General features: G+C 44.1%; 1 protein-coding gene across 1 annotated transcript; it reads right to left on the bottom strand.

The window, feature by feature from the left end:
* Nucleotides 1-33,058: 33,058 nt before the first annotated feature.
* LOC134356464 (11-beta-hydroxysteroid dehydrogenase type 2-like) lies at nt 33,059-46,351 on the bottom strand. The gene is made up of 4 exons (XM_063067421.1): nt 46,152-46,351; nt 42,684-42,869; nt 40,928-41,065; nt 33,059-33,118 (listed from the first exon to the last, which is right to left on the bottom strand). The coding sequence occupies exons 1-4, from the start codon at nt 46,219-46,221 to the stop codon at nt 33,078-33,080; spliced, it is 435 nt and encodes a 144-aa protein (XP_062923491.1). The 5' UTR covers nt 46,222-46,351; the 3' UTR covers nt 33,059-33,077.
* Nucleotides 46,352-72,089: the final 25,738 nt, after the last annotated feature.

Genomic DNA, 72,089 nt, shown 5'->3' with positions numbered 1-72,089 from the left:
CCAAAGAGGGAGAATTTGCAGAATGCCTTTATGATGGCTTTTTAGAGTAGCTTGTAGTTGAGCCCACCAGGGGAAAAGGTTTTCTGGATTGGATGATGCAAAATGAAACATATTTGATTAGTGAGCTTAAGGTAAAGGAACCCTTAAGAAACAGTGATTGTGATATGATAGAATTCACCCCAGAGTTTGAGAGGGAGAAGCTAATTTTAGATGTATCAGTATTACAGTGGAGTAAACAAAATTATAGGGACATCAGAGAGGAGTTGGCCCAATTTGATTGGAAGGGGACACTAGCAGTGATGATGGCAAATAGTGATGGCTGGAGTTTCTGGGAGAAATTCAGAAGGTGCAAGATAGATACGTAGCAAAGAAGAAGTATTCTAAACAGAGGATGATGCAACCACGGCTGACAAGGGGAGTCAAAAACAACATAAAAGTGAAAGAGAGGGCATATAATAGAGCAAAAATTAGTAGGAAAGCTAGAGGAATGGGAAGCCTTTAAAAAACAACAGAAGGCAACCAGAAAGGCATAAGGTGGAAAAGATGAAATATGAAGATATTCTACCAAAAATATCAAAGAGGATACCAGAAGTGTTTTTTTTTTACAGATATACAGTATAAAGAGTAAAAGAGGCGAGATTAGATCTCAGACTGCTGCAAAATGATGTTGAGGAGGTAGTGATGGGGGACAAGGAAATGGCAGATGAACTAATTAAGTACTTTGCATCAGTCTTTTCACTATGGAAGACAATAGCAGTATGCCAGAGGTTTGAGTGTGTCAGGGCAGAAGTGAGTGGAATTGTTATTGCTAGGGAGAAGGTACTTGTGAAGCTGAAGGTGGATGAGTCACCTGGACCAGATGAACTACACCCCAGGGTTCTGAAGGAGATAAGCAAATGAGAATCGGTGGATGTTGTGTACTGGATTTTCAGAAGGCCTTTGACAAGCTGCCACTCATGAGACTGCTTAACAAAATAAGAGCCCATGCTATTACAGGAAATATACTAGCATAGATAGAGGATTGGCTTTTTGGAAGAAGGTAAAGAGTGGGAATAAAGGGACCCTTTTCTTGCTGGCTCCTGGTGACTAGTGGTGTTCGCAGGGGTCGTGTTGAGACCTCTTGTTTTCACATTATATGTCAATGATTTGGATGATGAAATTAATGACCTTGTGACCAAGTTTACAGATGATACAAAGATAGGTGGAGGGGCAGGTAGTGTTGAGGAAGCAGGGAGTCTGCAGATGGATAGACAGATTAGGAAAATAGGCAAAGAAGTGTCAGATGGAATACAATGTAAGGAAGTGCATGGTCATGCACTTTGGTAGAAGGAACAAAAGCATAGACTATTTTCTAAATGGGCAGAAAATTCAAAGATCTGAGGTGCAAAGAGTCTTGGGACTCCTCATGCAGAATTCCCTAATAGTCAACTTGCAGGTTGTGTCAGTGGTGAGGAAGTTAAATGCAATGTTATCATTCCTTTCGCAAAGACTAGAATATAGAAGTAAGAAGGTGATACTGAGGCTTTAAAGACACAAGTGAGGCCAAAAAGTTCTATTCAAAAGGTTCAAAGGAACATCTAAACAAGCCTGATGCACTTTGGAAACAAGTCCTGTGGACTGATGAAGTTAAAGTAGAACTTTTTGGCCGCAATGAGCAAAGGTATGTTTGGAGAAAAAAGGGTGCAGAATTTCACAAAAAGACCCCTCTCCATCTGTTAAGCACGGGGTTGGATCTATCATACTTTGGGTTTGTGTTGCAGCCAATGGCATGGGGAACATTTACTGGTAGAGGGAAGAATGAATTCAATTAAATTCCAGCAAATTCTGGAAGAAAACATCACACCATCTGTAAAAAAGCCGAAATGAAAAGAAGATGGCTTCTACAACAGGAGAATGAACTTAAACACACCTCAGAATCCACAATGGACTACCTCAAGAGGCACAAGCCAAAGGTTTTGCCATGGCCCTCACAGCCCCCTGACCTAAACATCATCAAGAATCTGTGGATAGACCTCAAAAGAACATGCATGCAAGACGGCCGAAGAATCTCACAGAACTGGAAGCCTTTTGCAAGGAAGAATGGGCAAAAATCCCCCAAACAAGAATTGAAAGACTCTTAGCTGGCTACAAAAAGTGGTTACAAGCTGTGATACTTGCCAAAGGGGGTGTTACTAAGTACTGACCATGCAGGGTGCCCAAACTTTTGCTTCAGGCCCTTTTCCTTTTTTGTTATTTTGAAACTGTAAAAGATGGAAATAAAGAAGTTTTCTTGCTTAAAATATTAAAGAAATGTGTCATCTTTAATTTTATGCCTTTTGGAAATCAGTTCGTCTTTTACTCACTTAGCTATTGACAGTGACAGAAACTTTGACCAGGGGTGCCCAAACTTTTGCATGCCACTGTATACAGGCTCCACATAATTCGAGTGTTTGTAAGCTGTGAAGGGCTTGCAACTTCGAAAGAGCCAGATGATCAGAGAGAAAGACATTTTAGAGCCATAGAGAGAACTACACAGCACCCGGACCCTAGCCCTCCACACCATTCCCATCCATATATTTACCCAAACTTCTCTGTATCCACATTCACCACTTCCTACATCTGGAGGAGGCAAAAAAATATCGTTAGTATTTCTGGTTGAGACGCTACATCACTCCAATTGTTGACATTTCCAATCCTCCCACGGCTACTGCTTGACCCATTGTTCCTCTTGCAGATGTTTCATTGTTTCACATTCTAATATCTGCGGTCTTTTGTCTCCAGTATATTTTCACTGACCCAGCAAAGGTGTGGGATCATGGAAGTGGTTACAGGCACTTGGCAAACCTCTCTGTACAAGAGGAAGAAAAACTCCATCCGCTGAATTAGCCGAGCAAGAACATTGTGGGTATTTAATTTGTTGTCAGCCAGAAAACTGGCAGTGAAATTTGGCTATTTTTAAGTTAATTGGTATTAATGTTCTGAAAACCGCATACATTTCTCTGACATCAGTTTTCGGCCCCAGTGTCTATTTGAAATCAATCTCCATTACAGTTGAGCCTGTTTTAATTCCTAACTTGCTTGAGAAGTTGTACGTTATGTTCTTGCCACTCTTGGCTAATTTGATGGAAGGTAAAATCCAGTTTGTGGTTTACCCTTTTCAAAGTTCATAGGCTGATTGCTAGTTTTAGGAATTTCATGATATCAAACTTGAAAGAGCAGATCAATTTTGCTAATTCCAGTATATCAAGATGAACAATCCAAGCCCCTTATGGAGTTCACAAAAACAACATGTCAAGGAAGTGCCTGACCTTTGTGTGTTTGGAAACTACAGCATGGACATAGGTCCAACAGAGATGGGACCGTCTGAACTTCAACACAGTTTTGAATCCTCCACTTTCAAAGTAAATTATGAAAGTATGAATTTTTTATCATAAGATTCATTTTCTTGCAGGCAGTTACAGGAAAAGAAATGCAGTAGAATTTTATGAAAAGCAATACCAAGACTGACAAACTGTGGAAATAAAAATAACACCGAGGAAATGAGTTGTAAAGTCCTTAAAAGTTAGTCTGTAGTTTGCAGACTCAGTTCAGAGTAGTGGTGATTGAAGTTATCCACACTGGCTCAGGAGCCCGATGCTTGTAGGGTATTAACTCTTCCTGAACCTGGTGGTGTGGGAGCTAAGGTTTCTGTACCTTCTACCAATGGCTGTAGCGAGAAGAGAGCACTGCCTGTATGAGGGTCCTTCGATGGATGGATGTTGTTTTCTTGTGGTAGCACTACATGTAAGTGTTCTCAATGGTGGGGAGAGCTTCACCTCTGATGTACTGGGCTGTCTCCAGCACTTCTGTAACCTTTTCCATATCTGGGTCTTAGTGTTTTCCTACCAGACAATGATACAACCAGTTAGGACTCTCTCCACTGTGCATCTATAGAAGTTTGACAAAGTTTTTGGTGTCGTGACAAATCCAGGCAAACTTCTAAGAAAGTAGAAGCTCTATTGCACCTTCTTTGTGAAGGTGTTTATGTGCTGGTCCCAGGATAGATCCACTAAGAAGTTGACGCCAAGGAACTTACAGCGACTGACGTTCTCCACCTCCATTCCCCTAATGAGGACTGGCTGATGGATCTCCATCTTCTTCCTTTTGTAGTCGATAATCCGCTCTTTGGTCTTGCTGACTTTGAGTGAGGGGTTGTTGTTATAACCTATTCATTGTTACCTTTGATTTGGCCAACAGAGGTGTCATCAGTGACCTTAAATACAGCATTGGAGCTGCGCTTAGTCACACAATCAGTATAACGTGAACAGAGCAGTTCCGTGGTGCTCCTGTGCTGATGGTGAATGTGTTGAGTACGTTTGAGGAACGGAGCCATCGAATTGCAGAAAATAGTTGGGCCAGTTCAGGAGTCTTTATAGGTTTGTGCTCTTACCTCAACGAGGATTTCTTTGCAAAAACATCAGTACAGATGAAAGATTATTAAGAGATCAACTATTCCAAAATGCATTACAATTAAACCATTGACATGTTTATTGAAATAATTGAAATATGAATTTATAAATACTTGTGTTTTTACAGCTTGGGCAAATACACAGGAAATGACAGTTTGCAGCAATAGAGTTCAGTAATTTCTTGCACATTCACAAATTAATTAGTCAGATATACATGTACACACATTGAACGCAAGCTTATGATTTAAAAAAATAGTGTGGGTTGAATAATTTGTGCAATATCTGAATATTCTTACTAGTGTTACTTTGTCCTCACAATTTGTGCCTCGAGTCATCTACCTTAAGGTTTTTGTGGTTACTGTTCATCTTTGTAGATGTGACAGGGTTAACACATGGATAAGAAGCTGGAGGAGGAGGAGGGTGGGCTTCAGACTTTTGGATCATCAGACTTTCTTCCAGAGAAGGTGGAACATGTACAGAGAGATGGTTTGCACCTAGACTGGGGGAGGGAGGGGGCTAATATCCCAGTGGGAAGGTTTGATAGCGCTGCACACGGGTGGGGTGGGTTTAAGCTAGAGCTGCAAAATGATGGGAACTAGAGTACCAGAACAGCTAGTGGAGAGGTTGTGGAAATAGATATTGTTAAGATCGCAGAGAAACATACAAACATAGAAAACCTTTTTTCTTGGAGCGAATAGATTTAGTGAACAGTTCAGGCATAACTGGGATTGCTCAGAGGTCAGACAGCAGATTGGCATCTTGGGTCATTAGATGTACTTCTTTCTCTGTGGATGCTGCTTGTTCCCCTGACTGTTTCCAAGATTTTCAGCTTTTGTTCCCGATCTCAAGCCCTGCTTAGTCCTTACGTAATTCAGTTATTCCTGACTACACAGATGCTGCCTGACCTATTGGGACCTTCTCAGCATTCTCCTTTAGTTCAGTACCACCAGCTACACCATCAATATTTCTCTCCTCTTCCAGACAGATGAGCTATAGCTAACAAGTCTTCAGCACCCTTTCCTCATCAATACCAATCCATATCATTCGACTTCCCTTCGTCTTCACACCAAACACTTCCTTTGCTCTATCCGTCCTTTTCCCTTTTCTGCAAGTTTAAATGTGCCTATTTTAGAAACATAGAAAACCTAAAGCACAATACAGGCCCTTCAGCCCACGATGCTGTGCCAAACATGTACTTATTTTAGAAATGACCTGGGGTTACCCATAGCCCTCTATTTTTCTAAGCTCCATGTACCTATGCAGGAGTCTCTTAAAAGACCCTATCGTACCCACCTCCACCACCATCGCCGGTAGCCCATTTCATACACTCACCGGTCTCTGCATGAAAAACTTACCCCTGATATCTCCTCTGTACCTACTTCCAAGCATCTTAAAACTGTGCCCCCTCATGCTAGCCATTTCACCCCTGGGAAAAAGACTTTGACTATCCACATGATCAATGCCTCTCATCATCTTATACACCTCTGTAAGGTCACCTCTCACCCTCCGTCGCTCCAAGGAAAAAAGACCGAGTTCACTCAACCTATTCTCATAAGGCATGCTCCCCAACCCAGGCAACATCCTTGTAAATCTCCTCTGCATCCTTTCTATGGTTTCCACATCCTTCCTATAGTGAGGCGACCAGAACTGAGCACAGTACTCCAAGTGGGGTCTGACCAAGTTCCTATATAGCTGAAACATTACCTCTCGGCTCCTAAATTCAATCCCACGGTTGATGAAGGCCAATGCACCGTATGCTTTCTTAACCACAGAGTCAACCTGCACAGCAGCCTTGAGTGTCCTATGGACTTGGACCCCAAGATCCCTCTGATCCTCCACACTGCCAAGAGTCTTACCATTAATACCATATCCTGCCATCATATTTGACCTACCAAAATGAACCAGCTCAAACTTATCTGGGTTGAACTCCATCTGCCACTTTTCAGCCCAGTTTTCCATCCTATCAATGTCCCGCTGTAACCTCTGACAGTCCTCCACACTATCCACAACACCACCAACCTTTGTGACATCAGCAAATTTACTCACCCATCCCTCCACTTCTTCATCCAGGTCATGTATAAAATCACGAAGAGTAAGGGTCCCAGAACAGATCCCTGAGGCACAGCACTGGTCACCGACCTCCATGCAGAATATGACCCTTCTACAACCACTCTTTGCCTTCTGTGGGCAAGGCAGTTCTGGATCCACAAAGCAATGTCCCCTTGGATCCCATGCTTCCTTACTTTCTCAATAAGCCTTGCATGGGGTACCTTGTCAAATGCCTTGCTGAAACCCATACACACTACATCTACTGCTCTACCATCAACGTGTTTAGTCATATCCTCAAAAACTTCAATCCGGCTCATAAGGCATGACCTGCCATTTACAAAGCCATGCTGACTACAGTATTCATAATCATATTATGCCTCTCCAAATGTTCATAAACCCTGCCTCTCAGGATCTTCTCCATCAACTTACCAACCACTGAAGTAAGACTCACTGGTCTATAATTTCCTGGGCTATCTCTACTCCCTTTCTTGAATAAGGGAACAACATCCGCAACCCTCTAATCCTCCGGTACCTCCCCCGTCCCCATTGATATGCAAAGTTCATTGCCAGAGGTTCAGCAATCTCCTCCCTCGCTTCCCACAGTAGCCTGGGGTACATCTTGTCTGGTCCTGGTGACCTTTCCATCTTGATGCTTTCCAAAAACTCCAGCACATCCTCTTTCTTAATATCTACATGCTCAAGCTTTTCAGTCCACTGTAAGTCATCCCTACCATTGCCAGGATCGTTGTCCAAAGTGAATACCGAAGCAAAGTACTCCATTAAGTAACCCTGCTATCTCCTCTGGTCCCATGCAAACTTGCCCACTGTCACACGTTCACGTTTTATCCTCTTGCTCTGAACATACTTGCAGAATGCCTTGGAGTTTTCCTTAATCCTGTCCACCAAGGCCTTCTCATGCCCCCTTCTGGCTTTCCTAATTTCTTTCTTGATCTCCTTCTTGCTAGCCTTATAATCTTCTCGCTCTCTGTTATTACCTAGCTTTTTGAACCTTTTGTAAGCTCTTCTTTTCTTCTTGACTAGATTTACAACAGCCTTTGTACACCACAGTTCCTGTATCATACCATCCTTTCCCTGTCTCATTGGAACGTACCTAGGCAAAACACCACACAAATATACCCTGAACATTTGACACATTTCTTCTGTACATTCCCTGAGAACATCTGTTTCCAATTTATACTTCCAAGCTCCTGCCTGACAGCCTCATATTTCCCCTTTCTCCAATTAAACGCTTACCTAACTTGTCTGTTCCTATCTCTTTCAATGCTATGGTAAAGGAGATAGAACTGTGATCACTATCTCCAAAATGCTCTTCCACTGAGAGATCTGCCACCTGACCAGGTTCATTTCTCAATACCAGATCAAGTACAGCCTGTCCTCTTGCAGGCTTATCTACATATTGTTTCAAGAAGCCTTCTTGAACACACCTAACAAACTCCACCCCATCTGAACCCCTCGCTCTAGGGAAATGCCAATCAATATTTGGGGGATTAAAATCTCCCACCACGACAACCCTGTTATTATTACACCTTTCCGGAATCTGTACTTGTAGGAGGCCTTTATAAGAGTGTAATGTTGAGATTACAAAGTTTGTATGTGCCTGTCAGAATAAAAGGCAAGGATAACAGGAACCTTAGTTTTTGAGAGATATTGAGGCCCTGATTAAGAAAGAAAAAGGAGGTGCATAGCAGGTATAGGCAGGGAGGAGCAATTGGGGTACTTGTGGAGTATAAGAAATGCAAGGGAACACTTAAGAAAGAAATCAGCAGTGCTAAAAGAAGTCACGAGGTTGCTATAGCAGTCAAGGTGAGGGCGAATCCTAAAAGCTTCTTCAGAAATGTTCAGAGCAAAAGGATTGCAAGGGACAAAATTGGTCTTCTCGCAGATCAGAATGGTAATCCCTGCATGAAGCCAAAAGAGATGGGGGAGATCTTCAATAGATTTTTTGCATCTCTATTTACTCAGGAGACAGACACAGAAGTGAGGCAAAACAGCAGCAGATCACAGAGGAGGAGGTGTTTTCTGTCCTGAGGCAAATTTGGGTGGACAAATCCCCAGGGCCTGACAAAGTGTTCCCTCAGACCCCACGGGAGGCAACTGCAGAACTCGCAGGGGCCCTAGCAGAGATGCTTAAATCATCCTTGGCAACAGGTGAGGTACCAGGGAATTGAAGGATAGCTAATGTTGTTCCACTGTTTAACAAAGGCTCAATAAGTAGACCAGAAATTATAGGCCAGTGAGCCTGACATCAGTAATGGGAAAGTTATTGGAAGGTATTCTAAGGGACTGGATATATGAGTATTTAGTTAGACAGGGACTGATTAAGGATAGTGTGCATGGTTTTGTGCATGATAGGTCATGTCTAACCAATCTTTGTTTTTTGGGAAAGTTACCAGGATTGTGGACTTTAGGAAGAGTAAGCTGAGGGGACACAAACTAATCCTCACAGAGGGATCAGAAATGGGGAGAGTGAGCAATTTCAAGTTCCTGGGTATCAAGATCTCTGAGAATCTAACCTGGTCCCAACATATTGATGCAGCTATAAAGAAGGCAAGACAGCAACTATATTTCATTAGGAGTTTGAAAAGATATAGTTTGTCACCAAAGACACTCAAACACTTCTATAGATGTACCAGGGAGAGTGTTCTGACAGGCTGCATCACTGCCTGGTACGGGGTTTGGCTACTGCATGGGACTGAAAGAAGCCACAGTAAGTTGTAAAATTGGTCAGCTCCATTATGGGGACTAGCCTCTGTGGTATCTAAGTCATCTTCAAGGAGCGGTGACTCAGAAAGGCAGCATCCATTATTAAGGACCCCATCACCCAGGGCATACCCTCTTCTAATTGTCACTATCAGGAAGGAGGTACAGAAGCCTGAAGGCACACACTCAGTGATTCAGCAACAGCTTCTTCCCCTCTGCCATAATATTTCTAAATGGACATTGAACACATGAACACTATCTCACTTTTTAAAAAAATCTATATTACTTCTGTTTTTGCACTATTTTAAATCTATTTAATATGCAAATATACATTTACTGTAATTGATTTATTTATTTTTCCTTTCTATATCATCATGTATTGCATTGAACTGCTAAATCTCACGACGCATGCCGGTGATAATAAACCTGATTCTGAAAGTTGATAAAGGTAAGGCAGTGGATGTTGTCTACATGGACTTCAGCAAGGCTTTAGACAAGGTTCTGCAAGGGAGGTTGGTCAAGGAGGTTCAGTCGCTTGGCACTTAAGATGAGGTAGCAAATTGGATTAGACATTGGCTTCGCATGAGAAGCCAGAGAATTGTAGTAGATGGTTGTCTCTTTGACTGGAGGCCTGTAACTAGTAGAATGCCACAGGGATTGGTGCTGGGTCCATTGTTGATTGCCATCTATATCTGTGGTCTGGATGATAATGTGGTTAACTGGATCAGCAAATTTGCAGATGATACCAAGATTGGGGATGTAGTGGACAGCGAGGAAGACTATTAAAGTTTGAAGTGGGATCTGGACCAGGTGGGAAAATGGGCTGAAAAATGGCAGATGGATATTAATGCAGACAAGTGTGAGATGTTGCTGTTCGGTTGGGCCAACCACAGTTAGGTCCTACAGTGATCGGCAGGACACTGAGGAATGTGGTAGATTAAAGGAATCTGGGAATACAGGTTCATAATTCATTGAAATTGGTGTCACTAGAAGTTAGGGTTGTAAAGAAAGCTTCCGGCACATTGTCCTTCATAGATCAAAGTACTGAGTACGGGACTTGGGATGTTATGTTGAAGTTGTATAAGATGTTGGTGAGGCCAAATTTAGAGTATTGTGTGCAGTTTCGGTCACCTATCTACAAGAAAGATGTAAACAAGATTGAAGGAGTACAGAGAAAATTTACAAGGATGTTGCCGGGACTGGAGGATTTGAGTTATACGGAAAGATTGAATAGGTTAGAACTTTATTCTCTAGACCATAGAAGATTGAGAGGAGATTTGATAGTGCGATTCAAAATTATGAGGGTTATAGATAGGGTAATTGCAAACAGGCTTTTTCCACTGAGGTTTTTTAAGACTGAAACCAGAGGTCATGGGTTAAGGGTGAAAGGTGAAATGTTTAAGGAAACGCCAGGGGGAGGTGAGAGTGTGGAAACAAGCTGCCAGCACAAGTGGTGGATGCGATTTTGATTTCAGCTTTTAAGAGAAGTTTGGATAGGTACCTGGATGGGAGGGTTATGGAGGGCTCAGGTGCAGGTCAATGGGAGTAGTTATCTTAAATGGTTCAGCAGGGATTAGAGGGGCTGAGGGGCTCATTTCTGTGCTGTAGTTTTCTATGACCCGATGGAAGCAGAGTTGTTTCCCTTAGCTCTCTAACTAAAAGCTAGAAACAAAGACCAGCTTCTGTTTGCATGGGATGTGGAGAAATAGTTAAATTGTAACTCAACCATTTGCGGAACAAGAATCAAAGCTTCACTTGAGTAATTTGATGTGTTTTTTTAAATTATTGCTATGCTGGTGTCCTGACTCGGCTCTTCGGGCTGTACTTTGCTGCAAGCTAAGCCTAGTCTCTAATAGCTTCACAAGTAGTCTGTTTTCTGCCATGTCTCCAGCATAAATTCCTGTCTGTGGTTACTGGAAATAAAATATAAAATCAACTTTTTTTCTCCTGCAATAACCGTGTCTCCTAATGGACATAGTCTAATCCTTCATTTAGGACTTAACTGTAAAAACAGAAGGGTTCAGAATCAAAGCTTTTACAATAACCAAAGGCTCATAAAACCCATTCATCATTTCAATGCAGATCATAACACATCCAAGCTGAAGTTAAAATTCAATAAAGCTTCATGTTGATGCAACTCAACATACCACACACATTTCTACAGCAGCTTTTCTTTTAAATTGTTATTTGTTTGGGATCGGGGAGTTGCTATCACGTTCAAAATGTAATGCACATCCCTCATTGATCCTGACAAGTTGATTGGGGGTTTCAATTTTGAATCTCTATGGTCCATTAGGTGAATGTACTGTAGTTGCAAACTGCTGTTGAATGGGGAATTCTGGGGTTTGGAATTAATAAGAGTGAAGGATGTAGTGATGTAATTTTCATGTCAGGATCGTGGGCAAACCTGAAGGTGGTGTTGCCATGTTTCTGAAGCCCTTGTTCTTGTGGTGGAGGTCACAGGTTTGAGAGGCGCTGTTGGACTAGTCTAGATGAGTAACTGCAACAAACTTTATAAGTGGTACATACTGCAGCCAATCTGTGTTATGTAATGTAGGAAAGCAATCAAGTGTGCTGTTTTATTCTGTAGATGATATCGTACCCTCTCAGAGAGAACGGCATTCAACCAGCCAATGGTGGATTGACACTCTTGAGTTGTCCATTGTAGATGCTGGAAGCATCACGTGGTGTCAGTAGGCAAGTCACTCCCTGCAGCCTGTTCAGCCTTGGACCTTCTCTTGAGGACACAGGATTTGTTTGTCTAGTTCAACTGAGTTTCTGATCAGTACCAGTGGGTGGCAGACGTGGCGATGCCAATGGCATTGAATGCCAGGCGTAGCTGGTTAAATTCTCTCAGGTTCTGAAAGCTGTTTCTACGATGGGGATCTCAGGAAAAGGCAAAGGTGGATCATCCACTTCATGCTTCTGGCTGAATCAGGTTGCAAATGCTTCAGGCTGGTACTACTCCTAGAGATTCTGCCACACATTACCTATTAAATTGTCCGCCACCATTCGCTCTTAGATATTGTGGCGCAGCAGAACTTTTACCAGGTCCATTGGCTGTGAGACTGCTCAGCTCTGTCCACTGTTTAGCACCTACAGTGCTGAGCTGCACTTTCACTAACTTGCCAGATCATTTCTGGATGTCTGGTTCTGATCTCAAGCGCACATACACCACTCACTAAAGCAGAGTTAACCCCTTAACTTCAGTGTAATGATAAAGTGCTGGTCACGATGTTACAGCTTTCAGTGATGTACCTCCCCACTGCTGCTGGCCCACAGCAGTCTCATGGATGTCCGGTTTTACATCTATCCTGTTCACACATAACTATGCTACACGGGGTGATGGAAAGTCCCTTGTGGAGTCAAAGTCCCAGCTTTACATTGAAGGTCGTGTGGTAATCACTTCTGCCAATGCTCTGAGAGCCAAAAACATCTGCCATAGACTGGCTGGTAAGGATAAGGTCAAATAGATAATCAGTCACGTTAACCTGCTCTGGTAGTTGTGTCCTTCAGGACCTAACCAGCTTCAGAGAGAGAAAGTATTAGGCCACTGATGTTCCCCTCCCCAAGGCTCCATCCAGACAGCTTTTTTCCATTTTTCTATTTTCTATTTATGATTTATAATTTCAATTTTTAATATTTACTATTGATTTATAATCCAGGGAGCGGGAAGCACAGAATCAAATATCGCTATGATGATTGTACGTTCTGGTATCAATTGTCTGGCGACCATAAAGTATAAAGTATACTTTTGCCACTTTCCATACTTCTGAGTGTTGTTCAACAGAGAGGAGATGGTTGGCGAAAGTGAGGAAAAGGCTTCGTTGTTCATGTTATAAGATATGAATTGGTATCTTCAATATTCTGATAGAAAATAGAATTCTTTTGGCATGCTAGCAAACTTGAGATGTTTTGGTGGCGCAGACTGGATGATTTTGGTTTCCAGTCTCTATTAGTTACACATATATTAGACCAATGAAAAATAGACTCCTTGGCAATTTTCAGCTAACCACAACACTACCACGAGTTAGTGGACTGTAAAGAAGCAAATGAAGATTATACCTATTCTGTCGAAAAGGGTTTGGATATTTTCCAACTTCCTCATATAGGGCATATGTGGAAGATTAAAACAGGTTACCTCTCTGTATTGTGATGTTTTCATTAATAGCCTTCAGACATAGCCTAGAGAGAATGTTTGCTTGAGATATCCATCTTCCACATAGAAAAACAAGAGATAGGTCCATTTCAGGAACAACAGGCTCTGGGAATCAGTACCAGGGTATCGACAAGATAAAGACATGATTAATGATATCCAAAGAAATAATTAACTAATCTCTTGCAAAAGCCCTCATTCTTGAAAGTTCTGTGGTACAGCATAACTTCAAAAATCACCCTGTTTTACATAACACTTGACAAGATCTTATTCATAGCAAAAAGATTCGAGTACAGGAGTAGGGAGGTACTACAAGGCCTTGGTGAGACCACACCTGGAGTATTGTGTGCAGTTTTGGTCCCCTAATCTAAGGAAAGAGATTCTTGCCATAGAGGGAGTACAAAGAAGGTTCACCAAATTGATTCTTGGGATGGCAGGACTTTTATATGATGAAAGACTGGATCGACTAGGCTTATACTCTCTGGAATTTAGAAGATTGAGGGGTTCTCTTATTGAAATGTATAAAATTCTAAAGGGATTGGACAGGCTAGATGTAGGAAGATTGTTCCCGATGTTGGGGAAGTCCAGAACGAGGGGTCACAGTTTGAGGATAAAGGGGAAGCCTTTTAGGACCGAGATGAGGAAAAACTTCTTCACACAGAGAGTGGTGAATCTGTGGAATTCTCTGCCACAGGAAACAGTTGAGGCCAGTTCATTGGCTATATTTAAGAGGGAGTTAGATATGGCCCTTGTGGCTAAAGGGATCGGGGGTATGGAGAGAAGGCAGGTACAGGGTTCTGAGTTGGATGATCAGCCATGATCATACTGAATGGTGGGCAGGCTCGAAGGGCCGAATGGCCTACTCCTGCACCTATTCTCTATGTTCCTATGTTGCATGACGTAGGTGGTGTACAGTGCCACTATCAGGACTGACATTTTGCTGTGGAAATAGTATTTCTAAATCAAGCCTGGAAATAATTAAAATCAACTGATTGGAGTCCATAACATTATAAATTTACTTAATTGCCAAATGGAAAATATCCAGTGATGGATTTGTTTGAAATATGGCAAAGGTTCACACACAGTTATCCACAAGTAATGTAACTGCTTGTGACTTAAAAAAAATACAAGTTTGGTAGTAGTGACTGACATCTCTTGGTCTTGGCATCCCAACTAAGATGGGAAACCTTTCCAGTGTTTATTTAAACACCAACTTGTACTTCTTTTTCTGTAAAATGTCAGCTGAGGTTAACCTTGTTTGAATTTGACATTATGACTTCAAAATTCTGATCCCACTATAAAAAAAAGTTATAAAAAACAGAACACTGGAAGAACTGAAGATGTCATGCAGTATCTGTGGAGGCAAAAGCTGCAAGTCAATGTCATCTGGTACTTTGGTCTCCACAAATGCATTTGATTCACTGAATTCTTCCAGCATTCTGTGTTTGTTCTAGATTTCAGTATCTGCAGTCTCTTGCCTTCAGAAAAACTGTTACAATGATTTGCAGAGCAGATGTTACCTAGCCAATGATCAACCATAACATTACCTCAGACACCTTGGAGCCGAGTTACTTTTGATGCTATTAAGTAGGCAACAAGCCCTTTGTTGAGGGAACATACGTGCTGCTGTATGAGAGATATCATTACTTGTTTGTATGTCAGCTAAGACATTTGAACTGAGATTTGACCCAAACTTAACACTGATATATTCGATGCTACCAAAATGTTAGCAATTGGATCAGTCAAATCTTCACTGAGGATTGACTGATTACTCACCAAGTGTCCTGTGGAAGCGTGCCTTATTCTGATTGTCGAAAGTTGCTTCTGTTGTGATTGGTTAATTTAGAAAGTGCAGCTGCTTTTCCCATTGGATAACTGCCTGCTGTCCAGTTTCAGATACCCTGGGTATATAAAATAGCACGTGGAAGGGGCTTGCTCTTCTTCCTTTGTTTAAGGCAATAATGCTCATGACCATTGCGAAGGTATGCTCTGTACACACGTTTAACCAAGTATGTTTATTGAATATTCAGCTTTGTAGAGTCTGTAACTTGGCGAACATGAATGTTTGGTCAAATTTTTACTGTTTGTAAATAAATGATGAAATGCCTATTCACAGAGTGTGCTTTCTGTCTCACTTGACAGACCCATGAACCTAACTGAACGTTTAATTTGGCACTGCGAGCAGGGTATGGCTGTTGGAGCAGAACTGCATTTCTTTAAGAGGTTTTTTAAAAGCGAGGACCCTCCATTTGAGAGATGCAGAGTCCCAGGGTGGACAGATAATAGTATGGGCTTTGGTAGTCTCAGTAACTTACTGATGGTTTGTGGAATCCCGGTAGATTGGTCAGACCAGCTAGATTTCTACACTCAAATGTTGGGTTTTCCCAGAAGAAAAGATAGCCAGCAGGACACTTTCTGGCTTTTTGCAGCAATTGTAAGACATCAGTGTAAAACGATAGTGAGTCTCAAGAATGAATTGGAAGAAGACAGTCAGCACTGCATTATTCTGAGTGAATCACTATTGACGGCTCAGAGTAGGGCTAGGACGTTAGAAGATACAAATATACAGATAGCCTGTTGGCTAATAGAAGTACAGAATTTAGAGGTGGTTCGAAGTCCAGTTGGGAACCTGATCCCATTAAGGTTTGAGCCATGTTGAGACGAGATGACCATCCTACTGTGGGATTGGGAGATGGGGATATCTGGCTGGTGAATATGATGAATATGAGGGTGGGGTGGAGTAGTGTAGACCCCTCGGTTTAATCCTTGAGATGATTGCTCTCTCCATGTGTGTCTGAAACACTATGGGCCAGGCCAGTGATCACACCCGCCACGGGGGGACATCGATCGCAGCTTCTTCTCCTCAGGAGGGTGAGGGGGAGGAGCTCAGGAATGTGCGGGGATGGTGCAATGGACACCTTCGAGGCAACAGAGCTCAGAGAACTCTCCGCCAAGGAATTAGCAAGATTAGGTAATAGGTACAGGTAAAAGGCTGAGGAGACTTTGGCTGTTTGGTTATTGAGGTTACGAGATGGGGTGGGGTGGGGGGAATACCTGTGTGAGCCTATCTCATAGAGAGATGGATGCGTTTGGGAGCCTATCGTCCCAGCACATGATGGATTTCACCATGAGAACACTGCTTGCTTCCCCTGAGCTTAATGCATCACTATGGATTCAGGTAACGGCAGCAGTCAAAGTGGGTATCCCACTCTTACTGACTTGAATTTAAAATCCCAAGTGGAATGGAGCTTGGGAGGATAGAGGAGGGTACTAAAGTTCTACACCAGTGGGCTCTTATCACAGAAATACACTGCAACAGTGGTAGTCCACCAGAAAATGTTGTATTAACTACCGGAATGGTGGGACACGTGGTTACAGAGGCAGTTTTTCCAAAAAAAGGAGTCGTGTTGTCTTTAATAGCACCAGCTGTTGGTCATCCTATCATTACAGTGATTCAATTATTACAAGGTTTAGAGTGTGAGGAAGAGGGTGTGTGTAGCCAGGTACAGAAGTTGGATAAGCAGATGGCCAGTTGGGGGTGGTGGTGGACCTGCATGTCCTGGAAAGAAATGCTTTTAGTGTTGCTTAAAGCTGGGGTTCTTGTGAAGCAGGTGAATGGAGTTTCAACCCCCCCACTCTCTATGAAATGTAGAGCCAAAAAAAGGGGAGACTATTGAGGAAGAAGGGTCATTCTGCATGTCCTCTGCAGAGAAGGTCTTCTTTCGTCCTCTGCCGGATGCCTCGTATTCCATTCAGTGTTCCCTGCAAAGGATATTGGCTAATGATCACCAGCAGTGGAAATCAGCGGGTGGCTAGTGCCTCACTGTTGTAGGGAGAGAGTCACTCAACCAGAATCCATCTTCCCTGCAAAGAAAAGTGTGAATGATTTGAATGCAGAGAAATGTGAGGTGTGACCATAATGCTTTGCCTTTGAGAGAGACTGTGAATGTGTTGGGCCCTGCCCAGATGCTTTTTCATTATCAGTTTTTCTCTTCTAAGTGTTGTTCCTCTGTGTGAGATTAACTGTTTTAAATTTTTGCAGTTCTATAGGAAGTTTTAAAAGAAGAGGAGTACTGCCTGCGCTTTGTTTACTGAGTCTTAATCTGTTACTTTGTTACTTGTTTCTCCATGGCTTTTGTAATTGGTTTTAGGAATTACTCATTTTTCGTAGTGGCCATTTGAAATTTGAGTTGAAATTTGGGCAACTTTATTCTGAATATGAGATGCCCACATTTCAGAGGGGATTGAGCATCTGGGGAGCAATATTGTAGTTCTATTGTTTTTGTGTTTTCTAAATATCCAGTGACTAATCAGGAGCGAGTGCATTTGTATCTCCCTGCATTACAGAATAACAAAGTGGAGAATGCCAATTTGTGTTGAGAGATCCTATGATACAGTCCTGTGGATGTTGTCTGAGTTTGCACTCTGGACCAACGGGTCAGATTGCTGAATTTGTATGAAGACTCCCTACTACATCACAGAGGGGAAGCCACTGATATTGATCCCTTTGGCAACAAAGAAAAGACAGTTGGAGGAAATTATCTGGCCTCTAAGGTTTTGGCATTCTGCTTTGGGGAAACTGGGAGGAGCGAGTCTATTCCAGCCAATCACAACCCAGAGTTTGCTAACAGCCTTAGGGACTTGGGCCTTAATAGATTTGGTGGAGTGAGGGCTTTAAAAAAAAAGGCATCCATTAGTCTTGCGAGACCATGGATCTCCGTCTGGAAAGTCTTCACTCTCCAGGGCGCAGGCCTGGGCAAGGTTGTATGGAAGACGCCAGCAGTTGCCCATGCTGCAAGTCTCCCCTCTCCACGACACCGATGTTGTCCAAGGGAAGGGCATTAGGACCCATACAGCTTGGCACCGGTGTTGTCGCAGAGCAATGTGTGATTAAGTGTCTTGCTCAAGGACACAACACGTTGCCTCGGCTGGGGCTCGAACTCACGACCTTCGGGTTGCTAGTCCAATGCCTTAACCACTTAGCCATGTGCCCACACAGGTGAGGGCTCTAAGGACTGGTACTCCCAGTCGTTTAATCGGAAAATTCTGACTCTTAAAGTGAAGTCCCCACCTGACAGTGTGTTGGTGTAGATGGTAGGTTGAGTACAGGAGCAAAGCGCAAGGTGGATGGCAGGTGTGAGAAGGAACAGTATCCTGGGACAGTTGTGTCTACATCAAATGGTGTTGTGAAGCTGGGCCATTGTTGGACACTGAATGGCATTTACTGGATATACAGTTCCTAAGCTTACCTGTGGTTCCTACAGGGTGGTGCAGCTGGTACATATGCCATCGCAGTGCCCTGGATGAGCACCTTGACCATGCTGGTCAGGGAGAGGGCTATTACAAAGGAAGGGTGTTTTGAATGATAGCCTTTCAGCATGGTATTGTCAGACCGTCCCAGGAACTGGTGCCTTGGATTACCTGCTCACAAAGGAAGGGGACACCTGTACCATCACTGGTCAAGAATGCTGCACCTGCATTCCAGATGGGTGTGTGAACATCACTCACCTGGTTGATCATATCTCAGAGTCAGTCCACAAGGTCAAGTGGGAGATCAGCAACTGAATGGCTGTTACACTCCAGGGTGGGGCTGGTGGCCTTTTGTGGCACAGGTGGACTACTGTAGTATACTGGGAGGTGACTATTGGATTTGCAGTACTGGGTATTGTATTTGTGTTTTATGTACAACTTAGTTGGGAGTTCATGAGTCATACTAGTCTGTGAGTTGAATCGCCATATTTGCAATTTTCAAGGGGTGGGGTGAAGTGTCCGGTGGGGGGGGGAGGGGGTGTCTTATTCTGACTGTAAAGTCACTTCTGTTGTGATTGGTTAATTTAGAAAGTGCAGCTGCTTTTCCCATTGGATAGCTGCCTGGCGTCCAGTTTCAGATATCCTGGGTATATAAAATAGCACGTGGAAGGGGCTTGCTCTTTTCCCTTTGTTTCAGGGAATAGTGCTCATGACCATTGGGAAGGTATGCTCTGTACACACTTTTAACCAAGTATATTTATTGAATATTCAGCTTTGTAGTGTCTGTAACTTGGGGAGCATGAATGTTTGGTCAAATTTTTACTGTTTGTAAATAAATCATTGATACCTATTCATAGTTGGTGCATTTCCTGTCTCACTTGCTAGACCCACGGATCTGATTGAACATTACACCAAGTCTAGCAAAGCCAGAAGAAACTGTCTTCTCTGAGATCCTCACATGCTTCCTTAGTAGTACAGATCACCTTCCCCCTTGAGAACCTCTGCTTGAGAAACTCTTCTCTCGAGTCACTACGCACCCGTTGATATTCCTTAGTGATGCAAAACATCCCCTTAACTGTCCAACATGTGCTGCTGATTGACGCTTGGTCAAAGCACTGAGGGATGGGGATTACAGTTCAGCAGCAACTTTTTTGTAATAGGATCACTGCTCTTTTAAAATCAAAACTGATAAAACATTGGTCAGGAATACCTTATTTAGCTCAGCACAGTGCAAAGCACACTCCCACAGTTTCTTCCCCTTTGAGGATGAAACTTAGTACCCAGAATGAATGAAATGATTACAGATACAAAAACAGCACAAGGAGTAGAAAACGTGAGTTATGTGGCTCCTTTATCACGTCTGGAGTAAGATGTTAAACTATTCCGACAAGTAGAGTTAACATAATTGAAATAAAATGATTAACTGAATATGGTGTTTTAAGGCAGCAAGAAGCAATATGTCAGTATGAAGCAACACACATCAAAGTTGCTGGTGAACGCAGCAGGCCAGGCAGCATCTCCAGGAAGAGGTACAGTCGACGTTTCGGACCGAGACCCTTTGTCAGGACTAATTGAAAGAAGAGCTAGTAAGAGGTTTGAAAGTGGGAGGGGGAGGGGGAGATCCCAAATGATAGGAGAAGACAGGAGGGGGAGGGATGGAGCCAAGAGCTGGACTGGTGATTGGCAAAAGGGATATAAGAGGATCAGGGGACAGGAGGCCCAGGGAGAAAGACAAGGGGGGGGACCCAGAGGATGGGCAAGGGGTATAGTCAGAGGGACAGAGGGAGAAAAAGGAGAAAGAGAAAAAGAATGTGTGTATATAAATAAACCTGCTGCGTTCACCAGTAACTTTTATGTGTGTTGCTTGAAATTCCAGTATCTGCAGATTTCCTCGTGTTTGCGTTTTTAAATGTCAATATGAAGCTCAGTTCACTTTTCCCTTCCTCTTTTTATTGCACCCCTGTTTTGTTCTACCACCCATTCTTTAAACAAGAACTTTGTTACGGTGAAGGGTTGGAGATCTGCAGCTGGAAGCATACATGCCTTTGTTACTGGTTGCTTTGAAGCAAACATGGTCAAACATTGTCTTTCAAGCAAACAAGAACATGGTCTATTCTTTGTCAAATTATGGTATTGCTTTGCACTGTTGTAACTATATGTTATAATTATGTGGTTTTTGTCAGTTTTAGTCTTGGTCTGTCTTGTGTTTCTGCGATATCATACTGGAGGAACATTGTATCATTTCTTAATGCATCATTTAATGTATCATTTAATGATATATTAATGATACTTAATGTATCATTTCTAAATGACAATAAAAGAGGACTGAGTGTCCTCATAATCTAAATCTAAAAAAACATTAAAAAAAGGAAATATCTGGGACAACTAGGAGAAACATTGTCACATCAATCTTGGCAGGTGGCCCAAGGTGGGTACAATGGCCATGTGCATAGAAAAGGAATACTTAATGAAGTATTTAGTGTGATTAAATCTGAGACATAAATGAATGAGAACTTGCAGCAGGAGGCCAAGTTTGTAGAGAGACCCAGCCTAATTATTGAGAATCATAAATAGATCAAGTGTTTGATCACAGTGTCTTCAATGACTTAGTCACTAAATAGTTATAATATACTTAATGGATAAATAAGTTTCACCATTCTGAACTTATTTTACTGAATCATCACTCTTAAATGCAGCGAATGGCCATTATACTGCTATAGGCCTCAAATTGTACAGCAGACATCACATTCTCAATCCCACCTAACACAAACATAGGCTTTAGAATTATTACAGGGTCATACCCAAGATATTTGACTAAAGCAGTTCATACTCTTACCAACTACCCATTAAGATTCCACACAATAGTTTTGAATTTAAAACTAGGTTTAAGTGATATTTAATACAAGTAAATTTCAGTAGGTCAAATTTGAAGACAGAATATAGTATTAATGGTAAGACTCTTGGCAGTGTGGATGATCAGCGAGATCTTGCACTAAAAGCTGCTGTGCAGGTTGACGGTGTTGTTAAGAAGGTGTATGGTGTGTTGGCATTCATCAGCCATGGGATTGAGTTCAAGAGTCATGAGGTAATGTTACAGCGATACAAGACCTTGGTCAGACCCCACCTGGAGTATTGTGTTCAGTTCTGGTCACCTCACCACAGGGAGTATGTGGATGCTATAGAGAGTGCAGAGGAGATTTACAAGGATGTTGCCCGGATTGGAGAGCAAGCCTTATCAGAATAGGTTGAGTGAACTTGGCCTTTTCTCCTTGGAGTGATGGAGTATGAGAGGTGACCTGATAGAGGTGTACATGATAAAAACCATAGAAACCATAGAAAAACTACAGCACAGAAACAGGCCTTTTGGCCCTTCTTGGCTGTGCCGAACCATTTTCTGCCTAGTCCCACTGACCTGCACACAGACCATATCCCTCCATACACCTCCCATCCATGTATCTGTCCAATTTATTCTTAAATGTTAAAAAAGAACCCACATTTACCACCTCGTCTGGCAGCTCATTCCACACTCCCACCACTTCCTGTGTGAAGAAGCCCCCCCAATGTTCCCTTTAAATTTTTCCCCCCTCACCCTTAACCCACATCCTCTGTTTTTTTTCTCCCCATGCCTCAGTGGAAAAAGCCTGTTTGCATTCACTCTATCTATACCCATCATAATTTTATATACCTCTATCAAATCTCCCCTCATTCTTCTACGCTCCAGGGAATAAAGTCCTAACCTATTCAACCTTTCTCTGTAACTGAGTTTTTCAAGTCCTGGCAACATCCTTGTAAACCTTCTCTGCACTCTTTCAACCTTATTTATATCCTTCCTGTAATTTGGTGACCAAAACTGAACACAATACTCCAGATTCGGCCTCACCAATGCCTTATACAACCTCATCATAACATTCCAGCTCTTATACTCAATACTTTGATTAATAAAGGCCAATGTACCAAAAGCTCTCTTTACGACCCTATCTACCTGTGACGCCACTTTTAGGGAATTTTGTATCTGTATTCCCAGATCCCTCTGTTCTACTGCACTCCTCAGTACCTTACCATTTACCCTGTATGTTCTACCTTGGTTTGTCCTTCCAACGTGCAATACCTCACACTTGTCTGTATTAAACTCCATCTGCCATTTTTCAGCCCATTTTACCAGCTGGTCCAAATCCCTCTGCATGATGAGAGGCATTACACACAGATAGCTAAAGGCTTTTTCCCCGGGCTGTAATGGCCAACACGAGGGGCCATAGTTTTAGGTGCATGGAAGTAGGTACAAGGAGGATGTCAGAAGTATGTATTTCACACAGAGCGTGGTGGGTGTGTGGAATACACTGCCAGCGAAGGAGGTGAAGGCAGATACAATAGGGTCTTTTTAAGAGCCTCTTAGACAGGTACATGGAGCTTAGAAGAACAGAGGGCTATGCGCTAGGGAAATTCTAGGCAGTTTCTAGAGTAGATTACATGGTCGGCACAACATTGTGGGCCAAAGGTTCTATGTTTTGTTCTAAATAATTTTCTTTCGTGGCCAGAATCTTAGGAATCCATCATGAACTGACCCCTCCCCACCATCAAGGACACCTTCAAAAAGTGGGGCTCAAAAGGAGCAGCAATCATCATTAAAGAGCTTCACCATCTGGGACATGTCCTTTTCCATTATTAGTATCAGTACTCACCATTGCAGGAAAAACATCTTCTCTGCTATTGGATTTCCGAATAGTCCATGAACATCACCTCACTATTCCTCCTCCTCCGCACTTTTTTGTAAATAGTAATTTAAAAAAAATATGACCTGCACAACAACAAATTCTATGTTGCATGTCAATGATTTGGAAAGTCACATGTTTGCTTTCCTGAATTATGATTGGTTGTTGTAGTTGGAAAGATGTGAATATTTTGTTCGCTCCAGCAAATCATGCCCCTATGTAGACAAAAGTCAGTGTGCTTGTAATCAAAATAGAAGTAAATGCAAGACAGAAACAACACCCATCTGCTGGAGTGACCATAGAACGGCCCTTTCAGAACAATGTGAAAGAATTATGTTCAACCCCTCTGTGATAGTAGTTACTATTAGTTAAAAGAAATCTGTAACAACTACACACACTCACATTATCCAATAAAATCAATTTCAACAAATTAGATCAAAATCAGTGAAGTAATCAGTGACTTGCCAAGTTTTTAAGAAAGCTGGATACAAAAGACAGGTTAAGTCCAATTCCCTGAGATTCTCTCAAATGTCAAGACGGGATGGAGTTTTAAATGGTTTCATTTCAAGGTGGTTTGTGCAAAGACTAAGCTAACAAACCTCCTTAGAGAAAGAAAAGGTTGGGTGGTTGGAAGCTGGAGTGCTCCGCCCCAGGGGTTGATTGAGTTATGGGATGAAGAGCTTGGTCCTGCGCGGTACTGGAAATCCAAAATAAACAACAAATACTAGAAACCTGCTGCAGCTCAGGCTGTTGCTGTAGAAAAAGTCAAGTCTGTGTCTTGGCACGTCATCAGAACTGGGAAAGGGAAAAACAAGTTAGTTTAAAAAAGGTTGGAGAGGGAAGGGTGGAACAAAGGGAACATCTCCAATTCTCTGTTGCATGCCTTTAGTACTATAGCTGAAATCTTTATAAACTACAGCAATGAATTCTAAATTAAAGAGCAATTTGATGAGGACAATGAATTTAAACATCACTAATTGGATGCTGCAGAATGAAAGTGGTCTTCTGCTGCCATGTCCTGGGTACTGCTTCACAAATCAAACAACACAGCTTTTCTTGTGACACATTGTCACATTCATGGTCTGTGCTTGGAAACTTCATCAACAGTTGCCTTGTCTCCAAGTGTGGGCTAAGGACGCAAGGCAAAAAAAAAACGGAGGCAGACAGTACTGACATGCAAAAGAACACAACTCTGGTCCCAGGTTGGGAGCAGATTGCAAATCAAATTGTCTGAGGTGCTTACTTATGGCAACTGTATAATCTATTGTTCTGGTCTCACATGCAGGCAGTGACATGTTACTGATGGAGGCCATCATTTATGGACACAAGTTTAAAATCTTTCAACAGAATCTTAAACCCAGATGATTCTGTAGATTTAGTTTCACTCTATCAGCTCCGGTAGTCTATATATAGAGTACAAGGAGGTTTATACTGTACATTCTAAAACTGTAAATTGTATCCAACATCATTGGAAGAGCTGGACAGCAAAGATGCACATATCAGGATGCTCTTTATCAATTACAGCTTGGCATTTAATAACATCATCCCCTCAAAACTAAAGCTTCAATACCTTGGCCTCTACTTTCTTGTGGAATTGGATCCTCGATTTCCTCACTTGCAGACCCCAGTCATATTGGATTGGCAACCACGTCTCCATTGTGGGTGCACTACAAGGCTGTGTGCTTAGCCTCCCACTCTATTCGCTCTATACTTGTGACTGAGGACAAGCACAGCTCCAGTGACACACCAGTTTGCCAGTGACACCACTATCATTGGCCAAATCAACTGTTGTGACAAATAGGCACAGACGAGGGAGGTTGGAATTCTGGCTGAGTGGTGTTACATCAACATCTCACTCAAATGTCAGTAAGACCATGGAGCTGATTGATGACCTCAGGAGAAAACTGAAGGTCCATGAACAGTCCTCATCAGGGCATGAGGTGGAGAGGGTCTGTCACTTTAAATTTCAGTGTTACCTTTTCAGGGGATCTGTCCTGGGCCCAGCACACAAGTGCAATTATGAAGAAAGCACAACAGCACTTTTACTTCCTTGAAAGTTTGTGAAGATTTGGCATGGTATCTAAAACATTGACAGACTTTTATAGATGTGTGGTGGAGAGTATATCGACTGGTTACTATTATGAAAACACCAATGGCCTTTAATGGAAAATCCTACAAAAATTAGTGGATACAGCAATGCATCACGGGCAAGGCCTTCCCCACCATTGAGCACATCTCCATGGAGTACTGTTGCAGAAAAGCAGCATACATCTTGAACTCCCACCACCCAAGACTATGCTGTCTTCGCTGCTGCCAGCAGGAAGGTGGCAGAGGAGCCTCAAAACCCACAGCACCAGGTTCAGGAACAGTTATTACCCCTCAACCATCTGGCTTTTGAACCAAAGGGAGATAACTTCACTCGCTCCATCACTGAAATGTTTCCTCAACCTATGGAGTCATTTTCAAGGACTTTTCATGTTCAATATTTATTATTACTTTTTCCCACTTTTGTATTTGCACAGAGTTTCGTCTCTCACACCTTGGTTGTTTGCCCATCTGGTTGGGTGCGATCTTTCGTTGATCCAATTATGTTTCTTGGATTTACGTGTATGCCCACAAGAAAAATAAATCTCAGAAGAGAAATATGTAGTTTGATAATAAAGTTATCAAAGCTTTTAAATTCGTTGATCTAATAGAGCCAAGTGGTCAATTTGTGTCCTCTTTTGAAGGAGTTTTCAGGATCACAAAATATGGAATGGAATACTTACCCTCTATCCATTGATCATATAGTTCATTCATTACACAAAATACAGCATCACCCAAGATTATTCTTCATGCTGTTACAAGATTTGTGATCTAAAGAGCATTATTCATGCTGTTACAAGATCTATGGTGGTATGTGAATAATATAGGATTCAGTTCCAAAATAAATTATGAATTATAAACCCTCATGATGGTACATGCTTTTTTGTTTCAGAAGTAATATTTTTTTCATCTTGGGAAGCAAAAACAAACGTGTTAAATATAAAGCAACTTGACTCATTTTTAAGTCGAAATACTCCTAAACAAAACTGAAGTTGTATTATGGACTTCCATTTTCATGCTTTCAAGCCATTGGCATTTTTGATTCCACCCTAAACTTATTGTTAATCAAGATAGAGTTACATTCAAGCCTGGAAGATTTATATGCATTTCTGAAGTAACTTGCGGGTATGAAAGGGACGTTAGTGAAACAGAAAAGGTCATTCTCCATTTGCTGAATTTATTTCAGAACATTCATAAATCAGTCTTAAAGAGGTCAAATATCAAAGTTTAACTTTCCATGCAAGCTGTCGCACCCATTAAGAAACACTAAACCACCCCCAAGGATATCAATACTTTTTTTGCAAACGTTAATGACTGAACCAAGAGCCCTCATTATCAATTACAATTAGCCTTCATTACAATTCATGATAAATACACAACTTTGGCAAAGATGACGAAATGTATCCGTTCAATATACAAACAAATAAATGTATTGCCAGTATACATAACAAAAGACCGCAGTAACAGCCAATGCAATTTTTATGCCATTATTTTTTGTTATACAGTACCTTCCACATCCGGTTTTATTTGATACTTTTAAGATTCATAACAGATAGTTCAGCCTCAAAGGACATTTGGCAATAAGTAACAAGCAGCAATGGTACACAAATATAAACTTGTTTGCTGTAATTTATGTCCAATCCCAGGTGTAAATTTTCCTTGCAAATGCAGTCTTAAGCATTGGTTCGGGATTATAAAAAGAATATTCCCTCTTTGGGCTTGTATTGATTAGCGTTTCCTGTAACATTACTGATTACTTCTGACTAGAGAGGCTTCCAGACATGACACCCAACTCTGTCTTTCTTATATGTAGAAAATTATTAGCCATTATACAAAATTCTTAGAAAGCTGTTTGTAGACAATGATTTCCAGGAGTCTTTGGCTATACAACAGGTTGATTATTTAAACAACTTGTTGAAACATCACAAATTTTCCTAATAATTTAGTCTGCAGCAAGAGAATGTTGTACAAAAATTGTTTTAGAATTTATGTTGAACTTAATTGCAGATGCTATTTTGCAATTGCTTGTAGTCAAAACTGCATTGGAGTTTGACCTTTCATAGTCCCCACACTATCAATGAGTCAATTCAGTGGATGCGGCACAATTCAAGCAACACATACAGTACTGTAAACATGGAAGATTGTGTAATCATTGACTGGGGATGGAGTTATGTGAAACCAATACCCGGCATTTTAAATATAAAATGCCCAAGCATCATATGTTTGGTAATTTTCATCTGTACCATCTATTGGAATGAATCCTAAACCTCACTGGGCGGGATTAGATTTTAACCACAGCTTGACAATCTGACCCATCAGAATATTACCCAGAAATGAAGGTGAAAATTGGTCCCATTTGTCCACATCCACCTTCATTAGTTCCAGTCACACATGTTCATAACTTCCAAATCAAGTGAGAAATTAATACATTGAGAATTATCAAAACCAACTACTTAAGAAAATATTCATTTCTGGACTTTTCCCATCGCAGCCTATTTTTGTAAAGCTTTTGGTAAGACTTTCTTAAATAGGAAAAACCTGCTGAAGATGAAATCACTTAATGATGTTGGTAAAATACAAAACAGAATGTACATAATGATAACCTTCTTTCCAGCATAATACTTTAACTTTGGATTTGAAGACAGGATGGCATCTGTGATGCTTTCAACCACTGGACTCAAGTCCTCTTCGGCAGTGGTGATGTTCCTCAGGAACAGGTCCGTTGTTTCTAGTATATAGTCTTCTCCATAGTCCTGCAGCAGTTCTGTAGAAATGTCTTTCATGAGGTGGTGCACTTGTTTTTTCCAGTATTCAGGATTATACAATGTAGCTGAAAGATCGACATGACAAAAACTGAACAGTATAACCAACAGAACATAAAAGTATACTTCTTTCCCCCCCACAAAATAGATACTGCCTTTTGCCAGCACCAAAATGAGATGGATCCTAGGCAGTAACATTAATAAATCGGCAAATGCCATTATCATGCATTACAGAAACAAACCCATACCAATAACCAAACATCCACTTGCTGTAATCCAATTTTGTTTTAAAAGTTTTATTGAGTGATACAGCACAGTGACAGGTCTTTCTGGCACAAAGAGCCCAAGCCTTCTAATTACACCATGAAACTAATCATATGCTCATAATTTCCCATCAACTCTCCCCTGATTATACTCCTTACTTATTCACCAGCGGAAGTTTCCAGCAACCAGTTAACCTACCAACCGGCACATCTTTGGGGCACAAGAGGCAACTCTAGCATCTGCAGAAAACCCACATGCTGGCAGGGAGAAGGTGTAAACTGGGGCAGCATCTCTGCTTCTCATACAATGACGACACTGATAGAATGATCTAGCTCTAATCCAGAACTCCTTCAGATTCTCAGCTGCTGCATTCTTTTGACTTGATTGAAAGTACAGTAGAAACTTCGGCTTATGCATTGTTGAATAAAGCTTTCAATAATCACTAAAGTACAAAGCTGACAACCTCAGCAATATAGACATGGACCTGTCCTGGTAGCACCAACAAACTTCATCTGTTTGATTGTCACCATTATCTCAGCTCTCAATATCTACCCTTACTGCTGCTAATAGATTTTATTTCCTGTACATCACGTTTCAAGATACTGCATCACTTCAACTCTTCACTGAGATCATTTACCTCCCCTAAACCTCAAATACCAAGTACAAGTACAAGTATTATAGGGAAATTCCAATGGTTGATAGATGGGACCCAAATGAAATTCAGGAAGTGGAAACAAACTCAGTTAAAAAGGTCTTTAGAACATACAACATGGAGAACTGAACAGACTTTCAGTCCATGGTGGCTGTGCCAAGCAAGATGTCAGTCTGCCTACACATGGTCCATATCCCAGCATTCCCTGCCTACACAGGGCCCATATCCCAGCATTCCCTGCCTACCTATGGTCCATATCCCAGCATTCCATGCCTACACATGTGCCTGTCCAAATACCTCTTGCATTTTGCTTTTATATCCCCTGGCAACACATTCCAGGCACCGATTAATATATATAGACAAAACTTGCCTCACAGATGTCTTTTAACCTCATCCCCACCATCACAAAGTTATGCCCATTAGCATTTGACATTTCCACTCTGGGAAAACAACCTTAATATCTACCCCATCTATACCCCTCATGATACTACAACTTTATTTGCTTGCCCCTCAGGCTCTGCTAGTCCAGAGAAAATATTCCAGGTTTGTCTAACCTCTCCTTAAAGCTAATACTCCCTAATCCAGGCAATACCTGGTAAACCTCTTCTGCACCCTCTCCAAATTGTCCACATCCTTCCTGTAATGCAGTGACCAGAATGCACACAGTACCTGAATTGGGACTTGACCAAAGTTTTACACAGCTGCAGTAGGACTTTCCACCTTTTATACTCAACACCCTGATGTAGGTAAGCACGTCAATACACCCTCTGTACCAACTACATTGCCACTTTGAGAGCTATGGATTTGCTCCCACAAATCCCCAGTTATCAGTGTTCTGAAGGACCCTCCCGTTGTCCATTTACCCCTTACATTAGACCTTTCAAACTGCAACACTCCTTACTTGCCTGGATCAAATTCCGGCTGCCAGTCCACTGCCTACATTTCCAACGAGCCACCCCACCTATATTTTCAATCAAATCGTTTACGTAGGCCTCTGAAGCGTAGGGGTACCAGCACTGACTTGCGGAATGGCACTGATCACAGACCTGTCAGGGCAGTGCAGAAGCCAGCTTGGGGAATTAAGGATTGACCGACATTTTGCACCAGCCCACACAAAAAATAGAAGAGAAAACTCAACAAGGGGAAAATAGAGGATTAATTAGGAAATAAAACTATGCCTCTATCATTTGACATTTCCCTTCTCCCTGGGAAAATAATTTTAATATCTACCCCATCTATACCCCTCATGATGCTACATACTTCATTTGGTTCCCCCTCAGCCTCTGATAATCCAGAGAGTTTGTCTAACCTCTCCTTAAAGCTAATATTCCCTAATCCAGGCTATACCTGGTAAATCTCTTCTGCACCCTCTCCAAATTGTCCCCATCCTTCCTGTAATGCAGTGACCAGATCTACACACAACCAAAGGAGCTGGTTTGAATAAGTTAACTGAGCTTTCAGATAAAACATCACTGGAATGTAATGGATCTCTCCAGGCAGAACAATGGCATAAAAACAAGACTCTTTGAGGGAGACAATTTTGTCAGCTTGGACGAGTTGGGGTGAAGGGCTATATAACACTGACTATAAAAGCAAGCAGGAAAATTACACATTTTCTATTCCATAAATAGAAGAGCTAAAAATACATACAATTTGGCATTTGCTCACACAAAACAGAATTACTGTAGATCACATGGTGAGCTGATGTGCAAGAAACAGTTGCCAACAATAATTTACAAAGAGCTCCAAAAGCGATTGCGAGACCAGAACATTTCAGTTTGAGCACATTCCACTTGGTCTTTGACCAATGCAGGAGGCTGTCAATTGGTTACTACAAATCATTCTGTTTGGAGAGCATGGAGTTCAGAAGCCCTCATTAAGATGCACACTGGACCTTTGCTCACAGGTCCAAGTAGCCCTTTGATATGTTCTGATAATCAAATGATGAAACTTTCTGACAGGCCAGCAGCTCTGCTGGTGCATCTGGATTCTTGAAGCCACTGTGTGCGTCCCAACATCTAATGCATTCTCAATAGACAGGTCTCCTGCCGATAGTGTGCAGATAATAAACTCTCTCTCAAGTTGTTTTCACATGCAACACAAAATTAAATAGCACCGTGCTTTTGATGAATTGAATCTCAATGTCGAGTGGTCTATGCTGCTTAGCAGTTCCTTCTCACCCGAATTACTCCGAAGGGAGCTTTCAGTCAGCATCTCCTGCTGTAAGTACAGCCACATTATGAAAATGGCTACGTGAAAATAAATGGTCAGATGCCAGCCAAAGCAGTGATAAAAATCCCCAATTCCATGCAGCAAGAAAAATCAATTTATACAGAATGATTTAGTGACCAGCCTTTGATATTGATGAAAGGCTGACAAGAGCTCACTAGAATGGCAACTTCCTAGTTTTACAACCATTTATACTCTTCAGCATGCCTAAAAAATGGCCCAAGAATAGCTGAACATACTTAGTTATTTTATATACAGGTTTACTACATATTGTAGTAAATGTATTATGCGCAATATGCCTCAGTAAGCAGATATTATGGAATCGGGCACTGAAATAATATCCAAATACAGCATACAAGTAGAACTTGCCCATCGGCACTGTCTAGACAGGTCCGATAAATATGTTTCTACTGAGTATTCTTTCAGCTCAACAGCACAATGCCTCAGTTGATTCATTATACAGCTGTTGAGAAACGTCAATGTTCCTGCAACACAGTGAGGCAAAGTGGTATCTTGTTTTCACAACATCTATCAGTCTATAAACAGATAGGCTCATTCTGCTTAACGCCCCAAAGCCAAAATCCTTGTCAGAGACACCAGGATCTCAGAGCAGTATGGATAGATTTTTATGATAGAGAGGTCTCGGCTTAACTCACTCCCGAGACATTCTGCTGCTGTATCAATTGACCGAGGGCCTGTGCCGGGTCTGTAGTGGATGGTTCTCCCGCCCAGTTTAAAGCAAATTCTTTGAGGTCTGAATACCTTGGCTTCACACAACAAATTGGTGTGTTGCATAATATTGCAACCTGTAAATTATGCCACATTAATGTAACGTGCTGCAAGGTTTCACTGCTAACGTAAAAGTTTCTCTGTAGCTGCAATGCTTGGGTTATGACTAGAGATAATGGGGCTTTGGAATGTGGGCTATCCAATGAGAGGCATGTTGTTCTTTCTTGTGGGTCTGGGAGCAGGGATTTCACGGTCTTTTGCCAGGGAGAAATAAGGAGGGAAAGTGCAAATGGAAAGAGTTGGTAGACCGCCAGATGGAGTGGACTTGGAGTGAGGGTCCGAGGGTTGGCTACTCTCAGAGGTCAGTCGACGGGGAACCAGTGGATTGAACAGTGAGCTCTAACATTGCGCCATTAGACTGTTTCATGAGAATGGGCCCTTTTCTTTGTTTTGTTTCTTTACTAACCATGCAGTCAAATTAAGAATTATAAAGCTCAATCATTTAATCACATATTGTGTACCATTTGTTATTTCGTGGTACTGATTTGTAACAAGGGACATATCGCGTGGCATCCACCCAAACAAGATTTCTTAAGCTTGGCTGGGCTGATGGCTGCCTTCCCCTAGATTAAGCCGCTAGCCAAACTGAGAGATACAATTGTGGGGGCTCGTCTGGGATTGATTTCGTTGGATGCTGTGTGATTATCCTAAGACTTGAACCAGTGGGGTAGATATTCGTACTCTGGATGAATTGTTAATTCACCTATTAAGTACTGTTAAAGTTGTGATTGCAGGGTGGAGGTTTGATGAAATGGTGGGCGCAGCTCTCATTTTACTGCAGACCAGCGCTGACATAACGATAGCTGGTGGTGGAGATTTCAAAGGCAGGGTTCTATCATTTCTGAGGAGTGAGCGGAAGGAGTGGTCAGATTTAGAATGTCTAATTAGTCCCCGTCCCCCAGGGGAGAGTGAGAATTCTGAGGTAGTATCCGCCCTTACCTCTCTGGAGAGTAAATGGAAGAATGCCCAGGTTCAAAGTCCCAGCTATGGCAGGCTCTGCCCATTCTCTGGAATAACGCCCACCCCTAAAGGGGAAGAGGAGAATGAGGCTTGGGCGGAGCAGACTTCAGTGGTTAGAGGAGTAGCAGTGCTCTGATGACATAAAGCGACAGGGATTGGTTGAGAGTTTGAGTGGGCGGGCCACTGACGTTGTGACAGCTGTCAGGTTACAGTATCCCGTAGCGACAGCTGTCAATTACATGCAAGCACTGGACAATGCTTTTGGCCCAGCAGGAAGCCCAGTGAAGCTCATGGCAGGGTTTCAGAACATTTGGCAGGAGAAGGGGGAGTAGCTTTATGCTTATATTTTTCGGCTACGGAGGCAGCTAAATTGCTTGCAGCACAGAGGGGTAACTCAGGCAGCTGAGGTGGATCGGTTAAGAATGGACCAGATAGCCAGGGGTGCCCAGTTCCAGGACCTGATTGCTTGGGGTCTCTGACAGTCTCGTAAGACGTGTCCCCCTCCATCTTTTGAGGAGCTGATCAGAGAGGTACGGGAAGAGGAGAACGTGTCAAAAGCACAGGAGGCCTCCATCAGCAGGGTAGGAGTCATCGGTAGTGGTCCTCTGCAGCGAAGTTACCACGGGGAGCGGTAAAGGAGATTGTGACCGAGTTCAGAACAGGGATATGTCAGCCGTTATCAGCGGGTGTGACTCCCCATATGACCCCCTAAGGGGACAGACAACGCGGAGGGCTGCTGGCAGCAGGTGTCACGGCAGAAGGAGAGTGAGCCCCCAGGTACCTCAGCAGGGGAGAGTTGTTGGGAAAACTTAGAGGACACTCAGTGAGGGAACGGCCTCGTGTCTCTGGGGGAACGCATTCCCAACAATGTACCAAGGAACCCCCGAAACCGAAGACCCTGTTCCTAAAGGTTTAGTGTTACCATGCTCCAGTGTGTCGCTACGGATAGAGGGCATTTATGCTAATGCCATACTCAAAACCAGTTTACAGATCACGTTACTGTACTGTTCGTTTTACAACTGGTTTCTGAAGCATTTATTCTTGACACCATTCAGTGCACTGGAGATCTGGGGTCTCAGTGCTGGTGATTACCATATGACGGGTATTTGCCAGTGAAGCTGGAGCTCTCGGAGCCTGATGTGAGAGTGTCTGAGGTCCTTGATACATTAGAGCTGGTTTGTCCAGACCCTGTTGAGACAGACGGCGTTTCACTTCTGGTGGGAACCAACACCTCTCTTGTGAGGAGGCTCATGGGGGCCCGCAAGGAAAAGGCTGGCGAGAGCTTTCTGGGAACATTGTCCGTGCACCCGGTGTTTCGAGCTACTTTGAGGAAGTGCGTGGCTGCATTGGGCCAGGTACCGAATTGAAACGAGGGACTTTGTGGTTCACCCAGTCGAAGCCAATGGTGGTATGGCCTGGTGAAGTAGCGAGAGTGATGGGGACACCCAAATTTCCCCAGAGTGCCTGAGGGCAAAGCCCTCTTAGTGGACGCTCTAGAAGACCACGTGGGGAGTCGGGATTTCCTGCTGGGGAACTGGTGAGGCCCGAATTACAGAAGCCCTCGGTTGTACAGGTGAGCAGGATGGCAGTGATCGTCAGGAACACTACAAAGAGGGAGGTCACCTTCAAGCGAGGGATGCCCCTGGCGCATTTGTTTCCAGTGATGGCAATATCTAGTGTCCCTCTGAGACAATTAGGGAGAAGCTGTTGGAAAAAGGGGGAAATTTGACCGCTGAGTCATTCAACTTCGGGAACTCCCTGGCTCCTGCAGGTTGGTAGAGAAGATGTTGAGGATGTCTTTTCCACTGATGAGTTTGATGTGGGTTGTTCCAAGAGCACTCGTCACACTATCCGGGTGACCGACGACACCCTGTTCAGAGAAAGGTCATGGCGACTGGCCCCTGCAGAGGTGGAGGATGTTCGGCAGCATTTGCGTAAGTTGAAGGAAGCTGGGATCATCACCGAGTCCTGAAGCCCCTATGCGTCCCCAATAGTATTGGCCTGGAAGAAGAATGGGAATGTGTGTGGACTATAGGACTCTGAACAGGTGCACCGTTCCTGACCAGTATACGGTCCCAAGGGTCGAAGATGCACTGGCCTGCCTGAGTGGTGCGAAGTGGTTCAGTGTGCTGAACCGGAAAAGTGGATGTTACCAGGTCCCCACGAGTGAGGCTAACAAAGAGAAGACGGCATTTATATGTCACCTGGGATTCTTCCAGTTCGACAGGATGTCCCAGGGCATATCAGGAGCTCCTGCAATCTTCCAGTGGGTCATGGAGAAGACGATGGGGGATATGAACTTGCTTGAAGTGTTGGTGTATCTGGATGACCTCAGAGTTTGGATCCACCTTGGAGCGATGCTGCTGAAGGTGCTGGGCCACCTGAAAGCTGAAGGGTTAAGACTTTCCCTGGACAAGTGCCAGTTCTGCCAAACGTCTGTTAGCTATGTTCAGCACCTAGTCTCATGGGATGGAGTAGCTACAGATCTGGCTAAGATAGAGGCGGTTACCACTTGGCCAAGACCCCAGACTGTGAGAGCTCTGTGTTCCTTCTTAGGGTTCTGTGGTTACTATCGGAGGTTTGTGAAAGTCTACGTGAATGTGAGTTACCCATCGAATCGGCTTCTATGCTGTTACCCTCCCTTGGGGAAGAAAGGGAGGGGAAATAAAAAGAGGACAGGAGGGTGGACAGTGCCTTAGCCTGTCGGAACCCTTTGGACTGAGGTGGGATGCAAAATGTGAGGATGCCTTTGTCACTGAAGGAGCTGCTGACCCAGGTGCTGGTGCTGGCTTTTGCGGACCCCCGATTGCCCTATGTACTGTACATGGATGCCAGCCAAGAGGGTTTAGGGGGCATCCTGCATCAAGATCAGGACACCTGGTTGAGACCCGCTGCAATTGTCAGCTGGAGTGTTGCCCTCTGGAATAAAAACTATCCCACGCACAAGTTGGAGTTTCTGGCATTGAAATGGGCAGTGGTGGATAAGCTGAGTGACTATCCCTATGGGGCCAGGTTTGAGGTGAGGACAGACAACAACCCCCTAACTTATATCCTGACCTCAGTGAAAATGGATGGCACAGGCCATTAGTGGTTGGTGGTGTTGCCTGCCTATGATTTCAGCATGAAGTACCAGCTGGGAAGTAGGAGCATTGACGCTGATGCTTTGTTCTGACAGGTGCATGAGGGACTGGACAGGGAGGATGAGTGGGAGAGCGTTCCTGCCCTGGGGGTGAAGGCCATGTATCAGTTTGCCATCACCATGAAGGCAGAGGGAAAGGAAGGGCAGGATCGAGCAGTAAATCAGTTGGGAGCTTCTGATAGTCATAGTCATATTGATCCCGGGGGAAATTGGTTTTCGTTACAGTTGCACCTAAATAATAAATAGTAATAGAACCATAAATAGTTAAATAGTAATATGTAAATTATGCCAGTAAATTATGAAATAAGTCCAGGACCAGCCTATCGGCTCAGGGTGTCTGACCCTCCAAGGGAAGAGTTGTAACGTTTGATGGCCACAGGCAGTAATGGCTTCCTATGACGCTCTGTGCTGCATCTCGGTGGAATGAGTCTCTGGCTGAATGTACTCCTGTGCCCAACCAGTACATTATGTAGTGGATGGGAGACATTGTCCAAGATGGCATGCAACTTAGACAGCATCCTCTTTTCAGACACCACCGTGAGAGAGTCCAGTTCCATCCCCACAACATCACTGGCCTTACGAATGAGTTTGTTGATTCTGTTGGTGTCTGCTACCCTCAGCCTGCTGCCCCAGCACACAACAGCAAACATGATAGCACTGGCCACCACAGACTCACAGAACATCCTCAGCATCGTCCGACAGATTTTACAGGACCTCAGTCTCCTCAAGAAATAGAGACGGCTCTGACCCTTCTTGTAGACAGCCTCAGTGTTCTTTGACCAGTCCAGTTTATTGTCAATTCATATCCCCAGGTATTTGTAATCCTCCACCATGTCCACACTGACGCCCTGGTTGGAAACAGGGGTCACTGGTAACTTAGCTCTCCTCAGGTCTACTACCAGCTCCTTAGTCTTTTTCACATTAAGCTGCAGATAAATTCTGCTCACAGCATGTGACAAAGTTTCCTACTGTAGCCCTGTACTCAGCCTCATCTCCCTTGCTGATGCATCCAACTATGGCAGAGTCATCAGAAAACTTCTGAAGATGACGCCATTCCCAAGTTTACTGTAAACAGACTGTTCTAAAGACAGATCAGCTGCCGGAATGAGTTCTGGGGAAGTGCCATCGGTAACACTTGGTCAGTGGTCGAGAAGGGAGACATGGCTCAGGAGGAGAAGCCGAAACACACCCTGTTTCCTCCATTACTGAGAGAATGGTCTCGGTTGGAGTTGTGGAACCAGATCCTATACCGGGTCACGTCACCCCCGGACCAACCTCAGCGTTGCCAGCTGGTTCTGCCAAGAAGTATCAGAGGATTGCGTTGAAGTCACTTCATGATGAATCTGGACATTTAGGGGTTGAAAAGACCTATGCATTGCTCAGAGACCGGTCTTACTGGCCCTGAATGAAGTCGGAGGTTGAAGAGTACTGCAAGTCATACATTCAATGCATGCAGTGGAAGACACTGCTTATGTGGGCAGCTCCGTTGTCCCACTTGCAGAGTGCGGGGCCCCTGGACCTGGTGTGTGTGGATTTCCTGTCAATAGAACCCGATGCCAGCAAGACGGCGAATGTCTTAACCATCACAGACCACTACACTAGATATGCACAGGCTTTTCCTACCAAAGGACCAGAGGGCGACCACGGTGGCCAAAGTGTTATGGGAGAAGTATTTTGTTTATTATGGTCTTCCCAAGTGGATACGTAGTGATCAGGGATGGGACTTCGAGAGCAGACTCATCCATGAGTTACTGGCTATGCGTGGAATCGAGAAGTTCAGGACCACGCCCTATCATCCGAGAGGTTTAATCAGACCTTGCTAGACATGCTCGGGACACTGAAGGTCAGCAAGAAGAGCAAGTGGAGACAACATATTGGACATCTGGTCCACTGTTACAACTGTACTGGAAATGAAGCTACCTGGTACTCACCATACTATCTGATGTTTGGGTGTGAGGCGAGGTTGCCCATTCACCTTTGTTTTGGGACTGATGAGGGCGGCTTACCACTGAAGATTAATCTGAAGTATGTGTCTGACATAAGAAGAGAGCTGAAAAGGGCTTATGAATTAGCTGGGATCATGGCTGCCAAGCAGAATCAAGGAATAAGAGGTGGTTTGGTCAAGAGATGAGGTTCTTCCAACTCCTGCCGGGAGACCGAGTCCTCATAAGGAATTTGGGGCCAGCTGGGAAACATAAGTTGGCTGACGGCTGGGCGGCTAAGCTCTATGTGGTGGAGAGTCAAATGCCAAACCTACCGGTTTTCAGGGTGAAACCAGAGGAAGGGAATGGGCCTGACAAGATTCTTTATTGGAACCACCTGCTGCCCCTGGGACAAGAGGTAAGGGTAGACCAAGAGCCCGACATGGAGCCTACACCTAGTAAGAAGACTCTGTGGAAAAGCGGGGCAAGTGCAAGGCCCACAGCAGGAGAGGTTAGGCTCGCCCCCACCCCTGAGAGGGATACTGATTTGGAGGATGAGGACCTGTATGTGTGATATACACTGCTTTTTGCTAGCTTCCCATTGATTGAGGAAGAGCCTTCTCCCGCTGATTCAGGTGAAGTGGGGGGGTGGTGTCTATCTGTGGGCAGCCTGGGTTGCAGCAGGACCCTGCAAGGGATGAAGCGGGGCTTGGCCACGGGACCGAGGGGTCCGAGTTGCGGTTGGGCACGAGTGATAGGTCAGGGGAAGCCTCACCAAGTAGACTGGAAGTATCCCCAGTTGTGTCTGAACCTGAGTTAGGTGAGGGGGTGCGGAGGTCTCAGAGAATTAGGAGACCACCAGATAGGCTGGCCTACGTAGCACCAGGGGAACAGAGTGTGACTCTTACTGTGTTGGGAAACCATGTCACTGCCTTTTACACCTGGATTGGACTTTGTGTTTTCCAGGAAGAGTTAGCGAATTATCTCAATGTCATGAGGACATGACAAATTTGGTGGGGGGAGGGGGCCGGGGAAGAGTGTAACGCCCTGGGAAAGGGTTCATTGCTCATGTAATAGTTTCTCTGTAGCTGCAATGTTTGGGTTATGACTAGATTAATAAGAATTGAAGGATTACAAGAGTGGCAGGCAGGTTTGTGGATTGACACTGGTAAATTATTCAGGATTGTGAGCCGAAAAAGGGTTAATGTAGGATTAGTGTAAATGGACGAGTTGATGGTTGGCACGGACTCTGGCTAAAGGCCCTGCAGCCAGACTGTATAGAGTCATCGAACACCACGGCACAGAAACAGGCCCTTTGGCCCATCTAGTCTGTGCTGAACTATTATTCTGGCTTAAAGAGGCTTGGTATTTATAGCACACAACTATAGTGATTCTTAAAGAAAACGCCGAAGCAGTAGTCCAGGCAGATGGAAGGAGTGTAGTCATTTTCAAAGCCAGGTCAGTGAGTTGCTCCCACAATCGGAGTTCCTTGTGGGAAGGAGGCACAACGACTGGTGACACCTTAGGTATGCAGATCAGTGAGATTGGAGTTCAAGGCCTAGTATTTGGGTCTTATCATGAGCGGGACTGGTGTTTGATGCCTGGAGTTTGGGCTCTCAGTTGTCACCATCGATGAGTCCGGGTCGATCAGAAGATCAAAGGTCGATCAGCAGTCGAGGCCAGGTGGCTGGAGCACGGAGTTTGCAATTCTCAATCGGCCGAGGAAGTCAAAGGCCCAATGTATGAACCTACAAGAACGCCAGAGGCTGGAGGCAGAAGGCTGCCTGTCCTAGGGTTACAGGACTTTATGTGTAGGAATCGGGGGGTGGGTGGGGAGGTGACGAACGGGGCTTGTTTTGCCATTGTTATTTTGTCACTTGCTGCGTTGCTCTGCCAAGGAGGGCGGGCATGCTACCTTGGCACCAGAACATGTGGCGACACTTGCAGGCTGCCCCCAGCATGTCATTGGGTGTGTGAGTTGTTCAAGTGAATGACGCATTTCACTGTTTTGATATGCATGGGATAAATCTGAATCTGAAATTGCAAACTGCGTCCAATCGATTCACTGAGTTGGAGAGGACAAAAGGAATGTTTTACCTTCTCAACCAATGGTGTCTGGGTCCACTTGGCCTCGGAATCCAATTAATTTGCATTAAAATTAACCACCGAGTACTGTTTCATTTTTAAACTTCCTCGGATAAAGGCAGCTGGCAGGATCATTCATTAAGAACACAAATGAGTCCATTCCCCTTCTGAATGAGCATTGCCATTCTCCTCCTCCACAACCTCCCCTGCAAATTTTCCTTGGAGAATTTAACCAAATCGCATTTAATAGTTAGAGCACCAAATTCCAATCCACAGACTGCCGATTTAAAGGACATGTTTCCTAATCCTCTTCCTGGCTTTAGATACTTATCTCTTTGCTTCTGTTCACTGATCCTCCTGCCAATTAATGCAAGGACTAGGCAGCAACTGCCAGGGATCTTGGTGCCAAGGAAATCAGTTCTATGATTGAGAGCTGGCAAGTGTTCCTTCAACACTTCCTCAATCAAACTTTAAACTATTAAAGGCCCTACCGTTCTGTTTCTTTGCTAAAGTTATTGTAAAGTGGGCAATACTTCAGGCAATTTCTCCTGTTTAACAATTCTCTCAATATCACTTTGACATGTTACTTTTATTTTTTAAAAATCAACGTGGTATTTTGGATCATTCATAGTCCTGGACCAGTGTTTAGGAGATGCAGAGCTGAAGAATGCAAAGAACTGAAGTATGGTCTGTACCATCTTACACCACTTCTACCATATAATACGTACCCGTTTTATAGAATCCAGGAAGTATGGTGCAGACTTTCACTCCCCAATTACTCAACTCCAGGCGCAAGATACTTGTGAACAAGGAGAGTGCAGCTTTTGAAGCAGCATAAGATGATAAATACGGTAAAGGAAAATCCCCTAAAGGTACAAGCACAACAAGAGGATTAAAATCTTTATTCATAATTGCAAAGGATGGAATGCAACACTGCATTTGGGTTCTTTTGTAGAAACCTCGTCAGTAGGTGATGCTATCAGAAATTTAGGAGAATTTTCATATCTATCAGCCAAGTTTTTTTTAAAAGATAAGATGGTGCTGAGCTGTGACCGGCTTTGGGTCAATGCTTGGATTCAGTTGTTCTACTTTAATTGCTTTCTTAGGTCAATAAGGATTATTTGGGGGTCAGAGTGGAGCTAGGGGACGGTTTAGAGATTAGAGACAGGGATATGGGGGGAATTAGATGTCAGGCTGGAGTCTCTGCCTTTGCTCCATGCTTGAAGGCGAGTGATGCAGGTCTGGAACATCTACGGTCAAATGTCAGGCTGGCATCTGAGGGTGGATGAGGTCCCCTTCCCCTCTCTCTCCCCCCCCCCCCGACCCAGTGAGTTGTCAATGGGTTCTAAGGTTGAGTTGGAGGAACAAGTTTGAAAACATCTCCACCCCTGTTTGCAAATCAGTGGGACTGGAGTTCAAAGCTTGTTTGGGGTCCCATCAGTGAGGTCAGAGCTCACGGCCTAGTGTTCCATGATTAGCTTGTCCTGGAACTGACACCAAGGATCAAGACACAAGGGTCAAAATGGAAGTCTGGAAATTGAGGCCCGTTGGCCAGAGCAGGGCCTGCAAATCTCTGAGTCCGCTGGAGTGTTTGAAACCCGAATTCTGCTGGAGGCTGGAGCCGGTGCTGGGACTGAAGGATGATGTGGGCAGGAGGGAGAAAGGATCAGAGCTCGTTTACTGTTTTGTTGCTTGTTGCGTTCTGAGTTATTCAATCAGGCATTGCGAGCATCAGAATGTGTGGCGACGGATGTGGCTGCCCCCTGCTCACCATTGGGAATGTGTTGTCAACATGAAAATGAAGCGATTTTATTACTTCAAGTTAGGACCTAAGAATTTGAAAGTATCGTTAATCAGGTCGAACATTACAATGAAGATTTGGCAGATGCAATTGTCAAAAGCATTTCTGCAGGCAGTTGATTATCAGCACTGATTTTGTTCATATACAATGAAAACACAGCAGTAAACATTAGAGAAATTATTCTATCGATAACCAGGAGGAACTAATACAGTTTTATAGTTCTGTAGTTGTATTGGCAGTGATATAATTAGTCTGTATTTAATTTAAATGCATAGTTGGTCACACAGTTAAACACTAGTTTGTCTTCTTATATCCATTTAACCATTTCCATGAAACTTCGACCAGCTGGGGCAGCCACTTAAATGGGCCAAAATGTATTGTCCCATGTGTCCCAATTAACTGGAATCCACTGTACATGCCATATTGACCATCTCCCCAAATTGATTATTTTAAAATTCATTTAGAGATACAACACTGTAATGGGCCCCTTCCAACCGGTGAGACAACGCTGTGCAATTACACCCACGTTACCAATTAAACCAGTTACCCATACGTCTTTGGACTGTGGGAGGAAACCAGAGCACCCGGAGGAAACCCCTGTGGTCTCCGGAGCACAGACCCCTCACACACAGTTGCAGGAATTGATTGGTTCACATGCAAGTTTTATTCTCGTTCCAACTTACCCACTGGACTGGAAACATTCACAATTCTTCCCTTTGTTTTGCGTATCAATGGAAGGAAGCCCTGTGTGATAGCCACGGCACCAAAGAAGTTGATTTGCATACAGTCTCTGTAATTGTCCATAGCCGAGAGCTCAGTATCACTAATATTGATGCACTTGCCAGCATTGTTGACTAAACCCCATAGACCTGGGGTGGGAGGGGGGGAAGAAAGAAAATTAGATGTCCCTTTAGTCAGAATCTGGAATAACCACTTGAACATCCGCTTTGAAACCTGTTTGGAGACAACATCAAAGATCACAGGCACAGACGATTTCCTAAGAATGTCATTAGTTTTTCAACAAGTTTTATTACAGGAAAGATTCTAGCATGGATAAAGCATTTGCTGATTGGCAGGAGGTAAAGTGTGGGAATAAGGAAGCCCTGTCCGGTTGGCTGCTGGTGACTAATGTTCCACAGGGGTCTGTGTTGGGACTGATTCCTTTTATGTCACTTGTCAGTGATTTGGATGATGCAATATATGGCTTGGTTACAAAGTTTGCAGATGTGACAAAGGTAGGGGAGAGGCAGGTAGTTTTGAGGAAGTAGAGAGGCATGGGCAAAGTGGCAGATGCAACACAGTGTCGGGAAGTATATGATCAGGCAGCTTGGTAGGAGAAATGAAAGGGTGGCTATTTTCTAAATGGTTAGAAAATACAAAAAAAAAAGAGGTGCAAAGGGATTTGGGAGTCCTTGTGCAGAATTCCCTAGAAGCTAGTTTGCAGGTTGAGTGTGGTGAGGAAAAATGATTCCAGGATTGAATGGCTTGTCAAACGAAGAGCATTTGATGATCCTGGGCCTGTATTCACTAGAATACAGAAGAATGAGTGGAGACCTAATTGAAACCAATCAAATGGTGAAAAGGCCTTGATAGAGTGGATGTGGAGAAGATGTTTCCTATGGTGGGAGAGTCTAAGACCAGAGGACACAGCCTCAAAAGAGGGCATCCTTTTGGAACAGCGATGAGGAATTTCTTTAGCCAGAGTGGTGAATCTGTGAAATTCTTTGCCACAGGCAGCTGTGGAGGCCAAGTATATATATTTAAAGTAGAGCTTGATAGATTCTTGATTGGTCAGGGCATGAAGGGATACAGGGAGAAAGCAGGAGATTGGGGCTGAGAGGAAAATTGATCGGCCATGATGAAATAGCAGAGCACACAATGGGCCAAATGGCCTAATTCTGTTCCTGTATCTAAGCAGGACGGCACTGTGAGGATCATGTTTTTTGATTTCTTAGTGTCTTCAATACCTCACAGCCTTCATTGGTGGAGGAAAAGCTCCATTCAATGCGGGTTGGCACTTCCATTGTATCCTGGATAACGGACTACCTGACTGGCAGGACACAGTATGTGCCACTTCAGAGCTGTGTCGGAGGTGGCTATATCAGCAATGCAGCCCCTCAGGGAACTTTATTGGCTCCCTTCTTGTTTCCCTTGTATACCTCAGACAACAGGGAGTCATGTCATCTGCAGAAATTCTCTGATGACTCAGCAATAGCTGGGTGTGTACAGGGAGGAAGGGAGGATGAATACAGGGCTGGTGGAGGACTGTCAAATGCTGCAAGATGAATCATCTGCAGCTCAACATCAGTAAACAAAGGAGATGGCGATGGATCTTAGGAAGACTAGGCCTGCACTGCTCCCTGTTACTATTGATGTGAGGACGTGGATGTGGTGAGGACCTACAAGTACCTGGGGGTGCAGCTGGGTGACAGACTTGAGTGGGGCACCAACACAAGCTGTGTACAAGAAGGGCCAGAGTCGCCTCTACTTCCTGAGGAGTCTGAGGTCCTTTGGAGTTTGCAGGCCTCTCCCTAATGTTCTACCAGTCTGTTGTCACCAGTACCAATCTTCAGCGCAGTGGTGTCCTGGGGCAATGGCATCAACATGGGTGATGCTACCAGGCTTAATAAACTGATCAGAAAGGCTAGCTCTGTTATAAGAGTCAAACTGAACACACTGGAGGCTGTGGTAGAACAAAGGACCCAACGGAAAATCCTGGCAATTTTGGACAATATTTCTCACCCTGCATGCTACCTTGGCTGAGCAGAGGAGCACTTAGTAATAGATTAAGACAACTGTGCTCTTCAAAGAGCTCTATTTGAGGTTATTCTTACCCTCGGGTAAGAGGCTGCAATGAGTCAACCTATAGATGGGGAAGTGATTACCCCTCCTATTAGACTGTTGAGGTAACTTTTTCTTCTTGCTTCTCTTCTGATGTTTGTACATTAGCATATCTGTACACTTGTAATGCTAATATGACATAAATTTCCTTTGGGATCAATAATTTATCTTGTAAACAGGACAAAAAGAGATTAGTCTCCCATGATAAACTCAGCAAGTTTCCAATCGTTAAAGTACACCACTAATAGTGTACAGGGTAGTCATGAATCATTGAGTAATTGTACATCACATTTCTCATCTCTGTCATCTCTGATGTCCTCTCCAGATCCTAATCAAAGTGGAGTTTCTACACAGGCTGCTTTGGGTATTGTAGGGATGCAAATCTGAATGTTAGAAGTTCTACAAATTTAGCTGTTAGCTTTCAATGCCAGAGGTTGTTTGTATGAAGACTTAGCCACAGTTTTTAAAAAATGTAGCTGCATTGGAACATACAAGTTTCAATTTTCTCTGACAAGCAGCAAACACAGTAAGACCACAAGACATAGGAACCAGATTTGGCCATTTGGCCCATCAAGTCTCCAATTCCATCGTAGCCAATTCATTATCCCTTTCTACCTCATTCTTCTGCCTTCTCCCCATAACCTTTGACAACCTATCAACCTCCGCTCTAAGTATATGCAATGACTTGGCCACCACAGTTTTATGGGGCAATGAATTTCACAGATTCACTACGCTCTGGCTAAAGAAATACTTCATCTCTGTTCCAAAGGAACATCCTTTATTCTGAGAATGTGTCCTCTGGTCCTAGACTCACCCATTACAAGAAACATTCTCTCCATGTTCACTCTAGGATTTTTGATATTTGATGGGGCAATCTCATTATTCTTCTAAACTCCAGTGAGTACAGGAGTACAGGAATGAATGTTCCCCATTCACCTTTTCATTCCTGTGATTATTTTCATGAACCTCCTCAAATGCCAGCATATCCTTTGCAACAACCAAAACACCAAGGAGCACATCTTTGTTAGGTAAGGAATGCTCACGGTATTCCAGGTGTGATCTGACAAATTCTTGAAAGATGCTTCTCATAGAGAGATATCACTATTGCACTCTGAGGCACCATGGACACCAAATCCATGATTTACGAATTTAATTCCAGATCTGATTGCTGGAGCCTCCTCATATACATTTCTCCTCTTCCAATGGAAAAATTTGGCCTGCTTTATTCTCTCAAATCAAACCTCAATTGAACACAATTGATCAAATCAGAGCAAGCGGCAGAACATTTGGACTAATTAATGAACTCTCACCTTTTTCACCAAGCTTGTCCTTTGTGATCTGCAAGGCTTTGTCAATATCTTCAGGTTTAGTGAGATCCATCTGGATTAAGGTCAGCTGCTCTGAGCAGCACTGAAGTAGTTCTCTTGCTCCTGGTCCATCCTTATTCAGTACTGTCGCAAAAACTTGAAGGCCCAGCGAGTCAAAATGTTGAGCAATGGTCTTTCCAAAACCTGAATCACACCCTAAAGAGTTATATTAAGAGCAGTCAGAAAGCTGCTTGCATTGTAACACTAAGCAGTTATCCAAGATTTCTGGCATTTGTCTTCTGGCTTGTTTGGCAATTGTTGCCAGATTATACCAGAGTTTTAGTTTGGAAGTCATATTTCTATGCTGATGTATAAAAAAAAATATTTAGGACATTTCTATTTTGTATTTGGGAACAGCTTCTTTCCAACTGTGATAAGACTGCTGAACGGATCCTGCCCCAGATCTGGGCTGTACCCTCTAAATATCCGGACCTCCCTCTCGGTTTTTTGCACTGCCTTACTTTCCATTTTTTATTTTCTATTTATGATTTATAATTTACATTTTTAATATTTACTATCGATTTGTACTCCAGGGAGTGGGAAGCGCAGAATCAAATATGGCTGTGATGATTGTACGTTCTAGTATCAATTGCTTGGTGACAATAAAGTATAAATTATAAAGTATATTTGCTACATCCAAGAATAGTGATGGGACACATTGTAGAAAGAAAATATTTTGCTGACAAAAGACAGTGCAGGATCCCAGCAGAATTTGTAGCAGCTGCCATAACTATCGTTCTACCAGAGAGAGGCAGTCTATTTAACCTGATTAAATATTCAGCACCCTTACAGTGAGTTTTAACTACCCAAACAGTTAAACACTCTGCCAATCAAGATGCTGAAAGCATTTTCAGAGTGACCAGAAATCAGTGCCTCCCAAAAGGGCGAACTGGAATGACATGGTCATTGTCATGGTCAGGTCATTGTCACCAGGCATCAAGCCTCGTCACAAGTTTTACTGTCCATTTGCTTATTGTTGGAAGGGGTGGCATGGAAGGAAAAGAGTGGCAAGTAGCTTTGGAACACAGCATGTGGATGGACAAAGTGAAAGTTTATTGACCAAGGGGCCAAAGGACCAAGAAAATGAAACACCATTACTGGGCACGAGTGACTGGAATGAGAAAGTGTCAAGAGGTGGAAGCCACTGATACGGGTGAGGATGAGGGACAGCAGTCATTTAGCAAGAGATTTTTTTTGCTTCTCATCCCATATTAATGCCCGAAGATTAATTGTACCCCTGAGTGCCTCCTGGGCACATGGAGCAAAAGGAGCGAACAATATCTTGCATGATCCTGGATGTGGAACTGGCTCTGTGGTCATGAGGACAACTCAACCAGCTGTGTCCAATCAAATTTCCTGAAGGTGAGAGACAATGAGCAAAGTCTGTACATGCAATTTACCCAGACTAAGATTGCTTTCAACTACATAGCACTGGGACCTTTAGCCCAAGCTAGAGACATTTTAACACAAGTACATTAAATGATTTTTTCTTTTCACACAATTCTTAACATAATTAAACTGGATGCCTTCCATCTCCCTGCTCAAGGAGATTAAGGAACAAGTTAATGTACTTGGTAGAATCACATACACAACCAGCAGGCTTTTATTTTCTGAACTTTGTCCCTTTAAATTCCCACCGGCCCAAAAATACCCAGATGACCCAATTTCTCCTTCACCCAAGCCTTCCACATTCTTTCAATGGAAGATGTCCAGAGGCAACTTCTGCCTCCTGCTGAATCTACAAGCCAATGGATCCAGGTGCCATGTACCCCCACCTCCTGTTCCTCACTCACACGATCGGATCTCACTCACCGTTAAAAGGTGTGAGCCAGCAAACATCCTGACCGGACAGCAAAATTGCCAGTGAAAGGCTGCTGAGGTATCCATGCGTTGTGGGTGGGAAACTAAGTGTTACACTTGAAACACTTAAGTGGACAACTTCAGTTCATAGCTTTTACAAAATAGTTAATACCACATCGGATGGATACATATTCATTGATGTTTTCTTTTGCTATAATACAAGTACATGTTGGTACTTGTGTATTTCAGCACATTTTATTTTGTATTTGTACTTTAAACCTCAGACTTTTATAGTTATAATTGTTGAATGTTGGTTTTGTTTCATGTTGCGCCAGCACTCCTCTGCAAATGTAGATGTACTGTGCCTTTAAAACGTATTCACCCCCTGGACATTTTATATATGCAATTAATTTAGATCACTTTGCAGAGATCTGTTTTCACTTTGATACAAAGGAGTCTTTCTGTTGATCAGTGTCAAAAAAAAAGCCAAATTTAATCCACAATGATTTAATGTTTGTAAAACAATAAAACATGAAAACATCCAGGGGCGAATACTTTGTATAGGCACTATAAATGGCTAACAAAGTCGATCCTTATGCAAAGACTGGAGGAATTGACATCTTTGCAATCAATGAAAATTAAAAATATAAATATAGACAAGACCAGGAGCATCTTTAGGCCATTCAGTCTCTGTCATTTGATCATAGCTTATTTACTTTCCATCTCATCCCCATTTTCCTGCCTTCTCTCCATAACCTTTGACACCCTTACTAATCAATAGTCAATTGTGAACCCCAGTAGATTGATAATGGGTGACTCAATGAAGGCAATGCTCTTCAATGTCACGATCGATGGTCAAATGCTGTTTCATTAATGACTTTTTAAAAAATTTTAATTTTTATTGAAGGAATGACACAATACAGAATAGATAATGGATTACATTTTCCTCCATTTTGCTTTAGTATCGTACCCCCAAAACAAACCTCCCCCCCACCCGCCCCCCCCCGAACATATCATGGCAGCTAATATATTTACAACACAACAATTCACAAATACAAGTACGGACATTTCACAACTGTACCCCCACACTACTTCAATACGACGGCTCATACACATCTGCAACATGTCAGATGATCCAAAATACACTAATATTTACAATTCATCAACCACCCTGTGAGGTAAATTATAAGTGTGTTAAATGGGAGGCAACTTCCTAAGTACAATCAAATGCCCTCAACTAGTAGGTAATTCCTTAAGACTATTAGTGACTTTTACTTGGCACTTCAGTTTGAATAGAGGCATAGATAGAGTGGATAGTCAGAGACTTCCCCCCTCCCCCAGGGTGGAAATGGCTAATATAAGAGGCATTTAAGGTGTGAGGAAAGTATAGATTTTTAAAAAATACAGAGAGTGGTAGGTATGTGCAACAGGCTGCAAGGGGTGGGAATAAAGTCAGATACATTAATAAGATTTAAGTCTCTTAGATTGAGGGCCAAGAGGGAGGGAAGGGTTAAATTGATCTTGCAAGAAGTTGAAGAGTTGGCATAACATGGTGGCCAAAGGCCTGAAATGTGTTATGTTCTTCTATGAATGTTACTTGCTCTTACCAGCCCATGCATCAGTGTTGTCCAAGACGGTTTGCGGATAGCCATGCACCTGCTTCACTTGCTTTTACGAACAGAATAAAACATTGTGTGATCATTATCCACCCTGCACCGCCCCCCCCTCAATTCTGATCCAATGGCAGAAGGTTATTGATAAAGTAGCAGAAAGTAGCAGAGGTATTCCTGCTCTGATGCCCGGCACTGGGATTATTGACCATCAACCATTTGAGCCAGATGCAACTCCAGTCATGGAAGCCTTTTCCCCTTGAAGCTCCTCAGCAGAATTGTTGTGGCTCCTTGATACCACATTTCATCCAGTGCTGTCTTGATGCAAGACCAGTCACTCACATCACCTCTGGCATTTAGCTTGTTGGTTGGTCCCTGCTTGGACCAAACTCATGATGAGTTTTGGAGCCAAGTTGTCTTGGCAAAGCCAAATTGGCCATTGACAAGTTGGCTATGAATAATTCTAACCAACTTGCCAATGCACAATTTGGCTTTGCTAAGACAACTTGATTTTAATACATTCCATCACTCTACTGGTGATTGAGAGCAGATTGATTAACTGATCCTGTTTTTCATTCCAGACGGGAAATGTAGGCAATCTTCTGCTCAGGTAGAGGTCAGCAGTGTTGCAGTACTGGAACAGCAGGACTTGAAGGACAGACTAGATTTGGCACAGGTTTCCAGTACTGGAGCTGGATTTTCTTTGGTCTCAAGCATACAGTGTCCAGTACTGTATCTAGTGCTCACAGCTGTTCCTGGATATGCTGTGGACCAAATGGAATTTGCCTTGGAGAATCATAAACAAGTCAAGATTTATTGTGGGTTCAGCATTTCTGGCTGAAGTTGGTTGTGAATTATTTAGGCTTGTATGACTGACAGAAGCAGGACCTTCAGTCCAACGTGACCATGCTGACCTTCAAACACACATTTAGAATAGTGCTTAATGTCATTTGGCTTTCCCCAATTCCCATCAAACTCGCCTCATACTCTGCTCTCACCTACGTAACTTGGATCAATATACAGTGGCCCATTAACCATTGTACTGATGGACCCTGGTACACCAGATGGAATTAAAGTGGTAACCGGGAGAGTGTAAATATCACAGAACCCAAAGTCACAAATGACCCTAGATTCCCAGAGCTGGGTTACCCAATCGTATTTTTTTTTTGTATTGTGTAAACCTGGGAGGCAGACGGAGCTGGAAGCAGCTAGAACTGTATGCAAGGACTGGGAACCATCAAATGTTGAAGCATGGCAGCAACACTTCAACAGAATGGGAATGACTTGCACACAGGTTGTTGGGGAAAAGATCCAGAAAAAAAAAGAGGTGGGGGGGGAAAGGGAAACCAAAGTAAATCCAGGTATAAAGGGTAGATACAGGAAATGGTTTGATTGCAGCCATAAAAAGATTGATGAACGAGTTGCATGCAGAGAAGCCATGCAGAGTACAAACCAACTTCTGTATGGCTCACACATAACACAGCAGCGAGACTGCTACAAGCAGATGACACAAATTGCAGAGAGCAAGTGGCACTCCACAAAATGACATGATTCTTGCACACATCAGAACCCCAGAAGTAACTGAGCAAGCCATGCACATTTCAGCCAAAAGTTTTATGGTTAACTGATGCAGATGTTCACAGTAGAATGGATTACACCACTAGCCTTAAATGCAGCCACATGTAACCAGCATATAATGAACAAAAGATCCCTCAGATGATTCTGTTATGTTGCAATCGGCAAAAGTTTGAAAAGGCAAGAATGTACATCAAGGTATGGGATACAAACCACTGACGTGGAAGCCATTTAATGATCCTCAGTGGCAAACTCCTACTCAGAGTAGGATGACACAGAAGGCCTTTGACAAGGTGCCACACTAGGCATGGAGAGAGCATTGGCTGATTGGTAGGAGGCAGTGAGTGGGAATAAAAGGATCCTTTTGTGGTTGTGTGCCGGTGACTAATGGTGTTCTGCAGGGGTCGATGTTGGGACCGCTTCTTTTTATGCTGTATATAGATGATTTAGATGATGGAATAGATGGCTTTGTTGCCAAGATTGCAGATATTATGAAGATTGGTGGAGGGGCAGGTAGTGTTGAGAAACAGGAAGGCTGCAGAAGGACTGAGATGAGGAGAATGGGCAAGAAAGTGGCTTATGAATTACAATGTTGGAAAATGCATGGTCATGCACTTTGGTAGTAGAAATAAATGTGCAGACCATTTTCTAAATGGGGAGAAAATCCAAAAAATGTGAGATGCAAAAAGAACTTGGGAGTCCTTGTGCAGAACACCCTAAAAGGTTAACTTGCAGGTGAGGAAGGCAAATGCAATGTTAGCATTCATTTCAAGAGGTCTAGATTACAAGAGCAGGGATGTGATGCTGAGGCTTTATAAGGCACGGGTGAGGCCTCACCCTGAGTATTGTGAACAGTTTTGGGCCCCTCATCTTAGAAAAGATGTGCTGGCATTGGAGAGGGTCCAGAAGAAAAGGTTCACAAGGATGATTCCAGGAATGAAAGGGTTATCATACAAAGAACATTTGATGGCTCTGGGTCTGTACTCACTGGAATTTAGAAGGATGGGGGCGGGGGGTGGATCCCATTAAAACCTTTCAAATGTTGATAGACAGTAGATGTGGAAAGGATGTTTCCCATGGTGGGGGAGTCCAGAACATGAGGGCACAGCCTCAGGATAGAGGGGCATTCATTCAAAGCAGAGATGTAGAGAAATTTCTTTAGCCAGAGGGTGGTGAATTTGTTACCACAGGCAGCTGTAGAAACCATGTCATCAAGTGTATTTAAGGCAGAGATTGATAGGCTCATGATTGGACACTGCATCGAAGGTTATGGGGAGAAGGCTGGGAAATGGGGCTGAGGAGGACAAAAAAAAAGGATCAGCCATGATTGAATGGCGGAGCAGACATTGAATCAGATGGCATAATTCTGCTCCCATGTCTAATGGTTTTATGATTGATCAGCCCACTACACGCACGCACACACGCAATACCAATCCATTGGTGATATTTATCCTAGAATTCCATTGCACAGCACAGATGGGGTCGAGCCGCAGATTTGAATTTGATTTGGTCTGCACACAGTGTGCTTCTCAGAGTTCAGCTCTGGGCCTTCCTGCACATGGCATGCCTCTGCATAGAGGCCAATGCATTGAGTGCAAACGTGCTTTCTAATGGAAATGCATCATGCAGCCACACTGTGCATTTCTACTAGAGGCTGGCCTTTCCTGGAGTGTGCAGGGTCTCTGCTTGTTACAAAGAACTTGAACCTATAAAAACAGCACAGCACAGCACAGATGCTAGCCCTTCAGCCTACAGTACCAGTGCCAGTCAAAACTAATCCCATCTCCTGCACATCCCATCTTCCATCCGCAACCCTTTTGCGTGCTTTGCTAAATGATTAATGTCCTAAATGTTGCTATCTGCTTTCACCACTTCTCTGGCAGTGCATTCAGGTACTCATTAAAAGTTGCCTCAAATCTCTTCCCCCTCTCAGTTTAAACTTATGCCCCATTTTATTTGCTATTTCACCCTCCCCTCCACCAACCAGAGGGGAAAAAACCTACCTTATCTATACTTCAGTTTTATACACTTTTGTCAGGTCATGCAGACAAAATCCACGTTTGCCCAATCTCCAGAGCTGAACTAGAAAAATCCAGGACTAGAGCTCCTTCCTGGATGAATAACCTCTGACCAGCAAGTTTTTCCGAAAGCTTCCACCATGACAGGAGATCAGAGAAGTCACATTGTGCACAAGAGTCTTGGTCTGTTAAATGACCTTTGGACAAGTCCCAGGGATGCTGAACGTACATGATCATGATGTGCACAGTTTCTTACTCAGGGATATTGCCTGTGTGCACGGTGCAGTATTGCACAGGGCCTCAACCATCTGAAAGTTCCTGAACTGCTGCTGACTTCATGGGGTAAAAGATTCCTCACCTTGTGGGTCTTTTGCAAGACATACAAGTTTTTCCAGGCATTTTCCTCAAATCCTCAACTGATGGGCATTTAATACAAAATGAAGAAAGTGTATAAACAGTCAATCCTAGTTAGTCATGTCAGAAATTCAGCACTGCCCTGACATGCGCTTTACAGGAGTCAGAGTTGCAGGTACAATAGTACTGTGTGTGGTTACTGGACGAGTTGTCAACTTGATACTTTCCTCTCAAGCAACACTTAAATTGAAAGAAGATGCATTGTACATAGCTACAAACTATACTTGGGAAAAACCTGAACTCAGACCAGATACCAATGTGTGCTGATTGGATCATTATTCTGAACAGAAACCATATGTCATCTTAAGCAAAGGATCTAAAAAAACAATTAAATGTCCTAATAGGAGGAGGGAGGAGAAGATGGCTCGACGCAGCGCGCGCGGACGTTCCGAATGATATCGTATGTGATAACTAGGGGCCGTGCACTAACTTGATTTGATGGAGACAGCCGTGAGAAGCACATAGGAACAACTGGAGAAACTTCTGAAATGCCCGCTTCGCTGCTGCTGCTACTGTGCGATCGAGAATCTCCGGAGGGGAAGGCCCCAAATCCTAGGCTTTGCCTATTGCCTGTTGCCGGGGCTGGCTTGAAACGCTCAGCAGAGATGGTGCTCAGTGCTCAGTGTCAGAGAGCTGGTCGGAGGCTCGGAGTTTTCGGACGGACTCGGAGTCGGACTGTGGTCGGATGCTTCCAGGATGCTGCATCGGCAAGTTTGTGGTGCTGGAGGTTCACCGTCTGCGTGAGATGATGGGACTTTCGAGAGGCTTTGAGACTTTTACCTTGCCATGGTCTGTTCTTAACAAATTACGGTATTGCTTTGCACTGTTGTAACTATATGTTATAATTATGTGGTTTTTGTCAGTTTTTCAGTCGGTTTGTCATATGTTTCTGTGATATCATTCTGGAGAAACATTGTATCATTTCTTAATGCATGCATTATTAAATGACAATAAAAGAGGACTGCATGTCCTCATAATCTAATCTAATCTAATAAACCCGAATGAAGACTCATTACACTTAAAATTTACACCAAGTTATACCCTTCATGATTTGTATAGATAGGGTAAATGCAAGCAGGCTTCTTTCACTAGGTTGGGTGAGACTACAACTAAAGGTCATGGGTCAGGGTTGAAAGGTGAAATGTTTATGTTCAGAGGGAAGAGTGTTGAACCAGTGGTAGTGGTGGATGCAGGGTTGATTTCAACAATTAGAGAAATTTGTTTAGGTACGTGGAATGGAGGGATACAGAGGGCACACACCCTTTTTGACTTGTGCAGGAGAACAGCATGGCACCGGTCACCCACACTGTTCACAAGTCTGAATGGAAAGCTGCTATTTTTATACAGAAACGGCTTACCAGTTACAGATATTGACCATTTGGTATATCGTTCATGTTTGGTTTCCTCACCTGCAAGATCACTCAGCTCCCACAAGAGATGTTAAAAGTCAACCAAGCTGACAACCAATGACATTTTGAATTGCTGCATAGTTGGTGAGTGTATCTCATATCCTTCCATCATTCCCACCTAGTCTGTCTTCGGCACCCTCTGCTGTGCAAAGGGAATCCGTGTGTTTCTAGGTGGGTTACACACCACCATAGCCATTCTCAGCTGCCCATCTGCAGTAAACAAGGTTGGCTCTGGCACTCTCACTTCAGAGGTCTCCCTTGTCTGGGTTTGACTACACTTGCCTTCAACCCTCGCTTTCTGCAACTTCCACAGTGCAGTCAGTGTCACTTCAGCTCACGAGCTCCCTGAGCAGCAATTCACCAAAGCCAAGTGTGAAGTACAAGGTGACATGGAACATCCTTCAGCAAGTAGAAATTTTTAAAAAATTACATCACAATGTTTGGAACCAGATGAAAATTCACACACAGGCACAATGCCAGACTGCGATATAAATGCTCTTCGCTTATGTGATCTATTAATACCAACGTCCACAAATTAAGAGGAGAGGATGTATCATGCAAATGGTATAATTATCACACTGAAACATTGGCATGTTCTCATGACTGAAGTACTACTCCAATAAATCAGGTGGAGAGTGAAAAATAATCAAACGACACATTGGCATATTCAGCACAACATTAAACAGAACAAGGATTCACTGCAAGGGAAACAATGGCAATTACACTGTTCATTGCTCTTAGGAGCTCAGGCTTATAGATTAAAGAAGTAGGATATGGTCTTTTTTGTTTCCAAGTATGTTCTCTTCAGCTGCAGTGTATTTCACAGCCCTGAGGTAACCTCCTCCTGTTATCCATCTATTAACCAGCCCACAATCACTTCAACTTTGGAATGAACTGGTTTCACTTTATTTATTAAATTTCAGCAGTCCGACTAAGCTTTCAATGTTCACTCTACTTTATTTTTTATATTTTGGGGTGGGGAGGCAGCATGGTTGGCTTAATGCTGTCACAGTGCTGGTGACACAGGTTCAATTCCCACCACTGTCTGTAAGGAGTTCGTACGCTCTCCCCTTGACTGCAGGGGTTGCCTGTGCTCTGGTTTTTTTCTCGTACGTTCCCAAGGTGTACGGGTTAGCAGGTTAATTGGTCACATGGGTGTAATGAGCAGTGCGGGCTCGTGGGTGCTGAAGGGCCTGTTGTATCTCTAAACATCCAGTTACCTATTCCATACTCCAAGACCACCACTTTGCTCCGTGATAAAAGCCATATTTTATTTGCAATTTAAATTGAATTCGTGATCTCATAAAGTAGTAAACCATAAAATTTAACTATAACCTAGACATTACTTTTTTTTGGATGAAGGGAGGAGTCAATGGCCCCAAACTGGGATTAGCGCTTTCATAGGTACAAGGGGACCAATATCCTTTCAGCTACAGATACTACATTACCAGCAGGATGCAGTACATTTCCAGCACGGTTAGATTTCAGCATTCGGAACTTGGGCAGAGTCAACTTTCCAAGTTTTTAAATTCATCCACGGCCCCTGCGTCCAACCTCATCCCAATATCTAACAGCCAGCAGCACTCATTCCAAGCTCAGAATCACTACAGAACTGAGTGCCTTCAGGTTCGCAGTCAAGTCACCCCATCTTGTGCCTGTGCAGTTCCTTCTTCCACAGTTCTGACTGACAATTCCCTCCATCCTTAGAAGCAGGCTCCAAATGAGAACCACTCTGACTTACTTATTACACACATTGAAACAGTGAAATGCATCCACTTGCATTAACAACCAAAACAATCTAGGGATGTGCTGGGGCAGATTGCAAGTGTCACCACACATTCAGGCACCAATATAGCATGCCCATCATTTTCCAGAACACAAAGCATCAAGACCTTTTCCTTCCACCCACTCTCCAACTCCGCAGCAGGCATCCAACCTTTGGCCACTGGGCTTTGACTTCCGGACCACCAATTGACCTCCACACAACTCACTGGGACCTTTTCACCCCAGAACTTTAAATCCACTGCTCAGGATCCACAAACAGCATCTGCCATTGTGTTCCCATAGTAGGCCTTGATGTAACCAGCCATAATATTCTTCACTGCCCATCTATAGAAGTTTATCAGAACTTTAATACTCGTCGGAAAAACAGCACCAAGACAACACTGGAGGACAGTGCCTTCAAGTGCAGTTGCTGCAGCCGAGACTGTCTCTCCCGTGTGGGACTCTACAGCCACAACAGACGCTGCTCTAACACAGACTGAAGCAAAACTTTCCAGGCGCAGATCCATGGTCTCACGAGACTAACGGATGCCACCACTAATAGTATGCTGAATCTGCACAAACTTCTAAGTAATGACTTCTTTGTAATGGCATTGCACATTGGACCCAGGACAGATCCTCAGAACTGATAACGTGAAGGAATTTAAAGTTGTCGACCCTCTCCACCTCTGACCCCAAGGATTGGCTCATGGACCTCCGGTCTGCTCCTCCCGTAGTCAATCAGCTTTTGCTGAGATTGAGTGAGGGGTGGCTGTTGTGGTACCTCTCAGCCAGATTTACAATTTCCTTCCTATATACCGATTCATCACCACTCTTGATTCTGCCTTCAACGGGGTGTCATCAGCAAACTCAAACATAGCATTGGAGCTGTGCCTAGCCTCACAGTCACGAGCGTAAAGCAAATAGAGCAGGGGGCTAAGCACACAGCCTGGTGAAGCACCAGTGCTGATGGTGATTGTGGAGGAGATGTTGCCAATCCGAACTGACTGGGATCAGCAAGGAAATCGAGAATTCAGTTGTACAAGGAAGTATGATGTTTAAGTCTTGGAGTTTAGTGATTTGTTTTGAGGGGGATGATAGTGTTGAATGCAGAGCAGTCATTCTGGAGAATGTGGGGAGGTACCTCAGTCTGCTGAAGCAAGAGGTTAACGATATCGGTGAACACTCCAGCCAGTTGAATAGCACAGGTCTTCAGTACTTGTCCGGGAACCCCACCTGGGCCGGATCCTTTCTGCAGGTTCACCTTCCTGAAGGATGTTCTCACATCCGCCTGAGAAACCGAAATCACAGGGACTGAAGGTGCCATGTTTTGTCAGTCCAAGTGAGCATGGAATGCATTGAGCTCACTTGAAAGCAAAATCTTATTGCAACACACGACACTATTTTAGTCTGTAGGAGCTGTAGCATTCAAACCCTTCCACAGCTGCTGAGCGTCCTTCTGCGATTCAAGTTTGGTCCAGAATTGTCAGTGAGTGCACAAGGTTTGCCAGCTGTCACTCCTGGACCTCTTGTACTTTACTTGGTCATCGGGTGTGACTGCCACTGATCCAGGCCTCAGCAGATTATGGGTCTCTTGTTCATCCAGTGTTTCTAGTTGGGAAACACTGAGTGATTTTGTGGTGACACACTGTCTTTATAAAGTCCGTAACAACCATAGTATACTTGTTTAGATCCTCTGATGACTGAGGTTTTTGATAAGCCCCATTAACATGGCCTTCATTCCCAAATTCTGACAGTTACTACATCTCAGAGGTATTACAGGGGACGTAAAACAACCCAGGCTTGGAAAAAGTGGTACCATGGCACTGATTCAAAGAAGAATTGCAAATAATCATGTAAACACTCAATTACTAAACACAAATAACAGCATATCCTCCAAATAACCATGTTTTCTCCACATTGAAGAATCATCTTAAAATTGATAGAAGAAATGAACCAAAATGAAACTGACAACCTGTTGGGATGTCTGATGTTCGAACTTGCATTGCTCCCAACTCAAGTTAACAGTTGCAGTTAGAAAAGTTGGAAGAACAGAAAATTGCAGTACAGGGCAGGTCCCATAGCCCACAATTTTGTTCTAGCCTACTCCAAGATCAATCTCACCCTTCCCTCCTACACAATCCTCAATTTTCTATTATCCATGCAGCTTTCCAAGTTTATTAACATACAGCATCTGCCTCCATCTCCTTAACAACCCCATCAGCTTGCGTGACAACTTTGAGGGATCTAGATGTGGACCCTAACATTCCTCTGTTCCTCCTGTGATGAAAAACCAAATTATCAGAAGATTGATGCTGATGAGAGAGATAAGAGAGACAAATAGAGAAACGTTCAAAATGTTAATGAGAGAGCAGAGAGATCAACGAAAAGAGACACAGTTCCGAGTATTGACAGACCGGTTGCTTTGAACCTGAACTGTTTGAAGTTTGATGGACAGGCGATACCCCAGCAGGGGGATAAAAGGAACAGGTTTGCTAAGGCAAGACAGACACCATGAGATCACGAGATAACGAGACCCTGGAAGTGCGGTGTGCCCCCACAAGTTGGTGGAAGTTTTGGAGGTCTGGTCGCGGAACCGACCATAGACGCACAGGGTGAAAAGGTACGATCGGCGGGAACCTGGTGTGTGTGTCCGCCCTTGCCTGGGTGCCGGGTTCACCGTGGAAGAACGATCGTATCCGGAACGGAGGGGTCACAGTCGGTGACCTCAAAAAACATTGAAAAGGGCTCGCCCGAAAGCTAACTGCGAGGAATATCAAAGGTCTGTTTGAATCCGATTTGCATATCATCATTCGCTCTCTCTCTCTCTCTCTCTCTCTCCAATGACACAACAGCGATTACTGCGAACTCTACTGAGCTGAACTGAACTCTGCGTCACTTGAGACTGATCATTTTACCCCTGGACTGCGATAGAGCTTGATTGATTCCTATTATCCTAGTTCTGTGTACATGCGTGTTTTATCATTGCTAACCTGTTGCATTTATAACCTTATGATTAGAGTACTGTGTTACTTATTTCTTTAATAAAACTTTCTTAGTTCCAGTAATCCAGACTCCAACTAAGTGGTCCATTTCTGCTGGTTTGGCAACCTGGTTACGGGGTACGTAACACTCCACACTGCCAAGGATCCTGCCATTAACCTCATTATGCCTTCAAATTTGACCTTCTAAACAGGAATCATGTTATACTTTCCTGGGCTAAGTGCCATCTGTCACTCATCAACCCAGCTCTGTATCATGTCGATGTCCTGTCGTAACCTATGACAAGCTTCTGCATTGTCCACACCACCAACTTCTGTGCCATCTGCAAAATTTCCAACTCACCCTTTCACTTCCCCATCTATGTCATTTATTTTAAAAAAATCACAAACAGGAATTCTAGGATACATCTCTGCAGAGCATCACTGATCAGCCTGCAGGCAGAATACTCTCCATCTATTGCCTTCTATGCAGAAGCCAGTTCTGTATCCACAAAGCCATGTTTCCCTCAATCCCATTTCTCCTGATTTTAAGAATAAGCCCATCACGGGGAACTTTATCAAATGCCTTACTAAAATCCCTATACGTACACCACACCCACTGCTCTACCTTCATCAGTGCTTTACCACATCCTTGTCAATCAGGCTTGAGAGGCATGATCTACCCCTCACAAAGCCATGCTGGTTAATGCTCCTCCAAATACTCAAATCCTGTCTAAGAATCTTCTCCAAGAATTTGACCACCACTGAAGAAAGACTCACTGGTCTACAATCCCCAGAGTTATCCCTACTCCCTTTCTTGAACAAAGGTATAACACTTGCAATCTTCCAGCCATCTGGTACTCATCCTGTGGCCAGTGAGCATGCAAACATCACCAGGGTGTTGCAATCTCTTCCTTCGCTTCCCATAGTGGCCTGGGGAATACCCTTTCTGGCTTTATGAACTTATCGATCCCAATATTTTTCAGAACTTTGGCACATCCTCTTTAACATCAAGATGGCCAAGTCTGTTTTATGCTGTTTTCAATCACCAAGGACCTGCTTGCTGGTGAATATTGAAACAAAGTATTCTTTAAGAACCTCCCCTACCACCTCCAACTCCAGACACATTGTTTCCTCTACCAGCTCTGATCAGTCCTACCCTCACTCTGGCTATTCTTCTGTTCTTCTGAGAAGGCCAAGGCTGTGGAGGCCAAGTCTCTGGATGCTTTCAAAGAAGAGATGGATAGAGCTCTTAAAGATAGCGGAATCAAAGGTTATGGGGATAAGGCAGGAACTGGATATTGATTGTGGATGATCAGCCATGATCACAGTGAATGGCGGTGCTGACTCGAAGGGCCGAATGGCCTACTCCTGCACCTATTCTCTATTCACATGTTGAGAACATTTTGGGGATTTTTCTTCATCCTACTTACCAAGCCCTTCTCATACCCCTTTCAAGCACTCCCAAATCCATAAGCTCCTTCCTGGCTACCTTGTAAATCTCCAAAGCCCTGTCTGATCCTTGCTTCCTAAACTTTAAACAAGCTTCTTTCTTCCCCTTGACTAGATGTCCCTCAACCTGGTTCCTGCCTCAATAGGACAAAACCTAGGCAGAACTCCCAGTGAGTGCTCCCTAAACAACCCTCACATTTCTGTTCTGCATTTTCTCCAAGTACATCTGCTCCTACTTTAGGCTCCTCAGGTCCTGCTGAGCCACATCACAATGCCTCCTCCCGCGATTCAATACTTTCCCATTACATCTTTTCCCAGTCCTCTCCAAGGGCAAAGGCCAGGGAGTTGGGGTCACTGTCCGAAATGCTCGCCAACTGTGAGATCTGACAACTGACCTGGTTCACCAAGTTCAATATGGCCTCTTGTAGTCAGTCTCCCTCCATAGGGAGCTAGAAATCCTTCCTGGACCCCTAAAAAATTCCAGCCTATTCAAACCTTTAAGGAGGCGTCAACCAACATTAAGGAAATTGAAATTCCTTATGACACCAGCCTGTTATCTTTGCACCTTCCCAAAATCTGCTTCTTGATCAGTTCCTCTGCCTGTTGCTAATGAGGTGTGGGGGGGTGGGGGAAGGAGGTTTATAGGATACTCCAATATAGAGGAGGAGGAGGAGAAGATGGCGGCCTCTCCGGTGAATGATATTTGTGATCTGTCAAGTAGGGTACCGTGCACCATTCTGATTTGATGGAGACAGACGTGAGAGTACGGAGGAACATCTGGAGAAACTTCTGAAATGCCCGCTTCGCTGCCGCTGCTACTGTGTGGTAACCAGAATCTCCGGAGCAGAAGGCCCCGAATCCTTGGCTTTGCTTGTTTCGGCGGCCGGAGCTAGGTCGAAGGCGCTCGGCAAAGGATGGTGCTCGGGAGGCTGTATCGGAGGGGCTGGTCGGAGGCTCGAAGTTTTCTGATGGATGGACTCTGTCAGCTGTGGTCAGCTGCTTCCAAGGCATCGGCAGTTGTCGGTGCCTGGAGGTTTATGGCAGGGAGTTTCTCCCCATTGTCGCCTGCTATCGGCGACTCAGGAGTCGATCAGGACTTGAGACTTTTTTTTTTACTATGCCCATGGTCTGTTCTTCATCAAATTATAGTATTGTTTTGCACTGCTGTAACTATATGTTATAATTATGTGGTTCTGTCAGTGTTAGTCTTTGGTTTGTCCTGTTTTCTGTAATATCTCTCTGGAGGAACATTGTATCATTTCTTAATGCATGTATGCATTTCTAAATGACAATAAAAGAGGACTGAGTGTTCTCATAATCTAATCTAATTATTCTACTCCCTTCCAGTTTTTGACTTCCACAGATCATCCCACCACAACACCCTCCTTTTGCAGCTGTGATACTATTACTGATTAGCTATAACACTTCCCCACCTCTCACCTACCCCCCCACCCCCATTCCTTTTGAAGCATCTGAACCTCTGAACGTGAAGTAGTCAGTCCTGCCCTGCAATGGTTTAACTGCTGCAAGTCCATGCTGAGGTGAAATGGAACAAGAACAATCTAGGAAGACATTTTCACCATTGAAAAGTTGCTGGGTGAACTTTACTACAACAGACACAAGATTACAAACTCTACTCAAACATTTGAGAACCCCCTTGTTACAAAACTATTAAATATCTCCCTAGTAGGCCAAATTGCACTCTACTCAATCTACCTCGTTATGACCTTGTACCTCATTGTTTACCTGCACAGCACCATCTCTGGAGCTCCGACAATATTCTTCATTGATATGATTTTACATTTTTTACTTCAATACACAGTCATGATCTGATCAGAATGGACAGTATAGAAGACGAGCTTTCCATCAAGTCGATACATGTGGCAATAATAAAGCAATTGTATTACTAAATTGGTAGATGCAAAGTCCTCAATGAATTCTGTCAGTCAGTCATGGGAAAAGCCTTTAATAGATTTTCGGTGCTTCTTTGCTTTTCCAATCAGGGGACTGCCTGCGGGTGTTGGCTGTCTCTCCGCTGACAGCTACAGGGAGCAGCCTGGTAGTATAGCAGCTAACACTGCTGGCTAACTAATGGCTCCAAGCTCCTAGAATTGATCCCGACTTTGGTCTGTCTCCATGAAGACAGTGTATTCTCCTCGTCTGTAGGACTTTCCCTCCCCCACCCCCAGTTACAAGATGAGCCGGAAGGTTCATTGTCAAGTGTAAATTACCTCAGCATAGGCAAGTGGCAAAAGAACCGGAGGGTGGAAACGCCAGCAAGGATAGACTGCAGGACTACAGGGGAGACAAGGGGAGACAAGAGGAGAGGGAACAGAGGACAGGACCGATGGGACTGATTCGACTGAAGCTCATGGACTCGTGGGGCTGGATAGTCTCCTTCTGCATTGTACTAGGCAAAAGGCACCCACTTCCTCTGCTCAGCATTCCAGGAAGCAACAAGTAACTGACTAACAACACACATCAAAGTTGCTGGTGAACGCAGCAGGCCAAGCAGCATCTATAGGAAGAGGCGCAGTCGACGTTTCAGGCCGAGACCCTTCGTCAGGACTAACTGAAGGAAGAGTGAGTAAGGGATTTGAAAGCTGGAGGGGGAGGGGGAGATGCAAAATGATAGGAGAAGACAGGAGGGGGAGGGATAGAGCCGAGAGCTGGACAGGTGATAGGCAAAAGGGGATACAAGAGGATCATGGGACAGGAGGTCCGGGAAGAAAGACGGGGGGGGGGGTGACCCAGAGGATGGGCAAGAGGTATATTCAGAGGGACAGAGGGAGAAAAAGGAGAGTGAGAGAAAGAATGTGTGCATAAAAATGAGTAACAGATGGGGTACGAGGGGGAGGTGGGGCCTAGCGGAAGTTAGAGAAGTCAATGTTCATGCCATCAGGTTGGAGGCTACCCAGACAGAATATAAGGTGTTGTTCCTCCAACCTGAGTGTGGCTTCATCTTTACAGTAGAGGAGGCCGTGGATAGACATGTCAGAATGAGAATGGGATGTGGAATTAAAATGTGTGGCCACTGGGAGATCCTACTTTCTCTGGCGGACAGAGCGTAGATGTTCAGCAAAGCGGTCTCCCAGTCTGCATCGGGTCTCACCAATATATAAAAGGCCACATCGGGAGCACCGGACGCAGTATATCACCCCAGTTGACTCACAGGTGAAGTGATGCCTCACCTGGAAGGACTGTTTGGGGCCCTGAATGGTGGTAAGGGAGGAAGTGTAAGGGCATGTGTAGCACTTGTTCCGCTTACACGGATAAGTGCCAGGAGGGAGATCAGTGGGGAGGGATGGGGGGGACGAATGGACAAGGGAGTTGTGTAGGGAGCGATCCCTGCGGAATGCAGAGAGCGGGGGGGAGGGAAAGATGTGCTTAGTGGTGGGATCCCGTTGGAGGTGGCGGAAGTTAAGGAGAATAATATGTTGGACCCGGAGGCTGGTGGGGTGGTAGGTGAGGACCAGGGGAACCCTATTCCTCGTGGGGTGGTGGGAGGATGGAGTGAGAGCAGATGTACGTGAAATGGGGGAGATGCGTTTAAGAGCAGAGTTGATAGTGGAGGAAGGGAAGCCCCTTTCTTTTAAAAATGAAGATGTCTCCCTCGTCCTAGAATGAAAAGCCTCATCCTGAGAGCAGATGCGGCGGAGACGGAGGAATTGCGAGAAGGGGATGGCGTTTTTGCAAGAGACAGGGTGAGAAGAGGAATAGTCCAGATAGCTGTGAGAGTCAGTAGGCTTATAGTGGACATCAGTGGATAAGCTGTCTCCAGAGACAGAGACAGAAAGATCTAGAAAGGGGAGGGAGGTGTCGGAAATGGACCAGGTAAACTTGAGGGCAGGGTGAAAGTTGGAGGCAAAGTTAATAAAGTCAACGAGTTCTGCATGCGTGCAGGAAGCAGCGCCAATGCAGTCGTCGATGTAGCGAAGGAAAAGTGGGGGACAGATACCAGAATAGGCACGGAACATAGATTGTTCCACAAACCCAACAAAAAGGCAGGCATAGCTAGGACCCATACGGGTGCCCATAGCTACACCTTTAGTTTGGAGGAAATGGGAGGAGCAAAAGGAGAAATTATTAAGAGTAAGGACTAATTCCGCTAGACGGAGCAGAGTGGTGGTAGAGGGGAACTGATTAGGTCTGGAATCCAAAAAGAAGCGTAGAGCTTTGAGACCTTCCTGATGGGGGATGGAAGTATATAAGGACTGGACATCCATGGTGAAAATAAAGCGGTGGGGGCCAGGGAACTTAAAATCATCGAAAAGTTTAAGAGCGTGAGAAGTGTCACGAACATAGGTCGGAAGGGATTGAACAAGGGGTGATAAAACAGTGTCGAGGTATGCAGAAACGAGTTCGGTGGGGCAGGAGCAAGCTGAGACAATAGGTCGGCCAGGACAGGCAGGTTTGTGGATCTTGGGTAGGAGGTAGAAACGGGAAGTGCGGGGTGTGGGAACTATAAGGTTGGTAGCAGTGGATGGGAGATCCCCTGAGCAGATAAAGTTGTTGATAGTGTGGGAGACAATGGCCTGGTGCTCCTTAGTGGGGTCACAATCGAGGGGTAAATAAGAGGAGGTATCCGCGAGTTGTCGCTGTGCCTCGGCAAGGTAGAGGTCAGTACGCCAGACTACAACAGCACCCCCTTTATCAGCGGGTTTAATAATAAGGTTAGGATTAGTGCGGAGGGAGTGGAGAGCAGAGCGTTCCGAAGGAGTGAGGTTGGAATGGGGACAAGGTGCGGTGAAGTCGAGACGGTTGATGTCCCGTCGGCAGTTGGCAATAAAGAGATCCAGAGCAGGCAGGAGACCAGAGCGGGGTGTCCATGAAGAAGAGGAGGGTTGAAGACGGGAGAAGGGGTCATCGGTGGGGGTGGAAGAGTCCTTGCCGAAGAAGTAGGCTCGGAGACGGAGACGGCGGAAGAAAAGTTCCGCATCGTGGCGAACACGGAACTCGCTGAGGTGTGGGCGAAGGGGGACAAACGTGAGGCCCTTACTGAGGACAGAGCGCTCTGCCTCCGACAGTTGAAGGTCAGAGGGGATGGTAAAGACCCGGCACGGATGAGAGCTGGGATCAGAGGGGGCAGGGGAGAGAGGCTGGGGGTGTCAATGGAGAGGGGAGGGTTGGGGTGAGAGGAAGATGGAGCCTCTGAGGACCCAGGAGCTGACGGTGGGATCTGAGGGAGACGGAATTGCAGAGTATTGGTGGGGGAAGGGGAGACGGGAGTCACAATAGCAGCACATAAACACCCGGCCTGGAGTTCAAGGCTGGAGTCGCAGTTGGTGGTTGTGCAATCGCTGTGAAGGTGTCCATGGTCGTTGCTGGAGTCCGGGTTTTGAATACGTCCTGAGGTGTTGGAGCCGCCGAGATCAATGGCAGAGGCCGCAATTGAAAGTTCATGTCTGCTCGCGTCAGGGCCGGCAGGCTCTGGAGTCCGTAGATGTAAGATCTTGCGATCTTTGCCTAACATGACAAAGTCAAAAAAACGGCGATTGCAGGCGTGGATCCGACGGAGGATGAAATAACGGGTAGGATCACTACAGACGGCGAAGAAAGTGTCCCGAAGGTGTGGAAGGGTCTGGGATAGGGACACCAAGTACCGCCTCATGGCGGAGAGCGTCGCCTTCAGAGCTTGACGGGAGAAGCGGCGAAAGGCAGAGTCAATAAAATGTGAGTACCTGGGATCCTCAGAAGGTCCAAATTGAGAGGCTTGGAAACGAATCCTAAAGCCAACTGGAGTAAGTTGGCGACGGAGGCACTGACTAAAACTATTCAAGGGTAAATGCTTTTCATGTCATGTTAAATTACAAGTCATGACATTTCTGGGCAAGCTTTCACACTGCTCCTTGGTAGCAAGTGCACTGAATTTACATCGAGGCAAATTCTAAATGCAGGCCTTCTATCCTCAGTGTCTGTCCCCAACCCCAAGGGCATGTTGAAAAGTTATCTTGCTGTTGATCCCCCTTTAACAGCTTCTCCAGAAGGAGCAACTTGTGGTCACAGTGTTGCCTGCCACAGAAATAACCTTGCCGCACATTCGTTACGCCTCACAGACATACACAGGATTTCAGATTGCCTGCTTTTAGGGGCCAGATTAAAGATAGATATTTGTTGACTGTTTATTTAATCCCAAATCCCCTCACTACCCAAGGTGTAGAGATGTACTCTCTGGCACAAGAGCCCAGAATGGGTAAAACCCAAAAGTTTTGAATTGTATGTTTTTCTTCCTCATCTTCTATCCTGCCTTGTTCAGAAGCTCCAGCTGAGTTTCACAGCTGACGCCAACATAGTGGAGAACGAGAGCCAAGTATTTTTCAGTGTGTTGTTGAACTAAATGGCTAAGCAAATGTCATGACTCAATTTCAGAGCCCAAAGCTGTAATGAGTGGTAACAGCTGAATTGTATACTCCACTGATTGACCAACGCTACAGCACATCAGTCATCTACGCCACGCAGCCCACAAGGTGATGGGATTAATTGTTTGTACATGTTGTCAGCTGACCTTGTTAAAGCATCTGTTCTTCATGGACAGGCATGCAAAGTGAACGCAAGCAGTCACATCAGCTCTAGGTAGGGTCACAGCAAAATCTAATCTTGGCTCAGAACGTATGCAAAACCACAAGACAGGAATTCTGCACCACCTTCCTCTGCCAGTCGTAGGAGTGAACAACAGCCGTGATCAGTTATCATCACTGAGGGCAGCTCAAGTAGCAAGGGTCAGGAATCTATTGCACCACACAAAATGCTGCAGAAGCAACATCGGTAGAAGGAAATAAACCAAATATTGGGCCAAGACCCCTTATTGGGACTGGAAGGAAGGGGAAGAGTTAGAATAAAGTGGGGTGGGGGATGCGAAGGGTAAGAGAAAGTACAAGCTGGTAGGCAAAACCATAAGAAATAGTAGCCAAATAAAGCCATTCATCTCTGAGTCCTCTCTCCATTTGATCATGGCTCATTTTCCCCCTCAATCCCATTTTCCTGTCTTATCTCCATAACCTTTTTACGCTCTTATCAAGAATCTATTGTGCATTTAATATTTGTTACTTAGGTAGTCTTGTGTATATAATATATTTATACATGTCTGTCCAGGTACCACATCCGATGCGGACGTTGGTGACCATGGTTTTCCATACAGACTATCCCTCGTTCTTTGGATGACTTCCGTTTCCTCGATGTGTAGCCACCTGGCTAGGCTTTTGATGTACATAAGCTGAGGTCTTCCTCTAGGTTTGCTCCCCCCGATCTTCCCAGAGAGTATGAGTTTTTCTAGTTCATCTTTCCACGTGATGTGTCCTAGGAATCTGAGTTGTCTTTCTCTTATTGTTGGTATGAGTGATCGAACTGCTTGGGCTCTACTGAGAACTTCTTCATTTGATGTGTGTGGTGCATGATATTTTTCACATTCTCCTGTAGAACCATAATTCAGCTGCTTCTTGTCTCTTTTCCATTGCTGGAGAAATGGTCCAGCATTCACTTCCATAAGTCAGAATAGAATAAATGTAGCACTGCAGTATTCTGTTTTTAGTGTACGTGCTCATCTTTCTGTCTATTAATATGGTCTTCAGTTTTTAGAAAGTTTCATATGTAAATATATGTTTCGAAGTTACAAAACAGCACCATCAACCTCCGCTTCCTCCTCACCCCTGTTCAGGGGATGCCCTTCTATTTGGAGGCCGTGCCCATGAGATAGGTCTTTTACTAATTACCATCCTAGAATTTTGATGGCTTGTCACCACACTTGCTACGTGCACAGAAATGCCAGTTAAGATAACAATCTCTTTAAAAGACAGTTTTCTTTGTTAACACATTTTTCTTCAGTACTTTGTGCGATGTTTTATATCAAGCTACAGAGAATTTTGGGTGTACGGGGTGTCTAGGGAGGGGTTGCACCTCTGGTGGGGGACTTGCCATGCCCTTCTTCAGGGCAGCTCGTCCACCTTTGGTCTCCACCTGGCGCTCAGCTCTCACCTGTGGCTCCAAGTAGCTGTAACATATGCAGCGGCCACACCCCGGTAAACCGTCTCGGCAGATGGACCAAACCAGGTGAGGGTAGCCAACAGGTCTTCAACCCTCGGTGAGGTAGGGGATTTGCTTATTCCAGCGTGTGAAGTCTGGCCTTGGCAGATGGAGCAGAGGAGACTGATTAATGGTCCAACGGTCAAGAAGGCAGGCCAGCAGGCATTAGTAGATCGTTAAGAGCACGACAAGGCACTTAGACATCCTGGTCATCCGCTGCAAGAGGTGGTGATCTCTTTAAACTCACCTGGCAGTAGGCAAAGGCAAACCACTGCTGTAACCTGCCACATACATGAGTTCCCAATATGTCACAGCGGCGTGGAGGGAAATTGTCCACCAACTGGAATCTCCAGATGCGACCTAAAGCAAGTGAACAGAGAATTTTGAAGCAATCAGGTTGGTCAAAGAGAGGGTCTTAAATAGGAATGGAGAGGAGGAGTGGCAGACCTTAGGAAAATGAACTTGAGTGCAGAGTTTTGTTGACTGACAGCACAATCACTTCCCATTAAATTAAAAAATGCCAGCATACTCAAGAGAGCAGAAGTGGAGGAATACATCACAAAAGATGAACTAGTTTGCCAAGTAGATGTTAATTTATAAACATAGTGTTATGTTTTGTAACTTCAGAACATTAAATTTATTCAAAGGAAAAGAGCCGAGATGCAAGTCTTAGTTTGTGTTTACATTAAGTGAGCCATGTGTTAATTACGTGGTAGTGCAAGGACACATGTAATTAACACATTTATGAATTATTTAAATGAACAAGAATGCCTCATCTCCCCATACACACACACAATTACTCAAATTCTTCTGAAATAAATACACAACACTCCTTTCTGCTGAGCTCCAAGCCCCAACTCAATAGAAAATGCATCTCAACTATATCCACAGTACACTATATAGTACAACAGCTATCTACAGTCATCCACAGCACTGTAAATTTTAAACTGTCCCATTCAGCCCGAAAGATTTAATCACTGAGGAGGCTTTCTTGCTCTGGTGGGATAACAAGGGGATCACTCTGCTTGGCAGGTGAGGCTTGTGGCTGTGCAACAATCTCAGGTTCTGGGGCCTGCTCTGCGGAGGTTGTAGGAGCTGGTTGAGACTGCTGGATGTGGTTATGACAACCCTGGCCACCTTTCTTTAACAATTGGCTCTGCTCTCCTCAACTGAACGATGTGTTGCCAGATGATATCAGACGTCATCTCCACTGCAGGAGAGTCCAATTCTGTCCTTTATCTTTGAGTGCCCACTTTTGATCATATCTGCAATCCCTTGCTAAGAATTCTTGTCCACAAGTGGAACGTCAAACCTCCTGTCGAGAAACCTTCAGCGTCTCAGCTACTTGTCCTGCAAACTCCTACTGAGACTGGGCTTGAGGAGATCCAAGTGTGAGCACAAGGGACGGCCCAGGAACAGTCCAGCTGGTGAGCTGTTGGTTGTGGAGTGTGCTGCATTGAGATACACAAGGAGGAAATTGGTGAGCTTCTGATTCAGTGTCAGTGTAGTGTGTTGTGCTGACATTTCTCAGTGCTGTAGACTCCACCAAGCCACTCACAGCTGGGTGGTACAGTCTGGATGTAATGCGTCTTATTTTATTCATTTTCAGGAATGACCGAAACAGTTCCACTACAAACTGTGGTCCATTGTCACTAAGTGCTCTGGAACACTGGTCCTTAAAAAGCAGCTTCTCAACACCTGAACAGTGTGCAAGACTGTAGTGGAGGCTATTGGGAACACTTCCGGACACTTTGTAGCTGCATCTACTGCTACCAAAAAAAATGTGTCGGACAAAATCCACACAGATCCTCTGCCAGGGCACTGCAGGCCATTCCCTGGGCTGCAGAGACTCTTCTCTTGGCATCTTCTGGCCATGTTAGCATCCCAAACAGTGCATGGTGATCTGCTCAATCTGATCGATCCCAGGCCACCAGACAACACCTTCATTTTGACCATGCCCAGATGACTGGCGTGTAGCTCGTCCAACACTTTAGCTCTCAGCACGACTCTGAATCCACACACAAGGTGACTTCTGTCAAGGATAATTCGTCTTGGTGCTGGTACAAATGGTAACTGGAGTTTCCGCATTTCGGGTGGCCATGTAGATCTGAGACAAAGTGGGGTCTTTTCGGGCTTGTCTTTGGATCATCTCTGCTGCAATAGGTGCTTTCGATTTGTGAAAGGGAGAATTAATCAAGAGGAGTGTATTTTTTGTCAATTTTTCCAGATTTCCTTTAGCAAAGGGAAACGCGATAATCCATTAGCATTTCCATAACTTGTCATCCTCGAATTCAATCTTGTGATTGCGTCCTCCAAGAAACAGAGCCCATCTCTGCATTCGTGCTATTGCTGTTAGTGGAACACTCTTCCGCGGATTGAAAATAGACACTAGGAGTTGGTCTTAACTTATCTTAGAAAGGATGTGCTGAAACTGGAGAGGGTTCAAAGGAGTCTCACAAAAATAGTTCCAGGATTGAATGGAATGTCATACTAAGAGTGTTTGGATTCACGAGAATGAAGAATAACAGGTGACCCGATTGAAACTTATCAAATGGTGAAAGAGCTTGATAGAGTGGGTGTGGAGAGGATGGTTCATATGGTGGGAAAGTCTGAGAGCAGAGGACAGCCTCAGAATAGAGTGGCGTCCTTTTAGAACAGAGACAAGGAGGAATTTCTTCTGCCAGAGAGTGATGAATCTGTGGAATTCTCTGCTGCAGACAGCTGTGGAGGCCAAGTCTTTCTGTATATTTAAGGCAGAGATTGATGGATCCTTGATTGTTTAGGGCATAAAAGGATATGGGGAGAAGGCAGGAGATTGAGGCCAAGAGGAATATTGGATCAG

The sequence above is a fragment of the Mobula hypostoma genome, chromosome 14 (assembly GCF_963921235.1).
Source record: "Mobula hypostoma chromosome 14, sMobHyp1.1, whole genome shotgun sequence".
NCBI lineage: Eukaryota > Metazoa > Chordata > Chondrichthyes > Myliobatiformes > Myliobatidae > Mobula > Mobula hypostoma.
Note: the sequence above shows the minus strand (reverse complement) of the source record. Positions and strands in the feature narration are given on the sequence as shown.

What these genes read in the sequence shown, in the direction of transcription:
- LOC134356464 (XM_063067421.1), bottom strand. Translation starts at nt 46,221, where the DNA reads ATGGATCTCACTAAACCTGAAGATATTGACAAAGCCTTGCAGATCACA. An exon ending in GGACAAGCTTGGTGAAAAAG is followed by an intron (nt 42,870 to 46,151) that starts GTGAGAGTTCAT and finishes CTCCCACCCCAG; the next exon opens with GTCTATGGGGTTTAGTCAAC. An exon ending in TCCTGGATTCTATAAAACGG is followed by an intron (nt 33,119 to 40,927) that starts GTACGTATTATA and finishes CTTCCCCTTTAG; the next exon opens with GGGTGGGCGTTATTCCAGAG.